The 72089-nt window shown below is 32.0% G+C and overlaps 3 protein-coding genes across 11 annotated transcripts; all 3 read right to left on the reverse strand.

Moving 5' to 3' along the window:
• Positions 1 to 18416: 18416 nt before the first annotated feature.
• Positions 18417 to 20850, reverse strand: LOC109800029 (protein ALTERED PHOSPHATE STARVATION RESPONSE 1). The gene is made up of 4 exons (XM_020360706.3): positions 20199 to 20850; positions 19947 to 20119; positions 19622 to 19845; positions 18417 to 19250 (listed from the first exon to the last, which is right to left on the reverse strand). The coding sequence occupies exons 1-4, from the start codon at positions 20779 to 20781 to the stop codon at positions 18542 to 18544; spliced, it is 1689 nt and encodes a 562-aa protein (XP_020216295.1). The 5' UTR covers positions 20782 to 20850; the 3' UTR covers positions 18417 to 18541.
• Positions 20851 to 31520: 10670 nt separating this feature from the next.
• Positions 31521 to 45930, reverse strand: LOC109800083 (Tetratricopeptide repeat (TPR)-like superfamily protein). Of its 5 annotated transcripts, none has more exons than XM_020360770.2 (13): positions 45764 to 45929; positions 45638 to 45680; positions 45350 to 45534; positions 40269 to 40376; positions 39533 to 39715; positions 37301 to 37828; positions 36300 to 36395; positions 35920 to 36093; positions 35049 to 35276; positions 33967 to 34110; positions 33672 to 33860; positions 32729 to 32848; positions 31521 to 32255 (listed from the first exon to the last, which is right to left on the reverse strand). In XM_020360770.2, exons 1-13 carry the CDS (start codon positions 45839 to 45841, stop codon positions 31869 to 31871), a joined length of 2463 nt encoding a protein of 820 aa, XP_020216359.1. In that variant the 5' UTR covers positions 45842 to 45929; the 3' UTR covers positions 31521 to 31868. The 5 variants fall into 5 exon arrangements, 2 of the variants coding, with proteins under 2 accessions (XP_020216359.1, XP_029127810.1); XR_003804349.2 differs by having other exon boundaries at positions 32226 to 32255; positions 32729 to 33041; positions 45764 to 45930; XR_014429425.1 differs by lacking the exon at positions 31521 to 32255 and adding an exon at positions 32922 to 33041 and having other exon boundaries at positions 45764 to 45930.
• A 12590-nt stretch (positions 45931 to 58520) lies between these two features.
• Positions 58521 to 66147, reverse strand: LOC109800021 (BTB/POZ domain-containing protein). Of its 5 annotated transcripts, none has more exons than XM_083063017.1 (13): positions 65992 to 66145; positions 64641 to 65439; positions 64088 to 64408; positions 63188 to 63415; positions 62690 to 62851; positions 62068 to 62280; positions 61925 to 61972; positions 61768 to 61826; positions 59961 to 60093; positions 59773 to 59853; positions 59629 to 59709; positions 59333 to 59419; positions 58521 to 58910 (listed from the first exon to the last, which is right to left on the reverse strand). In XM_083063017.1, the coding sequence occupies exons 1-13, from the start codon at positions 66003 to 66005 to the stop codon at positions 58692 to 58694; spliced, it is 2445 nt and encodes an 814-aa protein (XP_082919143.1). In that variant the 5' UTR covers positions 66006 to 66145; the 3' UTR covers positions 58521 to 58691. The 5 variants fall into 5 exon arrangements, with proteins under 5 accessions (XP_082919143.1, XP_082919142.1, XP_020216288.1 ...); XM_083063016.1 differs by having other exon boundaries at positions 59961 to 60105; XM_020360699.3 differs by having other exon boundaries at positions 59333 to 59401; positions 65992 to 66144.
• Between the last annotated feature and the right edge of the window lie 5942 nt (positions 66148 to 72089).

A 72089-nucleotide genomic window follows, 5' to 3' on the forward strand; every position in this document is an offset into this window, starting at 1 on the left:
ACAACGCTATCGATATCACTACTGTCGTCCCCCCACCCGCGACAACCACCACGTATGCAAAGACCTTGCCTGATGTCTCCAAAATTGAAGTCTTTGCTGGCCAAAATTTCCGACGATGGCAAGAACACATCCACTCCATACTAGACATGCACAGTGTTGCTTACGCTCTTACTGTTCCCAAGCCAGATTCCTCAACCTCGGCATCCGCATCCAAATCAGATGATTGGTCTCAGGCTAACAAGGTTTGCCGTCATACTATTCTTAGTGCTTTATCTAACGATCTCTTTGATGTGTACTGCTCATACAAGGAAGCCAAAGATATATGGGACTCAATGATAATGAAGTACACTGCCGAGGACTCTGTTAGACAACGCTTCATCATAGGTAACTATTATCGTTGGTTGATGATCAAAGAAAAAGACATTAAAGTGCAAATGAATGAATATCATAAATTATTGGAGGACCTCAATCAGAAAATCTTTCTCTACCTGATGAATTCATTTCGAATCTGCTCATTGAAAAATTACCACAAAGTTGGACTGATTACAAGCAACACCTAAAGCATAGGCACAAAAAAATTTCGCTCACAGATCTTATCACCCACATCATAATAGAGGATGCAAACCGTAAGGAGTGTGCTGCAGCAAAGGCAAAATCATTGGCAGCAAAAGCAAACGCGGTACAAGTGCAAGAACAACCCAACAAAAAGAGGTATGATCAAAAGAAAAATAAGTACAATTCTAAGAACTCTTTCCCTTGTGCTACTAACCCCGTCTTTAAGAAAAAAAGCAATTGCTTTGTCTGTGGAAAGCCAGGGCACCATGCACCTCAGTTCCATTTTCGAGCAACGAGAAACGACAACCCTCCTAAGGCTAAGGTTAACCTAGCTGAAGGGGATGATATTATTGATGCGGTCGTTTCTCAAGTAAATATTGTGACCAATGTAAGCAAATGGGTGGTAGACTCTGGGGCTACTCGCCACATATGTGCAAATAGAAATGCCTTTTCCTCTTACACTGTTGTGGAGGATGGAGAAGAGCAAGTCTACCTCGGTGATTCTAGGACCACTCCGGTTCTAGGAAAAGGAAAAGTTCTTATAAAGCTTACATATGGTAAAATGCTGGCTTTAAACAATGTGTTGCATGTTCCTTCCATCAGAGTCAACTTGGTTTCTATAGCACTGTTAGGCAAAGTGGGGGTTAAAGTATCGTTTGAATCTGATAAAATTGTTATGACCAAGAATAATGTTTTGTGGGAAAGGGTTACTGTGACCAAGGTCTTTTTTTACTGAATGTTTCTGAATTAACAAGTGAATCTGCATCTCCTTCTGCTTATATGATTGATTCAAATGGTATGTGGCATGCTAGATTAGGACATGTAAATTCCGCGTATGTTTTAAAATTGAAACGACTAGGTATGATTAACATGCATGATGAACAAATTGGTAAATGTGAAATATGTGTTGAATCAAAGCTTATTAAGAAAACATGTCATTCTGTGTTTCGTGAATCTGAACCGCTTAGTTTAATTCATTCTGATCTTGTTGATTTAAAACAAACTATGTCTAGAGGTGGTAAAAACTATTTTGTGACTTTTATTGATGATTTTTCTAGATACACAAAAGTTTACTTGATTAGACATAAAGATGAGGCATTTGACATGTTTTTATCCTATAAAGCGGAAGTTGAAAATCAATTGAATAAAAGGATTAAAAGGATTAGATCTGATAGGGGTGGTGAATACATGTTAGTTGATGACTATTGTGAAAAGGAAGGTATAATTCATGAGGTAACCCCACCTTATTCACCTGAATCCAATGGAGTAGCCGAAAGGAAAAATAGAACCCTTAAAAGCCTTATTAACTGCATGTTTTCTACAAAATAGAATACCTCATAGAAGAACTAGTAAAACACCCTATGAGTTATGGAAATGATATGTCCCTAACCTAAAGTATTTGAGGGTGTGGGGGTGCCTAGCTAAAGTTTTGTTACCTGATCCTAAGAAAAGGAAAATAGGGCCTAAAACTTCTGATTGTATGTTTATTTGTTATGCTGAACGTAGTGCTGCTTATAGTTTTCTTGTCCTTAAAAGTAGTGTGATTGATTGTAATACGATAGTAGAAACTAAGAATGCTGAATTTTTTGAGAACATCTTTCCTTTGAAATCTAGTACTAACACTAGTTCTACTCAACCTTCACCTTTAGAGACCTCTAGTGAACATATGTTTGAGGACTTGAGGAGGAGTAAAAGACAAAGGAAAGAAACATCTTTTGGGAGTGATTTTTATACCTACCTAGTTGAGAATGATCCTATAAGTTTCTCAGAAGCTATTAGTCCTTCAGATGCAATATTTTGGAAAGAAGCTATTAGGATTGAAATTGATTCTATTAAAGAAAACAATACATGGACTTTAGTGGACTTTCCTAAAGGAGCAAAACCAATAGGTTGTAAGTGGATGTTTAAAAGAAAGTACAACCCTGGTAGATCTATAGAAAAATATAAAGCTAGATTAGTAGTTAAGGGATTTACTCAAAAACAGGATATAGATTTCTTTGATACCTTTGCTCCTGTTTCCAGGATTTCCTCTATTCGAGTTTTAATAGCTTTAGCATCAATCCATAGGCTTGTGATACATCAAATGGATGTAAAAACCGCTTTCTTGAATGGTGAACTAGAATAGGAAATTTATATGACTCAACCCGAAGGGTGTGAGGTCCCTGGTCAAGAGAATAAAGTGTGTAGACTCTTAAAATCCTTATATGGTTTAAAACAAGCACCAAAACAATGGCATGAAAAATTTGATCAAGTTTTACTTAATGATGGGTTTAGATCCAGTAGTGCTGATAGATGTGTGTACACCAAATCTATGAATGATGATTGTGTTATCATATGCTTATATGTGGATGACATGCTCATTTTTGGTACTTGTGATGAGATTGTGTTTAAAACTAAATCCTTTCTTGCATCTAATTTTGACATGAAAGACATGGGTGAGGCAAGTGTAATCTTGGGAGTTAAAGTTGTAAGGAAGGGTGATAGTATTTTACTATCCCAAGGACATTATGTTGAGAGATTTCTTAAGAAGTTTGATTATTATGACTGTAAGTCTGTGACTACTCCTTACGACGTTAACTCTCCACTAAAACAAAATAAAGGAGAGTCTCTTGCTCAATCTCAGTATGCCCAAATTATAGGGAGCTTACTGCATTTGATGAACTTTTCTAGACCCGACATTGCATATGCAGTAAGTAGACTGAGTAGATATACCCATTGTCCCAATCAAGATCATTGGGAAGCACTTGCGAGACTCATGAGATACTTGAGAGGTACCATGGATTATGGTATTGAGTATAGTGGATTTCCCGCTGTACTAGAAGGGTACAGTGATGCTAATTGGATCTCTAATTCAGATGAGACAAAATCCACTAGTGGATATGTGTTTACACTTGGTGGTGGTGCGATTGCATGGAGATCAGTCAGACAATCTATTATTGCTAGATCAACCATGGAGTCAGAGTTTGTAGCTCTAGAAATGACTAGTACTGAGGCTGAGTGGTTAAGAAACTTCTTGGCAAACATTCCTCTAGGAATGAAACCAACCCCATCAGTATCAATACATTATGACAACCAGTCAGCAATAGCCATATCTAAGAATAAATCGTACAATGGGAAGAATAGACATATACAATTGAGACATAATATAGCAAAGCAGATGCTGAAGGATGGGACAATTTCCATCAATTATGTGAAGTCAAAAGGAAACTTGGAAGATCCTCTGACAAAACCCCTAGGGAGAAAAATGATTTATGAAACATCGAGAGGAATGGGACTAAAGCCAATTGAAAACAAACAAGTGATAGTAACCCAACCTTTGTGATTGGAGATCCCATGAATAGGGTTCATATGGGTAAGAACAAGTTACTTGTTAGTTCTGCTAGCACTAAAATTACATTTTTGTCCCTTCCTTAAATATGAGAAAGTGCTGAGCTGCATTACTGAGAGGGTAAGTTTTATTGTCAAACTTTATGATGAGAAAGCTTGACACATTATAAAACTTTTAATGATTTTCATAATCCCTTATGGGTGGTGTATGATTTGTAGCATGCACTTGATGAAATCACCTATATGAGTGTCAAGTGGGGCCGCTTGCATGAGATCTTGGCAAGATCTCTAGAGCACTCATGAATACCGAGCACGCGCATGGCCTAGTAGCGCAAAACAGCGATAACGGCAAAGAATTGTGGGGGTGTAATATGATTGATAAAACCACTAATATATGTCGCAACCCGAAAATTTTCGATCTCGCGACTAATGGTTTAGACATCCTTTTAAAAGTCTCATCAATTAAGGAATGCCCGGACACCAGACTAATCCTTAATTAATGGTTTTGAAAATAGGTTCATGGAGTCTCTACCAATATTTTACTCAAAACATTGGAAAAAGAAAAGGTTTTTTTAAGATCCAATAATGGCCTTGATAACCAAAATTGGGTTCGGGGGTCGGTTACGTGTAGGGAAGATATTAAACACCCCTACAATGCCCTCAATTGGTACCCTATGATGAAGTTAACATGATAAGAATTAATAAATTAATTATTGAATCCCCTTTATTAATATTTATTTACATATTGAAAATTAAATTATACGACTAATCCTACAATATCTACATGATTGCGCTTGTTATAAATAAAAGATAGAGATAAAGATGATAAATAAATGATATAGAAGAAGATTGTTTGAAATACCTCTTGAACGAGCTCTATTGAATCTTCAAATATAGAGAAGGTGCTTTATGGCAACCTTTCACACTACAATATGCCTCACAAATCTCAAGAAATACAATAGGAGGGAAAAAGAGAGAAATTTCGTGCTCTAAGGAGTCTTGGACGAAATTTTTTTGGGTCTTGAGAACTGTGCCCAAGCTATCTATTTATAGGCATCAGAAAGGGTCCAGAACGGCCCGTTCCAAAATCGGAACGGCCCGTTCTAGATCTGACCGTTCCATGTTATTTTTGTAACTGGAACGGCCCATTTTGAAACTAGAACGGCCCGTTCCAGCGATGGGATTAACACATAATTGGTTAGGTTGGAACAGCCGTTCCAAAGAAGGGTTTTTAGGCCTTTTTCATAACTTGGAACGGCCCATTCCAGTTTGGGGACGGCCCATTCCAGTTAAGGTTTTAACCCTTTTTTTATGAGCTCGGAACGGCCCGTTCCAATTTTGGAACGGCCCGTTCTGGCTTAGGAACTGCCCGTTCCAGCCTATTATTTTTAGGCCTTTTACCTGGTTTGGAACGGCCCGTTCTGGTTTTGGAATGGCCCGTTCCAGACTAGGTTTTTAGGCCTTTTTTGTGGCTTGGAATGGCCCGTTCTAATTTTGGAACAGCCCGTTCTAGGCCACTGAAACCAATTTATTTGGGTTTTAGGCCTTCTGATGTCCTATCTTGTTTTTTGCATGCTTTGGGAGCTCCTTCCCTTCATAACAGAGGTCATTTCCTTATTTGTATGCCCTCGAACGAAATTGGGAGTCTACAGCTACCCCTCTTTACTTGTCCTTTGGAATAGTAATGTGTTGCTTTTCCAAAGGCAAGTAAAGATGTAGACATTTTGTCCGGGTCTTCTCTTTATCTCTTTGGTGCTTCTGCGTTGTTTCCCTTGGATAGGTATATTTGCTCGTATCCTCACCCTTTAGAGTAGTTGAGCATTGGTTGCGTACTCTATTAGGTAACAAGGTTGACAAACTGTACACCTAATCTTCAGTCTTCGAGTAGAAGCTCCATTGTTTCTCTTGTGATAGTGAGGTGAAAACTCAGATCTTCACTCTTGTTTTGACAATAGATACCTTCACGTTGTTTCCTTCGGGTAGACAGTGTTCCCTATATCATTGCCCCTTGGAGCAACTGAGTGTTAGGTTGTATGCTCTGTTGGGTGTCAAGGATGATAAACCGAAACATCTAGGCTTCAAGATCCATGTGAATGCCCTATGTCGCTTGCTGTGTCTGAATCTTCTCCTTTACTTCAATAGTGTAAATGCTCCCTACATCATTTTCTTCGAGTAGATGGTGCTTTCCTATATCCTTGCCCTTTGAAGCAACTGAGTGTTGGGTTGTATGCTCCGTTGGGTGTTCAAGGATGGTAAATCGAAACATCTAGGCTTCTGGTCTTGATGTAGATGCTTCCTACTACTTCTACTTGTCTCATGGTAGTGTGTTTCTTTATTTGTAGCTTGTTAAAGAGGGAGTATATTCTGAGCTCAGCCTCTCTAGGCTGGACTAATATTTAGGGCTTCAGGCGGCCCAATGCTAGTTTTAGGGTCGAGCAACCCTTACTGATCTTGTACTAGTTTTGGGGATCTAGCAACCCTTACCGATCTTGTACTAGTTTTGGGGATCTAGCAACCCTTACCGATCTTGTACTAGTTTTTGGGATCTAGCAACCTTACCAATCTTGTACTAGTTTTAGGGATCTAGCAACCCTTACCGATCTTGTACTAGTTTTGGGGATCTATAGCAACCCTTACCAATCTTGTACTAGTTTTAGGGATCTAGCAACCCTTACCGATCTTGTACTAGTTTTAGGGATCTAGAAACCCTTACCGATCTTGTACTAGTTTTAGGGATTTAGCAACCCTTACCGATCTTGTACTAGTTTTAGGGATCTAGCAACCCTTACCGATCTTGTACTAGTTTTGAGGATCTAGCAACCCTTTCCGATCTTGTACTAGTTTTGGGGATCTAGCAACCTTTTCCGATCTTGTACTTGATGTCTTCTCATTAGTGTTGTTGGATGAAAAGTTGCTGCCCGAAGGAGGATGGGCAAGAGATGCTTGATGTGCCCTTGTCTTGGTGGGCAGAGATAAATGGATGACATGGATTCTAGTGTTGCCCCTGCCATGTGAGTATTGTGATGCCTCTCCAAGCACCTTCTTGTGATAGGTTTTTTTTGAATTTTGTATCTTTGTTTAGCTTCGACTTTTTCATATTTGAAGCTTGCCTTTTTCTACTATTTTTCTAAATGCTTTGGCTTTTTCAACATGTACAAAGCTTGCCTTTTTCTATTTTATCTTTTGTTGTCATCATTGGTGGAGGGATCCCATCCCATGATGATGTTATTTGCTCAATCTTTATTGATGAGTATTATTTTGGAAGCCACTCCTAGCTTTGATTAGGAAGTCATTCCTGGTCTTGGCATTCTCTTGGATCATCCTTCATTCAATTGAGGAGTAGGGCGTGATGGTCGATTCTATTCTATTCCACTGTTGATATGTCTTTGCTTAGTGGGCACATAGAATCACTGATAGCTCCTTCTGACCCACAGCAAGCAGAATGCATGGATGCATGGATGCATGGATGCATGGATGCAATGAAAATGCAAGACAAGAATGATTCTTTTATTTATTCCATTTTTTGTGTAACGCCCTTCCATATGCCCCTACCTCATATGCATGTGATGCAGTTTATGCTCATGTGTTTAGTCCTAAACATGCAATTCAATTTGTTTTTATTATTTTAATGTCGGGAAATTAACCTGTGCGCGTTAAGGTTAATGTTGATGATTTCTTTTTATCTATGCTGTTTGTGATTATTGCCGGGATATGTTCTTTTGAACTCAAGGTTTCAGTGGCTCCTTGATTATCTAGTCGATGTATAGTCAAGCGTCTTCAAACTTCTTTCGGGGACATCTCTGTCTTCTCTTTGTGAGTGTTCACTGTGCATTTTCTGTGTATCTTTTCAGTACCATTTTAATGCCATAAGGGTCAAGAGAAGAGAAGGAAGGAATGTTATTATTATTATTTTGTTTTTTTTTCAAAAGGGTTGTTAGAAGGGATTTTTCAAAAAGCATTTTTTAGAAGAAGGGCTAGCCAAGGTAGGCTTTGGTGTTTAGGGTTATTAAACAAAACGTATTTGCTGCAAGGAAGCTATCATTGTGTTTTAGCCTTTTTGGAAAGTGGAGTGATGACTTGGGGTTGTGCTTTGTTTAGATGATCCCCTGAGCCGCCTTTCGGTTTTCAACTCAGGTCGTTGCTTTGACGTCCTAACTTTTGCCTAGGTTACTTGAGATGTGTTCCCTAGCGGACATTTTCTTTTGATCCTTACTTTTGCCTAGGTTACCCTTTTTGATTGTGGGTTGCCTAGCAGATCTTGCCCTAACTTTTGCGCAGCCCCCTTGGCGGGTTTCCTGCCGGGCTTTCATTTTTGCAGCGTTTGTGTAGGACGCTCTATTTTTATTAAACCCTAGTCATGTTTGAATTCCTAATTGTTCCTTTGTTATCATTTCCATGCTATTATTGAGTAACATCTTTGTCGTAAATACATTTTGTTTGCTAAGGGTTGATGGATGAGGCCTAGAGTGAATATTTAAAGGGAGAAGAGAAACGAAAGAGTGTTATGACATTTAAAACAGTACTTTCAATTTACACGTGCCCCTTTAGCAAAGCTCGAAGGCCTGGGCATGCCCCGAGTTCGTGATTCATACACAGAGAGATAGACGGAGGTTGCCCCCTAGAGAGTCATGGATGATTTGATAATTTCAAAAAATCCGTTCCACTTGCTTAAATGTCGGTGTTTTGAATTTGGAGTGAAACCTTTATGAATTCTTGCTTTCGAAGGGAATACTCAAGCCACCTTTCAATTCCAACTCAGATAGACATTTCTTATTTTTATATGTCCCTAACTTTTGCATAGGACGTATTCTATCAGGATTTCGATTCTTTTTTTCTTCACCCTAATTTTTGCCTAGGACGCCCTTTACGAGTTTTCATCCTAGCGGGTTTTTGTCATGCAATGCCTTTATTCTTCAATTGAGTTTTGTTGTAATTCCCTAGAAGCAAGGACTCATTCATTCTTGATCATTCCTCCTATCCCAACAGTTGTCATTTCCGCATGGGGAACTCTCGATGTTTGAATTGTCAATTTGGGCGTGTTATGCCCCCCAGTCTTCTTGCACAATTATTGGTTTTTAAGTGCTTCCAATTTGATGTATCGAGTTTGCACTTGATTACCAGTGATCTCATTATTTGATTAACACGCACAAGTTAGGTTTCCCTTTTTATTCTTATTTATTATTTACAAGGAAGGCATGTTATCTATATGAGGTGCAAAATAGGATGCAAAGATGATTGAGAAATTCAACAAATATCATTCTCATTGATTAGTTTGTTTAGAGAACATTCTTTGTACAAGATCTTTCGGTGCACTTTGATGATGTTGTTGCAAGCTACAGAAGCTCATGCTTGAATGATGTCACTATAAACATGCTTGCTCGTTCGTTGATTTGCAATTAGTTCTTGTTTCTTCTCAGATTCTCTTCTTGCTGTTCCCATCAGAAATAACCGTCAATAGGATCTTCGGGTTCACCACTATTTTGGTGATTGCCAAAATTTTCATCTTTATTGACGAGGTTGATGAGTCAGAGAAGAAAGATGCAATTTGGAGTGATTTGATAACGAATTGGAGGTGTAAGGGAGCTTATCATCAATTTTTTTTAAAGAAACTCCTTAGGTTCAAAATTTCTCGTTCATCAGCGGAGTTTTCTTTAGATTCCTAAACTATAGAAGCAAATTCTTTTTCTTTTTTTTTTTGCTTCATTTTCCTTTTTTGCATGCCTCCTTTTCGAAATTTCAAATAATCTCCTATTTGGGTTGAGGAATGGCATTTTTCTAGATTGGAAGAAGTCTGAAAAGATGTAGACTTTGTCTTCTGTTGAAAGGATGACGAGAGTCCAAAGTCTAGTAGGCTTCCTTAGTATAAGGGCACACGATTCTTGTACTTTAGAATGTTCTCCTTTCTCAAAAATCTTTACATACTATGTGCCTTCCATTTCTAATGAATGTATATGCTAAACTAAAAGATGCATGATATTTATTTTCTGCCTAATTATTTTTTTTTACTAAAGAGGAATGATGCATGATTTTTTCTATATATTTATTTGTTTTTTTTTTTTAAATAAACTATCCTATATGATGCTTTGAGATTTGGGTATATAGAAGGGAGTTAAATTTTTTATCATATTTTTTTTATTAATATTTATTTGTTTGTAATTCTTATCCATTTGAACTAAATAAACACAAACAAATACAACACACACATGCTCAAACAAATGTACACCCGCCAACAGTCATGTTTAAATCCTTGGTTTGTGGTCCCTGCAAGAAAAGTGCATTGTATAGGACAGTTCTAATTTCACTGGTCTTAAGGCCCCCAAGGTGCCCCCATTATAGGGACCCAATATCTCTGTCGCCGTCACCTGACAAACTCTAAGGTCTGTCGCAGTATTTCGGGCTAGAGTAACCGGTTATCACCTTGAGTGTGATTTCCGACAAGGCTCGCAGGCTCCAAGGCCAAACTTGGGCCGGTCGTACGTCAACCACTCCCTATGTTTATTACCCTCATGCCCCCGGGTGTAGGGAGAACTGTTGTGTGCAAAGGTTTGTGTACAATTTTATTCCAAACAAGTGCTGAATTTAAACAGGCAAACATATATGAAAGCCAAACAAATAAAACAAAAAAAATAAAGGGGAAAAATATTTAAATTATTATTTTTATAATGCTAATTTCATCATTTATATGGTCTTGACCCTCTTAAAATGTGCCCAGCGGAGTCGCCATCTGTCGCAACTCGAAAATTTTCAATCTCGCGACTAATGGTTTAGACATCCTTTTAAAAGTCTCATCAATTAAGGAATGCTCGGACACCAGACTAATCCTTAATTAATGGTTTTAAAAATAGGTTCATGGAGTCGCCACCAATATTTTACTCAAAACATTGGAAAAAGAAAAGGTTTTTTTTAAGATCCAATAATGGCCTTGATAACCAAAATTGGGTTCGGGGGTCGGTTACGTGTAGGAAAGGTATTAAGAACCTCTACAGCGCCCTCAATCGGTACCCTATGATGAAGTTAACATGATAAGAATTAATAAATTAAATATTGAATCTCCTTTATTAATATTTATTTACATATTGAAAAATTAAATTATACGACTAATCCTAAAATATCTACATGATTGCGCTTGTTATAAATAAAAGATAGAGATAAAGATGATAAATAAAAGATATAGAAGAATATTGTTTGAAATACCTCTTGAACGAGCTCTATTGAATCTTCAAATATAGAGAAGGTGCTTTATGGCAACCTTTCACACTACAATATACCTCACAAATCTCAAGAATTACAATAGGAGGGAAAGAGAGAGAAATTTCGTGCTCTAAAGAGTCTTGGACAAACTTTTTTTGGGTCTTGAGAACTGAGCCCAAGCCGTCTATTTATAGGCATCAGAAAGGGTCCAGAACGGTTCGTTCCAAAATCGGAACGTCCCGTTCTGGATCTGACCGTTCCATGTTAATTTTGTAATTGGAACGGCCCGTTCTGAAACTAGAACGGCCCGTTCCAGCGATGGGATTAACACATAATTGGTTAGGTTGGAACGGCCATTCCAAAGAAGGGTTTTTAGGCCTTTTTAATAACTTGGAACGGCCCGTTCCAATTAAGGTTTTAACCCCCTTTTTATGAGCTCGGAACGGCCCATTCTAATTTTGGAATGGCCCGTTCTGGCTTAGGAATGTTCCGTTCTAGACTATTATTTTTAGGCCTTTTGCCTGGTTTGGAACGTCCCGTTCTGGTTTTGGAACGGCCCGTTCCAGACTAGGTTTTTAGGCCTTTTTTGTGGCTTGAAACGGCCCATTCCAATTTTGGAACAGCCCGTTCCGGGCCACTAAAACCAATTTATTTGGGCTTTAGGCCTTCTGATGTCCTATCTTGTTGTTTGCATGCTTCGGGAGCTCCTTCCCTTTATAACAGAGGTCCATTTCCTTGTTTTTATGCCCCCAAACGAAATTGGGTATCTACAATATACATCAAGTGCATTGGTTCATATAGCTTGCTACACCAATCTCACTGTATGTTAAGTATTATCAATCTAGGATTGGTTCATATAGCTTGCTACACCAGGTCCAATGTATTACAACCAATATGAGAACTCAATTTCTTTTTCTATCTCTCCTTTTAATGTAATTAAATTTAAAGTATTTCTTTTCGAAATATATGGGGGATTGTTGCACATATATATGATATTTCAAAAGGAAATAGTCCCACATTACTTGGTCCACCTAAATGTAGAGCCTTTATATATTAAAGTGCTCCTTAAGCTTCCAAAGAGGCAAGCAATGGGTGGTGGGCTCGCGCATGTGAGAATGGGCCTTGTGAGCCCATTGTAGTTCAAATCTGTCGATTTGCCCCCCCTGCGCGTGCGATAATAAGATCTGGAAATATTTTTATTTTTTATTACATTAAATTTTTCTTAAAATTAATTAAAGAAACCTTATCCGAATATGACCGTTTTTTACATTTCAAAATTCAAACTTGATTCTGTTTTGAAAACTGATCAAATCTTATCACTAAAAAATCGGATTAGTTTTCTTTAATTATACATATTTATTTTCTTAATTAATTCGGGTTAATTTCCTTAATTGTCGGATCCTATTAGGGTTTCAGAGACTCTATACATATCGGCACATCACTCTTAATAATCACCCGAATACCTTTCTCTTTTCTCTTTGAGTTCTCGTAATCTTCAGCTGCCAGTTATGCTCCTCAGATCACTGAGACGACCCTGTTGTATCCTGGGGGGCTTGCGCGTATCCCCGAATAAGTCCTTAAAGTTAGTGCCATCACACGCCTCAGGGGAACTTTACTAATGTACAAAATTATATCCCTTTATAATAATTAAAATAATTTTGACCAAATATTGTATAATAATAATGATATTTTTGGAAAATAGGGTGTTACAGCTTCTCATTCGACAACCAAGAAAACACCGTTTGAAGCGGTATATAGGCGCCCACCTTTTCATGTTCTCGCGTGTCTCTTCCTCCAGTTTTGATTTGCTGCATGCAATATTTTTCACTAATTCAACTTCAGATTCTTGGTTCTTCTTTTGAGCATTCTCCAATCCCTATTTGGCAGCTTGAAGAGCTATCAATTCCACTTTTTTTGTTTGTGATATTGCAGACACTGTTGAGTAATGATATGGCAGTTCGTCAGTCACGTTATCACTTAACAGAGGGAGACTAACGTCATGTATTAAAAGCCTCAAAGAAAACTTATTTATCCACTTTGCTACAAATGAGGACCAAGGAGTGGATGAGTAGATAGATTTGTAACTACTTTATGTCTAATAGATGACACATAGATAGTAAAAAAATATTCAAAAGTTAACTTGCCTACTTTAAAATTATTACTTTTTAAAATAAAAGCTATTCACCGTAAATTTATCTTTTAATTCAACGAAGAAATTTCTCAAGTTAATTCTAATTTTTTTTAAAAATTATTATGTAAGGATAAATTTTCAAATTCAATTACAATTTTTTTTTTATAATAAGTAACTAGTTTTGCATTTCATACTTTTATTATAATTCATTCAATTATCAACATAATTAATTAGTTATTTTATGCTTTTGATATATTTTAATGTTTAACTCGTTACTAATTAATACAACGAATATTGTTATACTAGTGATCCATAGATTAAAATGTTTGATCATCGAATTATCCATGTTAAAGTGAATAACTTGATTTGATGATAACTATTTTAATATATTAATATTAAATATTTATAATAAAATATTTAAAAAAATAGAAAATATTTCAAATAATTGATGATAAATAATTTGTCATTTATAATTAAACATAAAGGATAATTTTTGTAACGGACAATCATATAAATATAATATTTGTGATAAATAAAACTTTTCTCCTCATAAATATTTTTTTAATGTTAAATAAAATATATATTAGTGACAAATTTAAAATGAGAAAATAAACCTTATAAATATTAGTGACAATCTTTTTGTGGTAAACAAATTTTGGTCACTACTAATAAAAATTATAGTGACAATTTATCATTTTGACACTAATATAAATCATATTAGTGATAAAATTTAATTTTGTCACAAATAATATATTATTAGTGACAAATTTTACTTTCATCACTATTTTCTAGTCACTAAAATTCATAATTCTTGTAGTGATGCAAGGTGGTTGACATGAAAAGGGATAAAAGAAGCAATCACTCTGAACTCATAGTTGAGAGGGGTCCAAAAATAATTTAAATAAATTTATTATAAAAATTTTTTAATTTTTTTACGATGACACTTCAATTTTAACTTATCAAAGTAAAGTTAATGAATTTTCAATTTATACCAAAAAAAACAACTATTCACATGGAATATTTTTTATTTTTAATTATTTAATTAATTATGGGAGAAGGAAATATGAATTAAATATGTTTGTAATTTCTATAAAATACTCGTTTTATGTTTTTATTTTCTCTAATTGTTTTGAGTCTATTTTGCTCTTTTATGAAATATTATTTTCAATTTTAGTCTTTGTTGTTATTTTTTAAATCCTTTAAAAATGTAAAATTTTGAAAAGATTCTTATAATATCTTATTTTATAATTTTAGTCATTAATTTTTCAATAAATATTTATCACATCATCAATAAATAGTATTAAAAACTAAAACTATAAAATAAAATTGTGTAGAAATCAAATCAACAATTTTTTAACAAAATTAAAATCATAAAATGTCTATACTATTATGACTAAAAATATATTCAAATAAAAAAATTGTATGCAACAAAATGTATACTTTTAATAAAAATAAGTATTTAATTTTTTATTAAATATATGTATAAAAAATATTTAAAAAAAAAACCTTCATCTGTTTGTTTTTCCTAGGCCCCTAAATTCTCAAGGTCGGGTCTAGATTTATTCATTTGAAAAATAATTAGGTACGATACTCACGTTATCTTGACTAGTAAACTACACGTTTTCCATGATCACGTTATCCGTAGCCAATTGTTAATTGTGTTGTCCATGTTATTAATCAGCCAGCGTCACGTTATAGTCATTGTTATAATCTTATTTGTCAATTATAATTTATAGTACAAATAAAATAATAACAATATTACCTCTACTTAGTTTAGGGTCCAAGCAAAAGCATTATTAGTATTTTACTCATTATTTTACTTGATTACTTGATACATGTCACGACTCATGTCCCATGGGCTCGATATTGGTAAGGACTTCAGAAGAGAGAGGTTGGACTAATGCGGGCACATCTCTAGGATTAAATAAGCCCAATATTGGACAAAATCCAGTTACACCAACTCATGTTTTCATAAGAGCCGAATGTTATGTACGCTTCTCCTTTCTCATAAATATCACTCTTTTAAATTTTTTTCTTAAATATATTTTATTCCTCAAATCTAAGAGTATATTTGTTTTGTCATTTAAATTTAAAATTATTATTTTATCTTTATAATTTTTAAAAAATTTATTTTAATTTCTCAAGTCATTAATAATATATCTAAAAGTGGCAGATTGAAATAATTATATAGTATCAATTGTATTTAATATGATATTTATACTAATAGACACACCAATAGATATAATTTATGTGATAGTATTTAATCCTAACAAAATTTGAGTATAAGTATAAGAACTAAAGTAAATTTTTTTTGAAACTATAAAGACTAAAAAGACCAATTTTAAATTTGAGAGATTAAAAACAAATTTACTTTAAATATGAGAAACCAAAAACATATTTAAGCCATATTATTTTAATGATTTTATAATTTATTTTTTAAATAAATTTTATTTAAAAAATTTATCTTATTCACTCTTCATACGTCTCCTTTTATTATTATTATTATTATTATTATTATTATTATTATTATTATTATTTATTTCTTGATTTTTAATCTCCAGCAATCTTTATTATTTAATTTTTTTAATTTTAACTTTTTTTAAACTCTAATTTTTTCTTTATCTTTAATATTGGATATAAGGTTATGAATTTTAGGAAAATGTCATTTATAAAGATATGACTTATTGATTTTATGATGAATTATTGATTAAAAATAATATATTTTCTTTTATTATTATTGTTCTAAAATTATACTTTCTAATTGTTAAAATATAGTTTTGAAATGTACGTTTTGGAAGAGTAAAAATATTTTTTCAAAAAAATACTTTTCAAAAGCATATTTTTGTTTCCTGAAAAATATTTTTTGTAAGCATATTTTTTCTTTAAATTTTGGAGTGCTAAAACATACTCTAGAATCCAAAAGAATATATATATATATACTTCCGAAAAAAAATTTAAAACAGAAAAAATATACTTTTAAAAAATAATTTTTAGAGGAGTAAATTTATTTATTTTTTAAAAAGTTTTAAAACATTTTTATCTAAAAAAAATACTTTCAAAAAAGTACTATAAAAGATATTTAAAAAATAATAAATAAATAAATATAAAACATATATTATTAATTAAAAAAAATAAAACAATTAAAGAGTATATAAGTCACATCACTCTAAAAATATCCTCGAGATTAACAAAAATTCTCCTATACTATTTTTAAGCCTTTCCCACCATATCATTCCCTACGTGTACATCACTAAAGTCTAGTGAGTCTCAAATTTCAATTTTTCTTATAAATAAAATGATAAATAGGGAAAGACACCCAAAAATTATTGAACAGGAAACTAATAGTATGACATAAATTATGAGACTAAACATCATTGTCCACTTTCTATTAGTTGAGGCCTAGTTGTATTTAATTTAACTTAGGATTTTACTTATCAAATTGAGAACTAACAAAAAAAATTACACTTCTGACGTTAAAGAAGTTCCTTAAGAGCACCTTCAATATGGAGGTGCTTGTTGTGTATCTTAAAAATAAGTAACAGTACTTATAAGAAATTTTCATTAGAGTCATCTTACGTGGCAAGCCAAGTTCTAAATTTTTTAGCTCCGTTGCTTCTCCAAGCAACAGTGCTTAGCAATCTGAAAATTGAAATGGAGAGGTGCGATTGGTTGAGTTGTCATAAAGTGTAGTGTGAGTTGTCAAAAAGTATAGTATGAGTTGTAAAAAAGTAGAGGTGCTTATAAACAATTTTTATTAGAGCAAAAATTGTAAAAATATAGTATGAATTGCTTATAAATGACATGGTACGGTGATACACATTTAAAGCGGTTGGGTGTTGCTTATAAGCAACTCCCATTGTAGATGCTCTAAGTAGGTATGTCCATAAATGCCATAGGATGAAGCGGATATGGATAGTAACTTCTCGCTACCCACATGTTAGATAAATATCCGCTCCGCACATGTTCTTGTATTCGTGCGGGAATATGTTTAGTGGATATTCTCATAATTTTTCAATATTTGTGGGTATCCATGAATATGTATTTGGTAAAATTACCCTTATATCTCCTAAAATCTGTTTAAATGACACATACTTCCCCTCTAGTTTTGAAAATCACCTAATTCTCATAGAATAACGTTATTAGTTAAAGTGAGAAAAGAGAAAAAATAAGTTAATTTATATTTTGTCAATTATATACAATACTCTATTTTCTTTATGAAAATTTTTATTATTCTTCAATTTTAAAAATAAAAATTTCTCAATCCATTCTTTAAAATTATTCTTTGAAATTAGTATATTTTTTAAATCACAACAAACATGATATTTAAGATATAATTTACAAGTTAAAATTGAGTAAGTGATCAAATCTCATATAATTATTATAACTTGTATTAATAATTTGTTCTTTGCATGTGTTACCTAATATAAGGGTCTGTATATGTCACTTATATAGATAAATAAGAGAGGTTAGACTTCAGTTAAAAATTAAAGGGAGTGTATGTGTCATTTAAAAAAAACCTTGGGGAGTCAGTGCAATCTTTCTTATTTATTAAAAAAATCTTATAAATAACTTTTAAAATATTTTAAAAATAATTTCTATTTATTTTAATTATTTTTTAAAAATAATAATTTTTAAAAAAATTTAAATTATTCAAATATTATACCCAATATATTATTCAATATTTTTTTATTTAAAAACTAAATTTAATTATTAAAATACTTCATTCTCATAAATTTAAATAAATTTAATAAACTAAAATAATTCAATTTTACAAGTCCAAAAAAATTAAAAACAAATATAATATTTCAATCTCATAGATCTAAATAAAAGAAATTTAAGTAATATCATATTTTCACATAATACTGTTATATATTTTAATAAATAAATTTAGATAATTTTATTATAACTATCGATGGGACAAGTACTCATTGTAGATTTTAATCATGGATATTCATTAGTATGAATTTTTTATCATTAAAGCAAGATTTTAATGTTCGTAGAGAATATCAACCACACATAATAAGAAATACAAGTTCAAACTATATCTTAGATGTAGAGAGTATCAACCCCACATCATAAGAAATACAAATTCAAACCAAATCTTAAATCAATTGTGCCAACCCTGGATGACACAAATGCATTACTTCAACATTTAAAGACATTACTTTTAATTAAATTAACAAATGTTTTCTAGCGCTCTGTATACATAAAATTCGGGGGAAAAATGATATTATGTAAATAAAAGTAATGAATCAATGACGAATGTTGTTGAATTCTACAATAAACAATGAATCATCCGATCTAAATGGTATAAAACTAATGAATGTATTTAATCTCTCACAAAACATGGTTGTCTTCCTCAATTTGCTGGCACAAATCTTCATATACACAAGCGATGGTAGCAATGAACCTCTCCATGGTAGCAAAGACATGTTTTAGACCAGATTGCAAACTCATTATATCAACAAGATCACCATGATGCACTGCATTATTATTTTCTCTACCAATTGGAGTCATTCTTTCTCTAGCCTGAACCACTTTGTGCATCTTTTGCTCCTCCCTCTCCAACATTTTCACTTTCCTCTCCAATTCCTTGTCCAATGTTAAGTTTTGCTGAAGGTCTGAAATATGCTTTTCCAAGAGCTCATTCACTTTGAGCATAAATCCATTAATAGCTTCAATGACATCCTTCTCTGAGAGAATATCCATGGCTCGTGACCATTTGTTACAGATCACAAACACAGGAGGTGCACCAATCCTTGCAGGAGAGAAGGGAGGTGTACCATCAAGTAATTCTTCAGGCTCATATGGTAGACATCTTACTAGCCAGCCATTCAAGGCTTTCACATGGGCCTTTTGGGTGTAAATCCAATCTGAGAAGCTTAAGTTCCAGTTCTGTACCTCAGATTTGAGTTTAATTAATTCATCAAGATGAGAATTACTAGGCTTCCTGCTAAATGAAGAGGCATCTACACTTTTGGCTTCAGCAATTTCCTTATATTGGCTTCTGTAACATTCTAGCATTTCTTTCCACATTTCAAGAAACCTTTTCCACAAATGGATAACAATTAGCAAGTACAAGGGAAATTCCAAAGAAACAAAATACCATTCTGTGTGATTCATTCAAGGAAAAAAATGAAATTATACAAAAATTACTTAGTACTACTAACAAGAAGTATTTAGGACATGTTTGGTAACATGTCAACTACACTCGGACGTGGATCAACGGGAAGCAGCTAAGGTTTGCTTCTGAGGTGATTTTAAGGGATAACGTGGATGTCCAATTTAAAATCAAACATGCACAGATGCAGTTAATCATAGCAACACAATTACGATACAAGACACAAGTTAGAGGACTGTACCTACCCAACTACAAAGGTTTCAAATTAATGATAAGAAACATGAGCTGAGACAAACCTGAAAATGAACTTGTTGATCTGAGGCCATAACTCCTCTTCCATCAACTTACATATAGTGCTGGATATCTTGTCAACCACCTGGAAAGAAATTTTGATTTTGGTAGCTAGAATCTCAATCAAAGCTTCAACAGAATCAATTTTGTGTGCATCGGCACCCTTTTTATTCATCCGTCTCAATTGTCTGCACTTCTTCTCGTGAAGTACGCGCAATTTCTCCCCATCCTTCATAAAAAAAAAACAAAAAAACACCATGCTCAATTGCAAAACCATTTTGTTTTGCATAAATTGCAACTGATTAATGAACAACTTGTAAAACACCATACCTTGACTTCAACATAAAGCTTCTTCTCCCACATACAAAGCTTGTTAAGAGTAGAGCAAAGATTCCCATCATAACTGAGGCCCTTGTCTATGTCAACTCCTTGATACTTTCTCGAGGAATCCATGCAGTTAAGGTGCTTCGAGGGAGTGAAGGCGTGCATCATCTTACAAGAAACTGAACAAAAATCTCTTTTTTATTTTTTATTTTTTTTCAAAAAGAAAACAAAAACATGGACATCGAAATAGGTACCTACCTGGATTAACGGCTATATTAGGATGGTAACGGAGTTTGCCAACGCGGAGCATTTCCAAAATGGGGTTACCCGACTTAGATGCTCTCTCAAACATTTTCTGAATCTCTTCCATTGCATCTGATAAATCTCTGGACGAGGCCGAGTTGGTGCAACGTTCCTTTGCTTCTTCCTGGTTAATATTATTTTTCTTCTCGTTTTCATGCTCATCATGTCTGGGACTACAAGGAACGTGGTACTTGTCGAAGTTTTCAAAGACGTTCAAGAAATCCCATGTTGAGGTTGCAGGAGGCGGTGGTGAGGGCGCATAACTCCCAAACTCGTAACGAAAACGCGGAGGCGAAGGCGAGGAGTCGTAACGAGTGGGGTTGAGAAAGTGGGATTGATTTTCTTCATCGTGTTGGGATTGAAAGTGATGGAAGAAGCGAGAGAGGGTGAGGCCGAGAGTGTTGAGGGAATGCATGTGTGCCACGTGTGCATCTGCGAGGGCGTAGCTATGGCGGAGAGCTTGGTCCACGAAGCTGCAACGGTCGCGGCACAGAGCCACCGCTGGAAGCCGATCCAGTGTTGAGTTGTTGCAACCCATTGTTATTAGTGTTACTATATTCCACTTTGGTTACTTCAAATAGTATGCACAATTGGATTCTAATTATTACCCACCCTTAATGCTATTTATGGATACTTAATTACCATTAACCTTTCTATTATCAAAAGTGGCAACGTCTCTTTCTTACTTTTATTTATCACTAGTCTTTTCAGTTTCAAAACAACAACACATGACCTGTATAAAAAAAACTTTAAATAAAGAGAGACAAGGTGAAAAAAATATAAATAATTTTAAAATATTTTAAGTGTGAATATATATATATATATTATTAATAATATAAAAAAAAAGGTTTTATAACAACTCTCCTCTTTCTAGAACTCCCTCCAAAACTGCTCTTATGTTTTTATATATATATATATAAATGTTATTATGAAATAAATTGATATATATTAAAAATAATTAAAATTAAAAAAATGCATTAAATAATTAATAAAAATGTTTTAGGTTTCACTTTAATTATTAATAAAGATTTTATAATTTTAATGAGTACAAATAATTATTGGATGTGCATTTGAAAATTAATATTTAATAAATGACCTTTTTTAAAAATCCAAAAAATGATTTTTTTACAACAAAAAATGAAATTTTTATTTTTAATATTTAAAAAAAGATAAATATTAAATAAAATATTTATATTGGTTATTAAAATTTGATGGAAAAAATTACTTTTTATTTTTTAATATTTAGACAGAAAAATAAATATTAAATAAAATATTTATATTGATTATTAAATTTTGACTAAAAATAATTTTATTGACAATTCTAAAATACAATTAATTTAAAATATTTTACAATATTAATTATTATTAGATTTATTTTAAATTGTTAAAATTAATTGGACAAAATAAATAAATATAAATTGAATAAAATTAAATATAACTTTAATGTCAATACATAAAATAATTAACTATTTTTTTAAAAATATTTCAACGGAAAAAACTAAATTACAACAATCAAAACTTATAATTTACTAAAAAAAGTAAAATAAAAATATTTTAATATATAGAACGAACCACTTCTACGATATTTTTTTCCTCTCAAATAAAAAAAAAATACTATTAGAAAAATGTCATTTTCCTGCGAATTTTCCTAAAGAAAATATTCGCAGAAATTTTTTAGGAATTTTCTTGCAATAATAATTTCACAAAAAAAATTTACAAATTTATTTGCGAAAAATAATTTACAGATATTTCTTACAAATATTTTATAAAAATTAATCTACAATTTTTTTTTTGTAAATTTTGGTACAATTTTAATGATCATAGAAATTTTTTTCCATGATAAAAATTTATAAAAAATATTGTAAGAATTTATTTTTGTTTCTTGCAGATTTTCTTGCAAAAATAAATTCACAAGTAATATTTACTAAATGGTAGAAAATTTTGCCAGTAACTTTTTCTGCAGATTTTCCTGCCAATTTTAATCTGCATGAAAAATTAAAAAAATATTTAAATTTATAAGTTTAATATTTTTAAAAAACTTCAAGTCCCACATCGATTGAAAATAAAACAATTAAAGAGTATATAAGTTGGGGCAACACTTACTTATAAGTTGATTTGTATGGTTGAGTGTTAGACTTATAATCTACAATCTTAGAGTTTAAAGAATTATTAATAGAATTTGTAGTAGTTTCTTTAATTTTTTCATAAAAAAAATTCGCAAGAAACTTTCTTGCAAAATTTTTTTTGCAGGAAACTTTCCTGCGAATTTTTTTCACAAGAAATTTAACAGAAAAATTTCTTGCGAATTTTAAAATTTGCAAAAACATATTATCCACGAAGGTATTACTTACAGAAAAAAAAATTTACAGATGAATTTGTAAGAACGACATGTCCTACAAGTTTTTATGAAAAATTCGCAGGAAAAATCACATGTAATAAGAAAAATTCTAGCAGTGAAACATTCAATATATTAAATAGAATTAAAATTAAAATTATTATTGTTATTATTATATAGCTATAATAACACATTAATATAGAAAGCTGTAACAATATTATAAAAAATTAATTTTATTAATTACTATAATTTTAAAATAATTATATTAATCATAGTCAGTTTTAAAATAAATGTAATTAAAAAAACGTTATATACTCGGTTCCATTTCTTCTGATTGATTGATATATATATATGAATGAATGAAAATTATTATTCTTATTCTTATTCTTATTCTTATATAATAGCACATTAATATAAAAATTGAAACAATGTTATAAAAGATTAACTTTTTTATTTATTGCAGTTTTAAAGTAATTATATTAATTATAAATAATTATAAAATAAATATAATTAAAAAAACTTTATTTGCATAGTTTCATTTTTTTATTTTATATATATATATATATATATATATATATATATATATATATATATATATATATATATATATATATATATCATTAGCATAAACAATTCATTTTAAACCTTCATTCCTTTTGCCAAAAAAAAAAAAACTTTCATTCCTTTTTTTCACCTCTATCATAAATAGAATTAAAATTAAAATTATTATTGTCATTATTATATAACTATAATACCACATTAATATAGAAAACTATAACATTATAAAAAATTAATTTCATTAATTATTACAATTTTAAAATAGTTATATTAACTATAGTCAATTTTAAAATAAATATAATTCAAAAAATAAAAAAAACTTTACATACTCAGTTTCATTTTATATATATATATAGAGGGATCCTTTTACTCTAGATCTAAGTCTACATAAACTTATCCTGTTTAATAACTCATGTTCTACATTACATTTTAACGATTCAATCAAATTTCAACGATCCAACCGTTGAAATTAAAGTTCTTAATGCATATATCAAATCTGCAAATTTTTAAAAAATTTGAAGATCATTTGATATTTTATTTCATTAAAGTTCTTAATACATAAATCAAATATACAAATTCATATCAAATAGTCTTCAAATTTTTTAAAAATTTGCAAATTTAATTTATGCATTAAGAACTTTAATTTCAACGGTTAGATTATTAAAATTTGATGTAAAACATGAGTTATTGAATGCATTAAGAACTTTAATTTCAACGGTTGGATCATTAAAATTTGATGTAAAACATGAGTTATTTAATGGAGTAAGTCTACCTAGACTTACTCCTAGAATAAATTGATTCCTTCTCATATATATATATATATATATATATATATATATATATATATATATATATATATATATGAATGAAAGAATGAAAATTAAAATTATTATTCTTATATAATAACACATTAATATAAAAACTGAAACATCATAAAAGATTAATTTCATTAATTATTACATTTTTAAAGTAATTATATTAATTAGAAATAATTTTAAAATAAATATAATTAAAAAAAATATTAAAAGAAAAATTTATGTGCATAGTTTCATTTTTTTCATCTTATATATACCATTAGCACAATCAATTCATTTTAAACTTTCATTCCTTTTAAAAAAAAAAAATCCTTTTTCTTAACATCTATCATAATTATAATTGTATTTTACTCACTCTTTTTTCTTTATTTTACTAATTTACATCTTATATCTCATATTTTTTTTCTAAACTGTTCACACAAGTTGTTCATTTAAATTTGAAAATTGTTTGTCTTTATCATATGATGCTAATGAAGAAACACATAAATTTGAACTTTTGAACCAACAAGAAAAAGAAGATGAAAAATTGTTTTGTGAGCGAAATTCGTAGTACTTATTTATTATTCTTTTTTTCAATTGATCTATATTTCTTTTTTTCTTCATGTTGTTTCATTTGATGAATTTTGTTCCTATACATCAGAGGAGTACTAAATTTATATTGTAAAAGTTAAAAGGTGTGTGTGAGATCAACAGTGAAGATGGTGTGATATTTGATTACATAGTGAGATTTCACTATTATTGTTTTAGTCCTTTTTAAAATAAAAAATAAATAAACTTATTCTTTGGTCGATCTATAAATTTAAATAAAAAAAATTAAAAATATGTAAATTCAAAAGATTTATCATTAAAAATTCACATTTTTATCGAACCAAAAGTAATATATATATATATATATATATATATATATATATATATATAATTGATTATTTCAATCCATTGTAAGTAAATAAATACGAAATACATTGAGAGGATACTTGGTAGGAGATAAAATTTTTCATACTCAAGAATCATGATTTTTGGAATTACAAATCCTAAGAATCGTCATTCTTGAAAATAATTAAAATTTGTTTGGTTCATAAAGATTCTGAAAATATTCATACAAGATTCTCGAGAATTAAATATTTTTATGTTTGATTATAATAGTATATTCCTAGGTATATAAATTTTTTTACAAAAATATTATTTGTTAAAATAATTTCATTAGATCTATTTATTCACTTATTTTATTATAAATATGACATTAAACTAATTTAAAAAGTTAAAAATTATAGTTAAGATTATTTAAATACAGAATTCAACAAAAGAAATAAACAAAGAAAAATGCTACATAATAAATAAAAAAAATAAAAACATATTATTTCATTTCATTCTAATAAAAAATATATAAAAAAATGTTAACAAATACTATTAAATTATAGAAACAAAACAGACTTTAATGATATTATTAAAATTGATAAAGTCAACTAAAATTGACCAAGGTCAACAAATAATAAGATACAAAAAAGAAAGAGGGAGAAATAAAGATATGGAAGGGAGAGAAAAAGATGGGAGAGGGAGAGAGGAAGATAGGGGAGTGAGAGTTAGGGGTGTGCAAAAAATCCAAATTGATCCGAACCGATCCATAACCAATCCAATCCATATTGAAAAATCCGATCCATTTTGAAAAAAAATCCGAACCGAACCACTTTATAAAACCGGTTCAGTTATCCGATCCATTTTTACAAAGTGGATCGGTTCGGTTCGGTTTGGTTTTCTAAAAAAACCGATCCATATATGAGTAAAAAAGTGGATAACTGCACCGCACCGAACCGATCCAATTTCAAAAAAACCGATCCATATTTTAAAAAAACCAAACCGATCCACTTTATAAAAAATGGATCGGTTAACCGATCCACTTTTATAAAACGGTTCGGTTTGGTTTAGATCGATTTTTTGAAAAAACCGATCCATGAACACCCCTAGTGAGAGTGATAGAGAGAGAAAAAGAGAAATAGAAAAAGAGAGAGTGTCTGCAAGTGAGAGAGAGAGAGAGAGGGAAAGAGGAAGAGGGGAGAGTGAGAAAGACACAAAGAGAGAGGAAGAGAAAAAGAAGAAGAGAGGGAGAGGGAGAGGGAGAGACATAGAAAAATAAAGAAATAGAAAAAAAGAGATTTTTTTGTTTTAAAAAAAAAGTACAATCAAACATGAGATATCAAGATTCTCAATTTAAGATTTTGATGGAAGTAAAAACATTTCTTATATCAATGTCTCCTAAGGTCAACCAGAAATGAGGAAAAAAAAATAATCATAACAAACTTTTTAATTATGAACATTATCCAGAATATAATTTTTTATTTTGGGAACAATTTAAGAAAAAATTGCATTATTTTTTATCTAAATTAATATTAAATATAATAAATATTTCTTTTTCAATTATAGAAAATCTGTAAATATGTTAAAATTTACTATCCTTTTTAAATTATCTTTAAATCTTTTTTACAACATTATTTTTAAACTTTTTAAAGAATGATTTTTTAAAATTTAATTATTAATGAAGATAATACATTCATTTTGTTTTTGAAACATTTAAGTAAAAAATTACATACTTTTTATTTAAATTTATATTAAATATAATAAATATTTTTCTTTAATTATAGTTAATATATAATGTCAATCACCACCTTTTTTAAATTATATTTAAATATTTTAAAGGGTCAATTTTTTAAAATTAAATTAATAGTTAAGATTGTTTCCAAAAGAAAATAATATTATTTTTTAACTTTATAAAATAATAATATTTAAGATTAGCTTAATTTATTTACAAAATTATACAATATAATATTACTAATGAGAAAAACTCAAACATAAATATTTTATTAATCCGAAAACATAACACTTAAAAAAGTTTACATTTATCTTAAAAAAAATTATTATTTAATTTAATCTACATATTTTTGAAAAAATATGCTTTTTATTTGGGAATGAAAGCTTTTTTTCCCCCTTCATTTTTACCTCTGTTAGAACATGTGTCCATTTTTTTAAAAATGTTTTGTTATTGTTATAAACTTAATCTAAAAAAATAATTAAATGGTTATTTTTTTCATACTTTTTGATTTTTTTTTAATTTTTTTTTTATTATTATTATTATTATTATTATTATTATTATTATTATTATAAAAACATCAAACTTGATATATTTTCTTATTGTTATTTATTTAACAATTTTGAAACAAAGAGAAAAGATTCTTTGCTTTTGATTTAGACTTAAAAAATATATAATTTTTTATATTAATTTTTATAATTACATCATCTTTTAAAATGATATAAAATATACAAATAAATTTAATTTGTTAGAGAAAAATTAATTTATTGTAGATAAAAAAATTAACGCATGGATAAACTGACTAGTAAAAAAAATTAGACTAATTTGGATTCAAGCATTATGGTGAAAAATATATGATTAGGACAAAAAAATTCACTAAAAATAGTAATTATGTTCTGTAACATGAATTATTCATCAACAAAAATTGATAAATATTTTTGTAAAAAAAGTTATGAACAGAAACAAAATAATTATATTATAAAACTATTTTTACTGGTGACTTTTCATATTTTATCAGATAAAAATCATCCGATGACTAGTAATTATGCCATCCTAAAAGTTAAGCACTCCCTAAATGCCCAATTCCTATGGCTTTTGATGTTGGATTATTGACAAGATGAAAACCATTTCAAGCATCTGTTGGGAACAATCCCGTTTATTTTCTCTAACTTTCAAATTAGTTATGAATACTAATCATTATTTGTCAAAGCAAATGACAAAAGAATATCTCAAACTTTTTTGATTGATCATGAGGAAGCTGAATGAATGAATCAAAATGTCATCATTTGGTTTTATTCAGTTCAAAGTGATTCACATATAATGACAAACATGAAATTCTAAAGTTTGGTGTAGAGGCATTATGATTTGTGATGGAGAGTAAGACGATAATGGGAACAAATCTATCATCTATTATTCTATTATATACAACAAAAAGGTTTGAAGTGCACGTCCTTTGCAATTTGACATGATGAGAAATTAAATCTATCTTCTCTTGAAGGAAAGACTTAGTGGAATTCCAACTCACAGCATTCAGTTTGCATTTAAATGATACTATATATTCCTTCTTTATTAATTTTCTGGTAGTATAGTTATTTATTAGAGGGACACGTATTCGGAACTAAATACAGATCCATATATCCATGAATGTTTGCAGCATGACCACAATATGCATATAATTTAAAAGCTTAATATGGATTAAAGTCAATTGATATTGCTCTTTTATTCAAAATAAATAACTAAATACAGAACCAATGTCCTATATTTAGTTAATGCTCTTTATTGATAAATAAAAAGCTAATGTTCTTTTATTATGTAATTTTGTTCTCTCTCAATATGAGGAACTTTAGTGTTATTTTACTTTTATGGTTTCATTTAATTATTATTCTATTCCTTTTAATAATTTAGATTGAATTTGTGAAAAAGTTACATTCAACATAACTTGTTTTCAATCAAATAAGATAAAAGAATTACTTTTCCTTCTCCATTTGATGCATTAAAATGTGTAAAAATTCACTATTCAATGATAAATCAAATACATATTTAAACACGCACACTTATCATGTCTACGTTTTTTTTTTTCGCAATGCATATATCTCCCAAATTGTTTTGCACTTAACCCATTGCTCGTAAGGTAACTAGCTCCTTATAAGTTGCTATTGGATTTTTTTTTTTCATTTATCAAAACAATTCATCATGTCATTTTCTTTTCAATGTTTTGCACTCATCATTTTCACAAGTTTCAAACATTTTCTTTTGGTATATATATCAGCCCCTATTAATGACTTCTATCAAATAAGATGAAAACAAAAAAAAATCACTATTTTTAATTATGTAATTTTAGTCACATAATTTTAAAATACCAACAATTTTAATTATGTAATTTTAGTCACAAATTTTAAAATACCAACAATTTTATCTAATTGTCAAGTCTACACACTAGCATGTATCAATACATAATCTTCATATTTACGGTTGTTCACATGCATACAATGATATGATAGTGTGAAATATCACTTAGTTATTACTTTTTGTATGAACATTTTTTTAATTTAAACATTCAATATATATAGATTTTATATTTGAATCAAAATTGCAAATTTTAAGTTTTGGGAACCAAAATTGCATAAATAAAAAAATTACAAAATGCAAATTATAAATTAAAAAAGATCAAAAGTATAATTTAGTTTAAAATTAAGTTTTGTTCCATGTTGCTAACATTAGTGATGTAGCTCAAAATGTTAAGATTGCCACAAAAACTTTCTGATAGTGTAAAACAACAACAAAAACTTTTTGAAAATATGAAAATTTTTAAAATTTAACCTTTTGTACGTGTAAAGACTAAAACTTATAGTTTATTATACAAGAACAAAAAGTTAAACTGAAGACAACTATAAGAACTCACTCTAAGTAATTTGTTTAAATTTTATAAAATAATTTGTTTAACTTATATTATTATTTTTTTACCTCGAGTTTTTAAAATTTTACCACACAAAATATTCACTAATTATTTTAAGTCGAAATAAACATAAAATACATAGAGACATAACATAGTTGCATTCATTTACACTAATGAGTAGGGTCCGTGACTGTCTTTCTGTAATTGTTTTAAAAAAAATAGTACATAATCATGACTCTTTAGAAAAATGGTTTTCTCAAGCCTCAGCTCCTCCCTTTCTCCTTTAAAAAGGTGTGGATAATTGGATTTGATAGTGCATTGGGTATCATTTTTTAAACTCGCTCCTTACAAAAGTAATCCCACCAACCCCACCCCAAAGAAAGACATGGCAATAATTTTTTTTTATTAAAAATAATATTAATATATTTTTATTAAGGAAGGACACAGCAAAGTTTGGGATTAAACATAATAGCATATAAAAAAGTTAAAAAATTTATTACAAAAATATTAATATAATTTTATCATAATATCTAATGGGATAGAATTCATTGACATTGTGGTATCAAATTAATGAAATGACATCTTCAATAAATTTTTATAGAATGCAAATTCAAAATTGAATCAACAGTTGAATTTAATGGTTTTACTGATTAGATCAAATATATAAAGTTATAAATTTATTTGATAATGCATCACATCATTTTATTTCAATAAACAATATGATATTTAAAATACATGTAAATATTTATTATTATACCTAGAAGAGTCTAAATCATTTGAAATTAGACATATATGATCGTGAATATAGCATCATAAAATATAATGACCGAATTAATTACATTTCATAAAAAATTATTGAATATAACATGTTTCTTACCCATATTTAATAAAAATAAATTAATTTTAATAAATATTGGGAGGATGAGTAGAAAGGTAAAACAACGTTGATATCTAAGCACTAGCGAGTAGGATAGAATAAAATGAGAAACGTTACTCGGAAGCTGAATTTGTTTACAGGAGGAGGAGACATTATGTTTTGGTGGGTCGATGATAACAGGATAAAGTTATTAAAAGTTATTTATTTATTTTCTTCATCTTTGCAATTATGATGGGGGAACGAGGCGTTTTTAAAGACAACGATAACTTTGCACCGTAATGTCATAATTTCCTTTCTTTCAAATAAAATCGTTCCTCTCAAATCTAAATCCATTCATATAGTTCAAAGTTCATAGGCGCAATCGGCTCACTTCTTTTCCTTTTGACTTCCCCCTTTTAACGCTTGTTTCTTCACTTCAAAACTAAGCAATTTAAAAACAAAATGCCCATTTTGGTGGTTATCATGATGCAGTAAGGTTAAGGGCCAACTCATACTACATAAAATATTGACATTTTGTTTTCAAAAATAAAAATGTACTTATTTCATCAACTGTTTTTTGTTTTCTTGCTTTTGTTGATTTTGCTAGTCATTCTTTCCACGATGTTGCAAATAGAAAACACAGTAGATTCATTTGAAGATAAAGTATATTATTCAAGTTGTAACAATATTCACGGTGGTTTCAATTAGAAAAGATGGTTAGTCATTGAAACTTTTTAACTCAGTTGCGTAAATATTTTGGGCCAAATATAACATTTTTCTCAATTCATAAACTTCATCAGTGTGGTAATTTCTCTAATGTAAAAAAAATAAAAATTAGAAACATGCTGTATTATTAACATAATTGTGTAATGAAACTTAGAAATGTTGCACCGGAACGAAGAATCCCAAACCCAAACTTCAGTAAGCTAACCATGACTATTTGATTACAATTCAATGAACGGCTAAAAACTTATTTAAATACAAAAATACTTATAAACTCGTATGTACACCGACTTTTAAGTATAACAACCCTATGGCCAGTAATAACACTCAATGTCTTTCAATGTGAAACTTTCGAAACATCCAAATTGAAATTTAATTATGAATTGATGCTATATCTATTTAGCATAGTGGTAGGAGCGAAGGGATTAAGATAGAAGTTTGATTCTTATCTTTTTTTTTTATATATATATATATATAATCTTTTTTATGGATAAAATAGAGGAAAAAGCTCTGTTTGAATTTAACACGTCATTTAATAGCTTCATCGTTTGCCAAAATTTATGAGTTGTGTTTAAAAAAACAATTTTGTGCACCAAACGTTAAAAATATTCTAACTTGGTGCAACATAGCTTATAAAACAACAGCAACTTCCAAAATGGGAAGTCGTATACAAAAATTATGATTGAAAATTTTAGCACCTGTGAAGAGCTGGAGCAATGACGAAGGTTACAGTTGACACCAGATACGATAGAGCATCTCTCCCAACCCTTTTATGTAGGGTTCCCATGAATGACAAATGTCTCCATTAAAACCATCAAGCAATTGTATCTAACTCGGTGTCTTCATAGGACTCGAAGGCTCTCACAATTGCATCCTTTCCAGTCTTTTAGCCCATAGGCTTTGATCAGCTGACTCACAGATTGGGAATCCAGCTACGGCACACCATCTTAAATTCAACAACCCAACAGCAAGTTCATCTTCAGAATCTTCAAATAATTTAAGTATCTGTGACTCAACATTCAAATCTTCAGATAGTATGAATTCATTCACAAAATTTTTCTTCTCTCTAAGTATGTTTCCATCTTCAGACATCATACGCAAACTTAAAACCTGCAATGCTTCAATTGCTGTATTGTAAAATCCAGAATTTACATAGGCAGAGAAGACATAGCCGCATGTTGCTGAATCAGGGGGAACTTTCTCTCGGTGCATACACTCCACAATAAACTCAATTACATCAATCCTTTCCTAATTCAGGAATAAATTATATGACATTAGGAAACATTCTAAATTTTCCATCATGAATGGAATAAAGCACAAATAAGACTTTTCCTCATGATAAAACTTTCTTTAGCTGGAATGCCAAGGGCTAGCAAACTAAGTGTGCAGAAGAAATTATAACCATTATTGAACATAAAATATAGTTATTATAGCAGAACAATGCAATTTCTTGAGAATAATTTAGTATAGAATGAGTTGGCATTGTTATTAACACTTAGATGGATGAGTGGCCCCCTAAAACTGAGGCATCCCACAGCCACGGTCGAATCTTGACAATTTTTTGCTGAACTAAATCAATTTTTTTTATGGTTGTGAAGCATTACTCATATGTCATATCTTAAATTAGTTAAATATATATACGAGCCTGAAACAGATTTTTTTTTCTTTTAACTTTTATCCCACTTCTATATAGAAAGATTTTAAAATGAAAAGCAAGGTACCTTGTAACATGCTTCTTTAAGAAAAGTATTAAACAGCAGTACATCAGGTTGGATGCCATCCAATATAACTTGTTTCAAAATATTCAGGGCTTCATTAAAGTTCTCATCTTGCAACAAAATCTGATGAAAACAAGCTCAGCATCAAGTCGGGATACACAGTTCTAAAAATAAATTTAAAAGTTGTTGGACTGACTGATGTCATGGCAACACATGAAAAGAGTGAAGAGATCAGCACATGCACAAATGGTGACCCATAATACAACCATTAGTTATAACCAACCTTCATGATGACCAGAAATCAACTGCAAGATTCCTGTAATTTGGACATTCTCCTTGTAAATTAGTGCCCTCTCAGGACAAAAGCAGTAAAATTAGTAATAAGGACGAGATTAACCAAATCTGGATAATCCAGAATAAACCCATGCTTTCCTTGGGTAGTCACTACACGTTACTTTTAAAGCTGATGCCTTACGCGGTTACATTTACGAGCAAAGATTTAGTGCATTGTGTATTTTCAATCTCCAGCCAGCCTAAGATGTTCATATGTCTGAAGTTATAAGAAAAAAAAATGCATCCAATATAATGCACTGTGAGCATGGAGAATGTAACTGAGGATAGAACTGCAGAAAGGCTCCTGAAGCACCATTTCAACAAAATGTAATCATATTTTATTTAGTAAACCCCCCTAATTCTGCACGAATTATGAAAATAATATGCAAATTATGTACCAGTAGAAACATGTAACACCAAATGCATGCATTTATTACTTGCAGGTTGACTACTTGACTTGTGGAAGGGGATTAGGAAGTTCTTTGAGTTACTATAAAATCCTAAATATGTGCATCTTACTCCTTTCACGTAAAATCAAGTACAATTGCAAAATCTTGGACAAAATAATAATAATAATTTGGACATCACTATCTGAGATTAAAATGAGAAGAACCTTAATGATGGCAGTATATGTACAAGTCACTGGACAAAACCCTTTCCGTATCATCATTGCCATCAGCAAACATGCAGATCTGTAACATTCTGTGATGCTACAACAGTCAATCATTATATTGTATGTTTCAGAATCAGGGGGGCTGCCAATTAACTTCATCCTCTTGAAAATTGCAATCGCCAAGCTACTCTGCACATCAAGTAGAAATCCTCATATTCCAGCCAAACATGCATGACAACACACTTCACAAAGTAGGTGTCAAAATAGAGAAAGTAATGATGCATGAGTCACTCACCTTTTTGGCTTCAACAAGATAATGTAACACTGTGTTGTACATATGTTTTCCCAATGAAGGGTTTCTATAGATGAAAAGATTCTCCGCCACCTGTAAATACTGGATCAGCTCTGTTACCATCCCTTCTTCTCCAAGGGCTCTCAACTGAAAAGACAAAGGACATGGCTAAGTCATAAGTAGTGTAAATGAACAAGCTACCAATAACCAAATGATTTTTATAGCTCTTAAACATTTTATTTTTACTCATAATATTAGCATTTTGGTTGGATCTTTATTAGTATGCTCTCACAAAGGTTTGTGCATATGTGAAAGAGACTAGAAGCAATTACTGAACACTACAAAAATGACAACAAAAAAAATCCTTTTCCTACTAAATGAGGTTGGCTTCACAGATCGGATACACCATTGCATTATACCAAAAATCATGTTTCAAAAAGGCTATTTGCATCAAGGCTTTCTTAATGGTTTCACTTGAAGACTTTTCCTTTGTCTTCCACAGATGTTTATAAGGCCATCCACCATTGGTTCAACTCTTATTATTTCTTCTAAGCACATGGCTTCACTAAGGCAAAATTCTGGATTTTTCCTCAACAGGTGCTAGTTCAACTTTCTCTACAACACATACATTCCTAATCTAATCTTTTTTTCTTAAATGTCACTCTTCCGTTCTTTCATATCTAGTATTTGCTGCTTAGCATTCAGCAATTATTCAGTAGAATTTTCATTTGACCTAGATATACTCCTTACAATTACAAATAACACCTAAAACATTGCTGCATTTCATCCAGCCAGCTTGAACCCTATGATTTACATCTTCCTTAGTTACTAAACAGAATAGGCAAAAAAGATTAGCGTGGTTATGACACCCAGAGGGGTCTAATAAAACTGCATTCTAGTAACAAAACATTTTTCTCTTTCACATTAATTGCTTCCCAAGACATGTTACTCACCACTCAATTGAATCCCTCCCCGTTTTTCAATCACATGTATATAAGTTCTTCATATTTTTAAACAAAAGGAAATCCTCACGAGATTGCATCATCCTTAAGTTATGTGAAAAGGGAATCATGAATTGAGCTTACTAAATTTCTCATTGAAAGATAACTGTGGTGAATGCCATTTTTGGCCATATCCTTTTCTATAGCATTTATTCTTTTAGCAGTATCCACCTGTGACAGTATATTACTGTCTTCATACGGGGCATTTACAACACCAAATAACGAAAATAGAAGCTCGTATGTCCTGATATTAGGTAAAAATAAATTCTGCTTCATCTTGGCAAACACTCGCAGAGCACGTTCAGGTTGATTCTGCAAATTTTTATCAGATAAATAAAATGTAAGCCATTATAAGTTCTACAATGCAAGATAAATAAATAATCCAAAACTTAAAAGAGGAATTTGGCACATATAGTTCAGTTATAAATTCAGTTGCTCATCATAATTGATGCGCTGCAGCCCATTGATGAAATAAACGTTATATGCCATTGCAACAAATCCTAGCAAAATAGTAACCAACCACATAATAGTAAAAAATATATTATATGTTTGAAGACTACTATTTTATTAACCATGCTAGAAAATTATCTAAAAATGTACAAATATATTTTAGAAATATATACAGAAAAAATATAGAAATTGAGTAGTTACCTTATTTCATTTTTATGTACAATTAATAATTACAGTTCTAATGTACATCATCTTGTATTATACCACCATATTACTAAAAATTATAAATTGGATACAAAAGTACATGTATTGGACTGACTCATTCACGTATTTTGGAATTTTCCTCTGACCCCTCCTCTCTCTCAACATAAAACATCCCAATCAGCTATTTTTGACTAGTCTTACTAAAGAATATAATTAAGTCTTTAAGTAAACTAATTTTAGTCTTGCAAACAATAAAATAGTAAAAAGCAATTTTTTTTTGAAGTTTCATATTTGAGCTCACCAGTGCATCACATGATGCTAACAAAACATTATAAGGATGTGGACATTGACATTCAGCAATCTTATTCAGCAAAGCCTCGGCTAAATCTAGTTGTAGCGCTTTGCTGCAAGTGATTGAAAGTGTCGCTAGAGTTGAATCATATGGCTTCAAATTCTTCTGCTGCATTTTCTCCAACTGCATTTTATGACAATAATATAAGGCCAAAAAATTATTTTTCTGTAATAAAAATCAGATTCCAATTTCACTAGATTTGGGCTCTATTTGACCTAAACTTTGGTTGAAAATTCTGGACAGAACTCCCACTGATAGCAGTCTGATTAAAGAATAATTTTTTTAAAAAAAAATACCAAAAACAAATGATTCTGAACAAAATGACTCACCACTCCTATGACATCCACAAAACTTCTATGAGAAACAACTGCTTTAATAAAGCCATCATACGTATGGCTGGATGGCTGCAAACCAAGATTTTCCATCTGAACAGAGAAGTGCCCTTCAAGATGTTAAAATATATTAATATAAATGAAGTTGTCAATTGATAAAATACACTTGAATTTTCATAACTACAAATATATTTATGCTAAAAAAATTCAGAAAGGAAGATGTATCCACGGTTACACAGTAACATTGATATTCGTAATCGTGACTGAGAATCAACTAATAGAAGCTTTCAATAATTGAAATACTAGGGGTCTGAAGTCTGAAAAATTAAAATTTGACATACGATGATTATGTAGAGAACCGTTCAACTATGAAGCACACGCACGCACATACACAGATTCGAATTAAATGAAATATGAGCAACATAACAAAATATCTGAATTAATAAACAATATTTGTATATTCTACTATATTCACCATTTTACTATGATGACACATCTCAAATTCTCACAATTACAATGTAAGCATAAAATTTCTTTACAAAAAATTCCAAAACAAGATGAAATTATAACTGACAAGAAAGTTATCTCAAACCAACTTGCTAAGTTTTACAACTTTTCCATGATAATGAGCCTCACACAAAAATAGTGAGAGATATTATTTTTAATATTTTATATTATATTTACAGCTGACTTTTCTAAATGTAAATAAAATTATTTTAAAAATATCAATGAGTCCATCCTTACAGGTTAAAGCGGTATCCAATCAAGTGCCAAGACAATAAAAATGATTATTTAATTGGACACCTCATGAAGAGTGTCCACCACGTGTCTGAAACACATTCTGAAACACATTCGACACTTATATTTCAAAGAGGAGAGGTATTGATGCTTCATAGCCTTTTAGAGTTACAAATTTTTTTATAACAAATCATTTAGTCTACATATCCCTTGTTACATGGACCATTACAGAACATGTACAAGCTTAGTCGAAAATATACCTGTAACATAAGCTTCCTTGCAAGCATATAATTCTTTTGTTTTGCACACCCGTGTATTATATCATTAAAGGACCACCTCAATACCTTCATAAGTAGAGAGTGTTTTTGTCCATTCAGACCATCTGATTCAGCACTCTTTGCTTTTTTATTCCCCACACAAGCAATCTGTTGCCCTATACTTGCAGATATACTGTCAGGTAAATTCACAAGAGGAGGGTGAATACAAGAGTCCAATTTTTTGTTATCCTTCAAGTCCAATATGGTTGAGCCTAGCCCCTTATTTGAAGGCACGGGAATGTCCAATCTAGTAGAATACAACTTCCCATAAACTGTTCTACCAATAGAAATGTTCCCCCTGATGGCTAATGACACTATTTGTTGTAGCATATTATATGCAGATTTTAAATCTCCTAACTTTGTAAATGACCAAATGAATCTACGCAGAGCAATGATACTCGTGGTATAGTTTTTAATATACTCCTTCCAAATGAGATGGGCTGCAGAGAAGTTATTCTGCAACACTGCAAGCTGTGAAACAGGGTAAGATAATTGATATTTGTCATAAGAAAAACAAAAGAAGAGAAATAAAAAATAAAAATAAAAATAAAAGCATTCAAATACAGCAAAACATGTTTCTTAGAATAGATAGAGTAACAAATTAAACATATTGTGTTGTTACTTGATTCCAGACCATTTATGATGTCATAAAAGCTAAAAACAGATAGGCCCATTTCCTGGAAGTTTTGTGATAGAAACTGCATCAGAATTATATAGAGAAAAGCTTCTATTAGCAGAAAGATGTACATATGAATCCCAGACTTGTTTAATTATAGCTAGTATGCCTTGTTTCTCTAATTATCTCGGCCCCTAACTAACTAACTCTAATTATTTAACTATGGGGTTTACCTACCAATGCTTTCCCCCCTAAAGATTCACCTTGTCCTCTGGTGAATAGCAATGGTTGCTGCAAACAAGGTTTCATTGGGGTTCCAACTGGTAGAAGCATGATGATAAGCCAATCCCATGCTGTAGCTCAAAATAGCCATCACTTCCCCCTGGGTCAAACACACACATGAATGCCCCCATGCTCCTCTAATGCTCTGATTTCTGCAGTATTTTGTCCATGAAACAGAGCATCAGAGCCTCTATGGTTATAATGGGAAAACCCCATGGCACTTGCAAACTGCACTACTGCAAACCGTTGCAAGTGGGGATCATCAAGATTCTCTACTTATTGTGCTTCTGTGGTGGGTTGATGGTACTACCAAAAAACCCAAAACCTCCATTGTTACCATTGGTTCAATCATTGGCTCTTTACTTGCATTAAACATAGAGGGGGAGGAAGAGGGCAGATGAGTTGCAGAAGGACAAATAAGAGTGGAGGAAAGTATAAAAAAATACTAGCCAATTTCTAAAAACTTAAAACTAGAACTAGAACTAAGAAACTTTCTATTTTTTTTTTGTTTCCAGAAGTGAGTTAAAAATAGTTTTAAAATTGATTTAAAATTTAAAACTATTTCAACCCCCTTTTATCCAAATAGGTTTTGTTTCCAAATTTAAGTTTGAAAACAAAAAACTGTAAACTTACAACCACGTCAAACAAGATATAAGAAATTATATAATAAAAATTGAAATCTGTGACAAACTGTCAAGACATCTATAAATCCCTCTTCATTGTCTGTCAAGACATCTGTAAATCCCTCCTCATTGTCAAGGGATGTCAATGACAAGAAAGAAAAGATGTCATGGATCAATTAATAATCATCACTACTCTTAGTAGTGAGGGAAGTATAAGCTTTCCTTTCAATAAGCAATAAGGTTAATATGCAAAATCATGCCACAGATGGAAAAGGGATTGCAATGATCACAAAGCCTTTACATTATATGTCGGTTTTGTACACAACAAAGAGAAAAATATAACACTAAAAACTGAAACTTCACCCAGTGAAACAACATATAGCCATAATTTGGAATATAAAACAGCCAAGAACTGGTCCTGGTGCAAACAAGCATATTTTGTAAGTAATACTTTGAAGAACACACATTTTAGTCCAGATCAAGGGGTTTACATTGAATCACATATCCACACAATAAATGCTTTCAGACTTAATAATCTGTCAAGTAAAACAACTTCAACAAGTAAACACAAACAATGCTTTTCTCATAAAGAGAGAAACTTTTTTTTCTCTTGAAAACAATAACAGAATGATCTAGCACTTTCTGTTTGCACACCTTGAGAAGCTCAGTATATGTAACTTCATTCTTTCCTACCAACTTCTTTTCCATTAAGTTCAAACATTTGCTTGCTTGAATTATACTCCGCATTTTCGTGCAGGATCTTAAGAGACTATTGTACAGTGGGAGAACTGGATAGAGACATTGACTTTCTCCAAGTAAATCCATGATATCAAAGGCCTGAACAAAGTACAATGAGAAGACAGGATAAAAATAAATACCTTGTAGCAAAGATCAAGGTGATTCACTAATAACACCACATAATATGCAATTCAATGCTCACACAAAAATAGCAATATATTAAATTGTATTTTCAGAAAGAAAGAAAAAAAAAACATTTTTTTCTATAAAAAAATTCCCTGAAAATCTAATGGATTATTGGATCAGTTTTAGTTTGTTATGGGTTTACCTGCTTTTGTAGGTTACCAAGTCTATGTTTACATATTGTTTTAAGTTAACAATACTATATATTCCTTGTACTGCACTGGTTATTAATTCAATTCATATTAATTCATATTATGCTTCCCTTCCTTGCGGCTATTCTTGTTGTTTGTTTCACCCTCCCTGTTGACAAAAAGTTCATACTTCTAATATGGTATCAGAAGGAATAAACTCAAACATGACAGCACAAACAAAAGATCCTAGCCCCTCTCCCCAGAACGGAACCCAAGAAGGAAAGGCACTTAAAGGAAAAATATAGTTAATTATATTATTTATTAAACTAAAAGTTTACCTCTTTCAAGTAACCCCCTTTACAAAGGGCCTGCATCATGAGAGATGAGCATATGTTGTTCATGCTCACACCTTTTAACTCCATGAATCTCCAAAGCTCCATAACAAACTGCAGCAAATCAAAAAAAGGAAGGAATAAATTTGACATTCACAAAATACTTCACCAATCACCATAACTCATGGTTGAGACTTTCGAGGATAGTGTGCATAGTCAAGCAAAAAGAAAAGTCAAGATAATTTCTTGTGCTTTCAACTCACACAGGAGAACATACAGTTGTTAAATTGTTGCTGAAGCTAAAATCACTATTTTCTCCCATACATTTATTGTTGGCTGTTGGTTCTCAACCTTATTAGATATTTGATGTGTAGAATAGTTCTTCTATTCATATATATATAAGGCATAGGTGCAGCCTCTGTTTTTAGACTGACAGAGAGAGAAAAATTTGTAATCAATTTCTTAACGAGTTTTTAATCTCAGTGGCTGCCCCATGGATGTAGACTGAAGAGTGCATTGCTCGAAGTCGAACCACGTAAAATTGTTGTGTGTTCTTCTTTCCCTAATCTTTGTTCTCTTAAAATTCTTGCTTGTTTCTTGTTAAAAAAGAATATAGCAGAGAGTGAACCCCGTGTGTGTTTATCATCTCATTCTTGGCGTAACAAGTGGTGCAGTGAGCGTGGATCGTCCAACTATGGGTTCAGCCAAATATGAGGTGGAAAAATTCACTGGTCAAAACAACTTTGGTCTATGGCGATTAAAGATGAGAGCCCTTCTTGTTCATCAAGGGTTGGTTGATGCTCTTGCTGGTGAAGCCAAGGTCGAAAATGCTACGGTTGATGAGGAAAGGAAGAAAATGCAAGAAAAGGCCCACAGTGCTATTATCCTGAGCCTTGGTGATAAAGTCCTTAGGCAAGTCTCTAAGGAAAAGACTGCTGCAGGGATTTGGTCTAAACTCGAAAGTTTGTATATGACCAAATCTTTAGTAAATAGACTTTACTTGAAGCAATCTTTGTATTCTTTTAAGATGAATGAGGATAAACCAGTGGGTGAACAATTAGACCAGTTTAATAAGTTGATTTTGGATCTTGAGAATATTGATGTCACCATAGACGATGAGGATCAAGCTTTGTTATTGTTGTGTTCCTTACCTAGGGCCTATTCCCACTTCAAAGAAACCATGTTATTTGGAAGAGACTCGGTATCAATTGATGAGGTGCAAGCTGCCATTAACTCAAAAGAGTTGAATGAAAGGAAGGAGAAAAAACCCACAGTAAATGGTGAAGGATTGACAGCTAAGGGCAAGACCTCCAAGAAATATAGTAAACCTGATAAGAAGAAACCAAAGCCAGAAAAACAAAAAGATGGTGGAGAATCCACCTTCACAATCAGATGTTATCATTGCAAGAAAGAGGGTCACACAAGGAAGGTCTGTCCTGAAAGGCTTGCTAATGGTGGAAACAAAGAAAAGGGAAAATATTATGTAAATGTTGTTATTGTACAAGATGAGGGTTATGAATCGGCTGAAGCTCTGGTTGTGTCTAAAGATAATTCAAAATTAGAGTGGATAATGGATTCAGGGTGTTCATGGCATATGACACCACGTAGATCATGGTTTGAGAATTTTGCTGATCAAGCAGATGGTCTAGTTCTCTTGGGAGACAATAAGCCCTGCAAAATTAAGGGAATTGGATCCATCAGATTCAGGTTTCATGATGGAATTGAAAGGGTCCTCGCTGATGTTCGATATGTACCTGACCTTAAGAGAAATTTAATCTCTCTTGGTGAATTTGATAAAAAGGGGTATGTGTTCCAAGGCCAAGAGGGGATTCTTAATGTTGTAAAAAATTATGTGGTTGTTATGAGGGGAATCATGAAGAATGGTTTGTATTCTGTTGATGGTGAAGTTATCACTGGATCAGCTGCTACTGCATCCAGAAAGCTCCCGTCAAAGACTGAATTATGGCACAAGAGATTGGGGCATGTAAGTGAGAAAGGATTAATTGAACTAGCCAAACAAGACCTGCTATGTGGAGACAAAGTAGAGAAACTGAAGTTTTGTGAACACTGTGTGTATGGGAAATCCTGTAGGACAAATTCAGTACGAGACAAAAAAATACAAAAGGTATTTTGGATTATGCTCATGCGGATTTATGGGGACCAACAAAAACCGCTTCTCATTCTGGTGCTAGATACTTCTTGAGCATTGTGGATGATTACTCAAGGAAGCTTTGGATAATCATCCAGAAAACCAAGGATGAAGCTCTTGAAAACTTTAAGAGCTGGAAGATTCTGGTTGAAAATCAAACTGGTTGAAAAATCAAATGTCTTAGAATTGACAATGGTCTTGAGTTTTGCTCAAATTTTTTTAATCAATTTTGTAAAGAAAATGGAATTGTGAGGCACAAAACAGTTGCTAGTACACCGCAACAAAACGGATTGGCAGAAAGATTCAATAGAACCATATTGGAGAGAGTAAGGTGTATGTTGCTTAGTGCAGGCCTGCCAAAGGTGTTCTGGGCAGAGGTAGCCATGACTGCTGCATATCTTATAAATAGGTGCCCCTCAACAGCCCTGAATCTAAAAACACCTGAACAAGTCTGGTTTGGTCACACACCAAGTCTTAAACACTTAAAAGTGTTTGGTTGTGTTGCCTATGCTCACATTAAGCAAGACAAGTTGGAGCCTAGAGCTGTTAAATGCATTTTTATAGGCTACCCTGAAGGAGTTAAAGGCTATAGGCTATGGTGTTTGGAAGCTGGATTCAGAAAATGCCTTGTGAGTCGTGATGTCATTTTCAATGAAGCGGAAATGGCTTACAAACTAAATCAAGGCACTGATATGGAAAACACTAACCTGGATAAAGTCATTGATCATGGAAATCTTGATTTTGAGGTGGAGCCTGAGATGAAAACTCTTAAAACCCAAGAAATTGCTACGTCCTTAGAAGGGGATGAATTTGAATTTGAGCATAGAGAAGATCAAAGCTATCAACTAGCTAGAGATAGAGCCAGGAGGCAAATCAAGCCACCCGAAAGGTACGGCTATGCAGATTTGATTGCATTTGCTTTAATAACTGCCAGTGAGGTTTTGGAGGGAGACCCTATGGATCTAGAATTTGTCCTTGTTAGTAAGGAGAAATAGAGTTGGCTGAATGCCATGAAAGAAGAGATGAAATCTCTACATGACAACCATACATGGAAGCTGATTAAGAAGCCAATTGGTTCTAGAGTGGTCAGTTGTAAGTGGTTGTTCAAGAAGAAAGAAGGCATCCAAGGTGTTGAACCAGCCAGATACAAGGCCAGGCTTGTAGCTCGTGGATTCACTCAAAAGGAGGGAGTTGACTTCAATGAATAAGGATCCTATTGTCTATGGTGGCAACTCTTGACCTTGAGCTAGAACAGATGGATGTTAAAACAGCCTTCCTATATGGGAAACTAGATGAAGAAATCCTAATGCAGCAACCTAAAGGTTTTGTAGAAAAAGGAAAAGAGGATCATGTTTGTAAATTGAATAAGTCACTCTATGGATTAAAGCAATCCCCCAGGCAGTGGAATAGGAGGTTTGATGAATTTATGACCAAGATTAGCTTCAATAGAAGTCAATATGATAATTGTGTCTACTTTAAATTCCCTGATAATGCAGTGCTGATTATTCTTTTGCTTTACGTTGATGATATCCTAATAGCAAGCAACAAGAAGGATGAATTAATCAAAGTAAAATCTGACTTGTGCAAGGAATTTGAAATGAAAGATCTGGGGCCTACTAAGAAGATTCTGGGGATTGAAATCAAAAGAGACAGGAGGAAGAATTTATTGCATCTATCTCAAGAAACTTATCTCAAAAGGGTTCTAGAGAAGTTTGGAATGTCTAACTCTAAACCTGTAATCACTCTTATGTCACATTAGTTCAAACTCAGAAGAGGTTGTTTACATGAAAAACATTCCATATGCAAGTGTGGTAGGATCTCTCATGTATGCTATGGTCTGTACTAGGCCTGATATAGCATACGCAATAAGCATTGTGAGTAGATTTATGGCAAATCCAGGCAAGTCTCACTGGCAGGCAGTCAAATGGATATTGAGGTACATAAAGGGTTCAATTGGAAGGGGCCTAGTCTATGGTGGAGCTAAAAATGGCACAGAGGCAGTGGCTATTGAAGGTTTTGTAGACTCTGATTATGCTGGCTGTCTAGATTCCAGAAAGTCCCTTACAGGTTTTGTATTTACAGCTTTTGGTACTGCAATAAGTTGGAAAGCTACACTTCAAAAGGTAGTAGCATTATCAACCACAGAGGCTGAGTACATAGCTCTTGCAGAGGAAGTAAAGGAATCTATATGGCTTGAAGGCATTGCAAGAGAATTGAAGCTACAAGACAAGGTGATCACAGTTCACTGTGTCAGTCAAGTGCCATTCACTTGTCCAAGAATTCTCTGCACCATGAGAGGACAAAACACATTGACATCAAGCTGCACTTTGTCAGAGAAGTCATTGATAGGGGGGCTGTGATAGTGAAGAAGATATCAAAAGATCATAATCATACTGATATGATTACGAAAATGGTTTCCAGCACAAAGTTTTATCACTGTCTAAACTTGATTAAGCTGCATGGTGATTGAATGTTTGAAGCTGTTCTGCTGCTGTTTGTTCTGTTGCTGTTTTTGAACCAAGGTGGAGATTGTTGGCTGTTGGTTCTCAACCATATTAAATATTTGATGTGTAGAATAGTTCTTCTATTCATATATATATAAGGCATAGGTGCAGCCTCTGTTTTTAGACTGACAGAGAGAGAAAAATTTGTAATCAATTTCTTAGCGAGTTTTTAATCTCAGTGGCTGCCCCGTGGATGTAGACTGAAGAGTGCATTGCTCTAAGTCGAACCACGTAAAATTGTTGTGTGTTCTTCTTCTTTCCCTAATCTTTGTTCTCTTAAAATTCTTGCTTGTTTCTCGTTAAAAAAAGAATATAGCAGAGAGTGAACCCCGTGTGTGTTTATCATCTCATTCTTGGCGTAACATTTATAAACCCGTGGTTAAAGCAAATTTTAACACATTCATTTTGCGAACATATTTGGTTATTGGGCATACCAGTGGATCAGGAGAGCGTGCACAGTACTTAAAAATATCAACAAAATCATCAGCTGTTAATGAGTGATTTCTGGAATCAAAATCTTCAAGCAACTCCGAAGCCTTCCTTCTCTTGCCCGAGCAGAGCGCCTTGACAACTTGCATCTGCATAGACGGTCCTGCTGCAAATTCCATAAATTCATGACCTGCATTTCGTTATACATTATCATCCCTCGTGTTAGGCGATTGACAAGTGGGCATAATATGATTGAGGCGCAATTGATTTGATAAACATGAAATCGAGAATACCTGTTGTGGAGGTGAGATTTTGCGAGAAGTGGATTTGAGTTCCCTAGAATAAGAGGAAAGAGAGGCGTTAGGTTAGGTTAGGGAAGAGAAAAGGGAAGAATAGAAGAATGGATGAGATTGACGGACATGGTGATGATGCCACTTCGATTTGCAAAGTGAAATAGAGCGCAGGAAAACCCTTGCTCTGAATCCATGCATGTGCATGCTCTCACTTTCACTCTCGCAGCAACGGCTATGACTTCGCTTGTTATGCAGCTGTGCAAAGGAGATCCACACTCATGACTAAAATGCAACTAAGTTTGGGTTCGTTTTATTTCATAATTTCATCTCCACTCAACTTCGTCTTGGGCCTCTGGGAGAATTACCAGACATGCTCGGCCCAGTCTTTATTTCATTTGTTAAAATATATTTTCCTGGTTACTGTTTAATAACTAGATTTTTATTCATTACAATCTCTCTATGTACAAAACATAAACTATTATTTCTCACACGAGAATGAATTTTCTTTGAAAATTTCTTTTAAATTCTTTTAATTTCATATTTATTTTAATTTTTTATTTATCATAATTATTTATAAATTAAATTTTAAAATATTTTAAAATAAATTATCAATAAATATAAAAAATCTTGTATCACAATATAAATATTTATGATAAATTTAAAATATAATTTATATATTTTAAAATATTTATTATTTATTATTTAAATTTTAAATATAATTTATATATTAAAATATGATATTTATTTATATATATATAACTTTAAATTTTAATTATATATAATAAATATTAAACTTTATATTATACAAACTAAAATATTAATAATTGTTTTAATTTATAATCCAAAACAATATATAAACAAATATCATAGTTTTATCTTCACTTTTCATTGTAAATTTTACTCCTTATTTGGTGAGATGATCACCTCCATATCTCCTAATTTATTTTCTCCCATTAACCGCACAAATGACCTTCAAGTAATATTTTGTTTTTCATCTTACACTCACCATTATGTTATCTTCAACTTTTATCTTTTTTTTTTTACATTATATTTTTTATTAATTTTTATACTGTTACTAATTTTCATTGTTAATCGTCACCGCCCTAGGATTGTGCTTTATTTTGTTTTGCATGATTTTAAAAAGGTACCCACTTTATGTTATATAATTATGGCTACTTTTAAAGAAAAAAAATAGGTTAAAAACTTATTTTGGTCCCTTATAATAATTGTTTGTTTCAATTTAGTCCCACTTTTATTTTTGGTTTTAATTTGGTCCCAAATAAATTAATTGGTTTCAATTTGGTCCTTAATAAATTAATTGGTTTCAATTTGCAACTTCCTTCCAAATTATTTAAACAAAGTTAACTGTTGGTCACGTGGATGCCACATAGATGCATAGGTGGATGCCACGTGGATGCCAATTTTTTTGAAAACACCTGGAACCAGAACGGCCCGTTCTGAAACTAGAACGGACCGTTCTGGATGCACTCTTGGTGTGTTAATTTTGCATCTGAAACGGGCCGTTCCAGATGCAAAATTAACACACCAAGAGTACAGCAGAACGGTCCGTTCTGAAACTAGAATAGGCCGTTCTAGTTTCAGAACAGGTCGTTCTGGATTCAGAACGGTCCGTTCCAAAATTGAAAATAGAATATTATTTATTAATTTTATTAAAAAATATAATAATTTTGAAAAATATTTTTTTATGGTAAAAATTTTAAAATTACTTATTTTTATAAAATAAAATTGTCTTATAAATAGAGTAATAACTTTTTCTTTTTCTCTTTCTATCTGAAAAAATATTTAAGTGTCACTTTATAATTTTTTGTAACTTATTTAAAATTAGAGGAATAAAATGATAAAAATTAATAGGATAAACATAATAAAATTATTAATTTATTTTCTTTTAGTATCCTCTAAATTTTTATATTCATTTAAGACAAAAATATTTTATATGTTAATTTGAATTAATTTAACGAAGCATCATATGATTTTTAATTTTTTAAAATTTTTTATAAATTTGATCTATACATGAAAAACTTTTTAATTTAACAATTAAATTCTTAAAAATTTGATATAGAATATTAATTATTAAATAGAATAAATCTATCAAGACTTACTCTTGAAGTAAGTAAATTTTTTCTTCATTAAAAATGAAGATAATTTTACCACAAAATAAAAAATAATTAAACAATAAAATAAAATATATATAAAAATATTAATATATTTATTATATTAGATATAACACAACATAATTAAAATATAATTAATAATATATATTTTATAAAATTATTAATATTTTATATATATAAAAAAAAAAAGAATGAAAAAAATTTTAGTGGGGGCAAGTGCCCCCACTATGATTAACTTAGATCTGTCCCTGCATATGGTTGTGTGGTGAAATGTTAGTCCTGTGTATCCTATTTCTTTACTTTAGGTTCTACCTCTTCAAGGAAAAATACTATGTCATTTCATCCTTTACTGTATAGTGTCAATTTGGTAGTAAGTGGTTCACTCCAGTTTGAAATGAAATAAAATTTGCTACCATTGTCTTTAGTGATACATTACATTGTCCTTAATAATACATTGTATAGTCAAACTGTTTAGTAATTGAAGTTATCAATTTCCATTGACAATATTACCAAATTCAGTTTTTGAAATGCTTTGTACCTTGGGTCTTTTTCCTTTCATGATTCACAACCGTGAACTATAATCATTGATCGTTTATGTTTAGCAGTCTAGAACCAGAACGGCCCGTTCTGGTTGTACTTTTAGTGTGTTAATTTTGCACCTGGAACGGGCCATTCTAGATGCAAAATTAACACACCAAAAGTGCAACTAGAACGGCCCGTTCTGGTTTCAGAACGGACCGTTCTGGTTCTAGGTGTTTTCAAAAAAATTGGCATCCACATGACATCCACGTGGCATCCACCTATGCATCCACGTGGCATCCACCTATGCAACAGTTAACTCCGTTTAAATAATTTGGACGGAAGTCCCAAATTGAAACCAATTAATTTATTAGGGACCAAATTGAAACCAATTAATTTATTTGGGACCAAATTGAAACCAAAAATAAAAGTGGGACTAAATTGAAACAAACAATTATTATAAGGGACCAAAATAGGTTTTTAGCCAAAAAAATATAACAATTTGATATATGTGTTACCTTTTACCTCACATATTAATATAGACATATAAAATAAATAAGATGAAAAGAAGTTTGAAAATAAACTCATAAATCCCCTTATATAGAGGTATCACATAATAACATGTAAATGAAACATGAATTAAAACAAATGTATAATACAATGATTACAAGAAATTAACATGAAGTCCCAAATAGGCTTTTTAACCCAACTAGAGTTAATATGGAAACTTACACATAAATAAAATTGTTTAAAAACTTATTCTCACTTTGGGGGTAGTCAACATGGGTGTTGCTAGTCAACCCATGTCACGTAATTTTTTTAATATAAAAAAACTAGCTTGAAAGGGACACATAGTGTCATATTATGACGTTGGAGTTGCGTGCACTAACGGTGATCTCACATACGACTCCACAAACACTTGTTTTAACTAATTTAAAACAAATGTTGTTATCTCCAAATGGAATCTATATTTTTTTTAATTGATGGTGTCATTATTCTCTAATGAGGGACAACTTTCTTTTTTTATTTTTTTCTTCTTCTAGTGTTGCTATTTTCAACAAGGGATTTATTTTTTTTAATTAATGGTGCATTATCCCTAATGGAGGACTAACATGTTTTTTGTTCTTATAGTATTGTCATCCCCAACAAAGGATCTATTTTTTTAATTGACAGTGCCACCATCCCTAGTAGGGGATCTATTTAATTCTTTTTTAATTGATGAGGTCGTGGTCCCCTAATGGGGGACTACCTTTTTTATTTTGTTCTTCCCTAAACCCTAAACTTATTAATATAAATAATTGATAGTGTCACAATCCCTATTAGGGAATCTATTTATTTTTTTGGTTTATGCTGCTATACTCCAATGGAGAACTTTTTATTTTTTTTATAAAACGGTGTCGCTTGCCCAAATAACAAGATATGTGTATTTAAATATTTTTGTTTTTCTTTAGTAACATTGCCCCTAAGTGGGGTACTTCATAAAAATGGCATTTTCTTTCTTCTTTGTATAGGTTTTTCCACTGTATTGTAATTTGTGTGTGTATTTGTAAGACGGAGTGTAATAGTATGACAAATTTATTCAAATTAGTTGTTGTTGATAGTTTTAATTTATTTATATATTTTTTATTTTGCAAATACATTACTAAGATATTATAAATCAAATTATGGCTTTTATTTATATTGGAATTTTCAAAGATTCGAAAAGTATTATATTTAATGGTCCGAAGAAATGAATGTATTTTAAACGCGATATATCTTTAGATGTTTTGAAAACAAAGATTCACAAAAAATCAGATGAACATGGTATATTCAGTCATAAAATCACATAATATCCCAACACATAAATTGCTCATGAATGCATGCAATGCAATGGACACAAACTTTGCTTTACTTTATGCATGTGGTGTCAATAAAACATTTTAGTCTTGTATAATTACTTGAAAGCACACATAGAGTGGCCTAGGAGAACATGTCACCTCAAGTCATTACAACAGTTTACCAAGGTGTGTCTAGATAACAGTGTCACACAAGTTACACCCCATGCACACAAACAAACGAAATAGGGGCTCCCAAATTTGGATCCCTAAGGTCATGAATTCCCAAACTTTTATACAAGGGAACCATCTGTGATAGTGTATTTCGTATTGTACCTATCACAAAACACCTTTTTTCACCTAATACATGTCACATAAGACCTGATGCAATTATCATGTTATCACATTATCACAAGTGCACAATATACACGTTACTCGTATAACTGTTAGGCCTACATATGATTAGAAAGGAGTGCATTTTTAATGCGATATATCTTTAGATGTTTTGGGAAAAAAATAATTTGCAACAAAATTTCTCTTGGAGATATAATTAAGTTACATTATCTTTACAATATCATTTATCAAATGGAAATAAATATAAAATAATGGAATTGAGGGATATTGATGATGATGTTTAGTATATGATAGATGTGTTTCAGAGTTAGACAATTATGTTAATAATAGAATTATACATTGAAATTGGTGCCGAAGGTACATCTTCAATTTTGTTACAAAATCTGACATTTTGCCTAACTAATGAACAATAATTTCAATGTTTGACAAATATGTTAAGAGAAGAAGATTATTAGGTCAAAAAACTATCTTAGATTCTCGAACTTTAAGTTTTAAAGATAAAAAATATAGATGTTTTTCTAGAGAAAAGTTTTTAAGATCAAGCCTTAAAAAGAATAATCATAAGATGATCAATTATTATGTCTCATAAATGAAGCACTTCATCTGTAAGAAAAATGTTTTGTTTTCTTATCATTTGTAATGTCTAGTAACATAATCATCTTTATCTACATGGTTCCTTAATAGATTGAAAAAAAAATCTTCAATATTCACACTTCACTAAGGAACAAGAGACATGTTTTGTGTTATAAAAAGGACTAGCATAGCCCTCGAAGCTCACACATATTTAGAAAAAGTTGTTTTAGACTAACACATGCATGGTTACTCTCTTTTGGTACCTAAAAAGTGATAAGTAACTTTTTTGATCAGATAAGCAGTGACAATTTGGTGAAATGCATTTAATATAAGCATTTAATGTACCAACGAACACTTCTCTCTATATTGAACAAAGATAAAAATAGACGGAGCAAGCCTGTAAGTGATGCTCAACAGTCATCTTCATGAAGCTCTTATATAAAGAAGGTTGGAGATTTAGAAAGAAAACATATAGACTCATGAATTGTACATTTCATTCTTTTGTAAAAATTATTGTTTGTGTTATTATTTTGAATTTGGAGAGACTTGTCTGTAAAATAATATTTGGTTGCTAGAGTTTGGAAAGACTTGTTTATAAAATAATACTTGATTGTTAGAGTCTAGAGAGCCTTGCCTATAAAAGAATACTTGGTTATTAAAGCTTGAAGAAGTTTTGTGTTAAGAGAATACTTGGGTAATTGCTTGAAGAGGCAAGTTAAAGAACATTTTAGTTGAGTCAGAAGTAGGGATGGCAAAAATACCCACACCCGCGGGTATCTGTGGATAAAATCCGCTACGGATAATAAATGGATAAGCTAATTGGGTATCCGCGGATAATGGGGACGGATAATTTTTTACCCGTTTATAAATGGGGCGGGGGTGGGTATGATGATATCCATACCCGCGGGTACTCGTTTAATATTATTTCTTAAATATCCTAATTATCCTTGTACCACATAACCCTAAAACTACACTCTCTCATCTTATTTTCTTACAAAAGTGAGGTTGATGAAGTTACCGACATATGTTAAGCATGTTATAAAATTATGTTGGATGTAATTTGATTAATTTTTTAGCTTTGATTGGACCAATAGATTTATATATTTTAAGTTGTTTACTTTCATTTGAAATTATGAGATTGAATTATTATAGCTTTGTGATGAGACTTTAACTTACTTGTGAGATTGATGTATTTTAAGTTATTGATTATCTTGAATTTTTATTATTATTTCAACAAAATTAATGTTAAATAAAAGTTCAAAATTAACATTGAATTTTTATCTTTAAAATTTCAATAACATTAAAATATAAACTTAAAATTATTTGTAATATAATTTTTTTAATTTCTTAAAAATTTTATAAATATCCATGGATATCCGTGGATATCCATGGGTATTCAAGAAATTCATGGATACCCGCTTAATGGATACCCACACGGATATGGGGTGGATATGTGGCCAATTTTTATTCAGCGGGGCGGGGGAGGGTTTACTATTACCCGCCCCCATGGGCCCCATTGCCATCCCTAGTCAGAAGTGACTTATGAAAGAATACTTGTATCTTTACAAAAATAGTGGAACTTGATTGGGTTGATCAAGAACTGGACGTAATCTCGGTGGTTGAGACAAATTACTATAAAAACATTTTGTGTTCTTCTTACTTAACTCTTCTTTTGCACTTGTAAGGTATTTCTACTACTTCATTGTTTCCAAAAGTGTTGAGTTTTTTTATTAACATTATTCAACCCCTTTTCTAGTGTTTCTCTTTTCTCCACAAAGATGAAGATGATGATGTTTCTCTTTCATTTCCAAGTGGAGATGAATCAAGTGAAAATTAAATAGATGATTATAAATCATTTGATGACGTTGTTGTTGAACCTATTTATGTGTTTCATTCCGAGGAAGGTAATATTTTAAATAAAAGTTGTAGTTGTTATTAATCCTTTAATTTTTTTTAATATTATTGGTTGTAATAAGTGAAAGTGAATTTTTAGGTATTTTACCTTAGGATACAAATATAAATTGGAGATATCCGAGTTAGGAAGAATTTTCAAAGATGGAATTGCCAAGTAGTTGGTTAATTGGTAATGATTTATATGTTGGTTTTGAGTTTGAAAACAAAGATGCTATCAAAAATGCAATAAAGCAAAATGGGATGAAAATGTACAAAAGTTTTTATATGGTTAAATCTATATAAAAAAAGGTGGGTTTTTATATGTTCAAATGTGGTTGACAATTGTGAATGGTACATGGGGGTAATTGAGTAAAAAAAAATCAGGTAGTTGAAAAGTGACTTAATGGGGTGGATGACATACTTGTTTAAACAAGTCCTTATCGCAAGATCACACAAAGTTAGATTCAGACTTGATATCATTTTTCATACAAGGTAAGTTTTTTTTTTAAGTTCATTTTGTATTTTAGTAGATTGAAATATTAGTTACTAATAAACATGCTAATTAGGAAAGGTGAATCAAGACCCATCCATCGAGATCAACCTTATCTAAGGAATGATCACATCACAACTAGGTTCAAAATTTCATACAAAAAGGCTTGGATGACAAAACAAAAAGTTGTAGTTAAATTTTTAGACAATTGGGAAGATTCTTATGCTTATCTACCAAGATGGTTAAAATACATGAAAGAAATTGTCCCAAGTCTTATTATGATTTTTTGTTGATAATCATCGTGATGCACATTTTCATCAATTCCATTGCCTTTTTTTGGACATTTAAGCCTTGTTGTGATGCCTTCAATTACTATAAGTTATTGATACAAATTGATGACACACAAATATATATGGCAAGTATAAGGGCACACTATTAATTGCCACAACATAAGATGATAATAATAATACCTTTTGCCTTTGTTGTTGTTGAGGGGAAAACTTTGCATTTGTGGTCATAGTTTTTGGCTCATTCTTGTATGAAGTGTTGTGAAGTGGAGTCACTGAGACGTTAAATCTAAGAGATGTTACAAATTATGGATTTTAAATGGTAAATGCGTCTTAAGAAATGTGAAATTAAAAAAAAAGATACTTTTTTTTGTAACCATGTTATTGGTACGAAATATTCATCTTCTATTAACTTTGTTGATGACTATTTTTTGTTGAAAAACCTAACTGATCACCTTTAATGAAATCTCCTCTCCCAAACAGATTTTTCTACACTTGAGACTCGAATATGATTCTAAGACCTTACTAAAAGAAATCAAATTCAGTACCAGCTACATGAATAACTTTTTGTAAAATAATATTTCTTTTATATATTGTTATAGAAAATTATATATTAAATTTTATGTAGGTAGTATTGAAAACTCATTCAAAAAATTGATATTCTTTTTTAAGTACAAATCTGTATATTTTAAGATTTTTAAAATTAAAAAATGGACAATTTTAATCAACAAATCGGTGGGTTTTTAAAATAAAAAATGGAGTTATTTTAATTAACAACTTGATAGATTTTAAATTCAAAAATTGACATTTTAATTAACAATGATATATTTTAAAATTAAAAAAGTACAATTTAAAAATTAGTTATCTATATTACTCCTATAGGTTTTTTTTTTAAGGAGACAAGTAGTTAAAATTGAACTCCTTTTTTAATGGAGAAAAATAATTTAAAAAAAAAAGCTTTAAAACCCAATAAGTTCAAAACAATTTTAAAAGTCATCCAATGGATGCTTGAAAAATCAGTGTAATAACAAACTTGAACAATTCAAACAAAGGGTCCAAAACTAATATATATATATATATATATATATATATATATATATATATATATATATATATATATATATATATATATATATATATAACCCTCCTCATATATACATATATATAAATGAGGAGGGTTCAAACGACACTGGTGTAATTTTTATTAAGGGGAGTGTATTAGTTTAGGATTTTGTAGGATTTTAAAAGACTTTTTTTTGAGTAAAAAAGTCCAGTAGTATTCAATCAGGATTTTATGTTACTTAAAAACAATAAAGTGATATTCAATTTGGATTTTCAAGATTTTTTAAAGAGTCCACTAAAAATCCATTGGTATTCATTTGAGACTTTTTACAACTTAAAATCAATTCATTGGTATTAAAAAATATAAGGATTTTAAAGGATTGTTGTGTTAGAGGGATTTTGAAGGACTTTCTAGTGTTATTTATAAATACCAAATTCATAAAACAATCCCATCCAAACCCATCGGATTTTGAAGGATTGTTTGAAGTGACTTTTCAAGTGCTTCAAGAATTTTCAAGTGAGTTTTTCATTTTTTTTTATGCTCTTGTCTTCTCCATTTTTTCTCTGCTAATAATACTGCACTACTGTTCATTGGTTATATATAATATTGTAGTACTGTTCTCATTCCATTCCCCTATTTTGTGAAACTCCGATATGTAAATGATAGTATCATTGACTTGCTCTATTTTTCTGTTCGTTCTCTTTAATTGACTTGCTCTATTTTATTCCATTTAGTTGAATTTGTTTCTTTATATAACACAAAAAAATGCTTGAAATTTTAACTTTTAAGTGATAATTTTTTTTATAACACACGTCAAGAAAAGAGAAAGGTGAAAGATAAAATTAATATCATGATCTCTACAATATATATATATATATATATGTATATATATATATATATATATATATATATATATATTTTGAATTTGAGTTAGGGTTTCTATGAGTAGAATGAGATGAAAATGGATCTTAGTTGGGGGAAGAACCCTCTTAGCATAAACATTGCGATATCTCTCCTTCTCCTGAGTTTGTTACTCTTATCCCTCCTCCTTTTATGACACAATAATTATTTTATTTTTTTTACTATGAATTTTTATTTTTATTCTTATATTGTGAAATTAGGATTTTTTTTATATTTTAAAAAAGAAAATTAACATAAAACATTACAGTATCTAATTTTTTAGGATTTAGGATTTATGTCTCCATTAACTTATTTTTAAAAAAAATAAAATATTGTTAAAATATTTGTTAGAATAATTTACATTTATAAATATCGTTAAAAAATTATCATATAATATATAACTAAAATACTAACAAGGAGGAATGAACTTAAAGTGGCTTACGGTAAATGCTTATTCTTTAAATAATAATAATAATAATAATAATATTATTATTATTATTATTATTATTATTATACTAATATTATATATATTGCATATGTAATTAGGTAAATATTTCTTGGTGGATTGTGGATTTCCTAATCGACGCCAATTTTTAGCTCCATTTCGAGGTGTAAGATATCATCTACAAGATTTTGCATGTCAGGGTAATGACCCTGAAAATGAGAAAGAATTGTTCAATCTTTGTCATGCATCTTTAAGGAATGTGATCGAGAGAATATTTGATATTTTTAAATCAAGGTTCACAATTTTTAAGTCAGCACCTCCATTTTTAAGTAGAACTTGTGTTAGCATGTGCAGCACTACATAACTTTCTACGTAAAGAATGTCGTTCTGATGAATTTCCAATTGAAGCGGTGGATGGACCTTCATCTTCAACATTACCGGTTAATGAAGATCATATTTTTGAGGCTATTATTCAAACCTAGGAGTAAAAGCGAGAAGACGCTAATGCTTTGAGGACTAGTATAATTATGGATATGTGAGTGAATGCTATTTAAGAGGATATGATATTATGGAGAATTATTATTATTATTATTATTTATCTAGACATTGTTGTTTTTTATTATTTTTGTCTTTGACTCTTTTTAAATTTGAATGTATGAAATTGTTTTTGAAATCTTATCATATGTCAAAAATCCACGAAAATTCTACAAAATCCCACAAAATCCTGATTTAAAAGTCTTGCGAAATCCATTAAAATCATGATTTTAAGTCTTGTAGAATTCTGCAAAATCTTAAAAGTCATGAAAATCCTGCAAAGTCTTTTAAAATCCGCAGGATTTTTTTTAACTAAAAAAGTTCTTTAAAATCTTAATCCAATACACCCCCTAAGTGTTACACCGCTCAATAACTTTATATTAAATGTGAATTTTGTAAATCCAACCGTTAGATTGAAAGTTCATATCTCTTAGATCATATATGTCAGTTAAAATTGAACAACAACTTGAAGATAATCAAAGTGTTCATATTTTAGTATATTTTGAAATGTATATATTATGTCAATTTTGTTTTATGAGAATGAAGTATCAAATCATCTTAGATTAATATAAAATTTGATATATATGATCTAAGAGATATGAACTTTCAATCTAACGGTTGGATTTTCAAAATTCACATTTAATATAAAATTATTGAGCGATATAACACTTAATAAAAGTTACACCAGTATTGTTTGAACCTTCCTATATATATATATATATATATATATATATATATAATCACACCTACCCTAAACTTAAATAACCATGCATACTCATCACTGAAACTCTCAGGATAGCAATTCAAATATTCCATTCCAAATAAAATGTGTATAACAATAGAATGCAGAAATATGAAAAAGAAAAAAAAAATGACTAGAAACTTTATGGCTGGATAGAAGAAATATACACATCTCTATTTACCAATCTGTCATATAGGAGGAGGGGGTGTGAACTACACTGGCTCTTTTATTTCCTTTGAAATTTACCTACATCCTTCCTTTCGGTGGTGGCTAAATCAAATAACACATTTCACACAATTGGCAACCACCATTTACATACCAAACAGGAAAAATAAAGGTCCCAAATAAAAAAAACTTTATTATTAACTGTCTAACACTTAAATGTAAATTCATGCGAGATTTACTAAATAATACGGGTTCGACCTCTTATTTAATATTTATGGATCAGGACTTGTTAGAAGATGTTCACACTTTAATCAGAACTCATTGCATTTAAAAAATTAATACTGGACTCTCAAGTTCCCAACTGGAAAATGGACACCTAGATCGACCCAAAAATATAAATTCTATTTTATTATTTGGCGAGATCTTTAAAGTTACGCCTATTATTGGTGGGTCAAATAAACTGTTACGTTTGGAATGTGCCAGCAACTTTTGTGCTTTCATTTCTCTTTACATATACACCTCTCTTCCCCCTACTGGAAATCGGGGAGAAAAATTTGACTTGCCATTGAGAGTAATTATTGTAATATCATTGTTTAATTATATTTTTAGTCTTTTTTTCTGACAAATTTTAAATTTATATTTAGTCTAAAATATCAAAAATTATTATTATAGTTCCTCAAACTTAAAATTTATCATTTTAATTTCAATAATTTTAAAAATTATTATTTTGATCACTAAAATCATAATTAATAGTGATAAAATGAGAGGAACAAAAATATGATATATTGGGAACTAAAAAACACAACTTATAAATTTAAGGGACTAACTATTTTTTTTTTTTAAATAATAGGAACTAAAAACACAATTTTAAAATTTGAGGAAAAAAAATATATACCCAAAATTTGAGGACAAAACGCATTTAAGTCTATCAAGTTTCATTTAACCAAATTTTAACGATGAAATAAAAAACAATTAACTGTTAAATTTTGGAACTTCATTTCTCTTATACACAGCAATTCTCTTATACATGACCCAATTAAAATATTTTAGTCAACAAGCAAACCATAATGCACATGAGGAGCTGAAATTGTATTACAGGAAAGTATGGTATTGGCATGCTTCATGGTACCAAACCAAAAGCATTTAGAGGAAGAAGCCATACAGTTCCAAATAACAAATGCAGAGATTCCAGGGATTGGTGGCATCGGTGGTGGGTCCCGTGAGAACAACCCGAAAGTACCTGAAGGGAAGCAGAGCGTTGGGGCCCATTATGGGCCAAGAGGCAAACTGACCAGGTTTGCATACAGTCCGTTCATTTTCATGGACTCTCAAGTTCGTCCAGTTCTTCCCGTCCAGTGAGCCCTGAAAATTTTACACAACATAATTAATAACCTTTCCCATCACATAATACTTTGAATAAACCATCAATTTGGTGCCTCAAACATTACTCTCTCTCCCAAATAGTGTCCTTAAACTATTGAAATTATATAAGCAATCCCTAAAGTATTTGAAATCATACTACATAGCCCCTCAAGTATTGAAAAATTCTTCATTTTAGTGCCTCAATGTCAGTAAAATATATCAACTCAGGGACTAGATATTAAATAAATTAGGGATTACTTACATAATTTGTTAGTTTAAGGACTATTTAGGAGCTATACTTATTTGGTTTAGGACTAAATTGATGATTTATTTATTTAACTTTTAAACACTAACAGATAATAAACACCGCTACCAGTTCTACCAGATAAGAAAACACCGTCCACAGAGCAAGGATTGTTTACCTGAATATTCCAATATCTTGGGAATGCCTTAGAACCGTCCTGCCTCAGGGTATAGTAGTTGCACATAAGCTGCACACATCGATTTTTCTTTTTTTTAATCGGAATGTTGATTCCAACTAAGAAGTAACGATCTACTCATGGAGGAGCAATTCTACTTCTATAATTTTGATAAATGAAGTTGGAAGGTGGGGAATAAAATCGTCAAATATCCACTAGCTCAAAGAGCTTGATCAAAAGCGAGTACTATATTACTATTATAAAATATTTAAAACATACACAATCTGCATGTTACATACCTGATGATCTTGGCCAAGATCAACCATCCACCAGGTACAGTTCTGTCCATTTTCCAATCGAGGCCCAGCAAAACATGTTCCCTGCGATTGCCACATGCAGTTAGGTACTATTCAAGAAAACAAGTGTTAAAAAGTTTAGCATACCTGGTAGGTTCTTGAGACCAAAACCTTGGGATCAGTGTATCTTGAATGGGGGCTGCTGGCTGTGATTGTAATTTTCCTAGGCTGCCACACATAATTTTTATTGAAGAGCATGTATAAACAATTAGCCCTTAGCATAAAAATTCCTAAAAAGTAAAATGAAAGGGGAAAAGATAAATTAGATGTTCTACCTCTGCCAAAAGAGGATTAACCCACGGGTGTTCACCATAAGATGTGCCGGCAAAGTACAGAACTCCATGGTCATCCCCATCACAAATGTACTGGAGTTCCCTGTAACTGGACCGTCTATGTTGGAATCTAACACTACAATGAAAGCTAATGTATGTTAGCTACTCTTGAGATGTGTTCTTTTATAGGGAATGGGGAGCAGATAAATCTGACAAAATTCATAACGTAAGTTGGGAAGTAGGAACTAGGAAGTGAAAAGCACAAAAACCTTAAAAAACAGACCAACAACTCCTAATATTCCTAACTTGTCATCCAAGTAATCCCATTTCAAAATAGAACTCCTAATTTATTTAGAAAACACTAAGTAGCCAAGAAATTAATGAGTACCTTAGGATATTATCCTCAATCCATATACTTATGATATATTAATTTCGTTTTCCACAGTCCCCACTTCTAATGTTCCTTTCCCATATCCATTATCCCTACTCCAAACTCCACCAGCATGTCACTGTTAATATCCACAAGTACAAATATCATTCTTAATAGGAACTTAAAATGTCTTTCTAATGTGTGCCCATATGCACATGTTAAGTCAAAAATATAATTTTTTTCTGAAGTTGGAAAAGAAAGTATTTATTATATCCAAAGCACAAAAGCCATTCAAAGCTTGTTTTCGAAATAATTAAAAGCATTAATTATGATGTATTAAACAATGCTTATCATGTTCCCGCTAACACACATTAGGAACAACTTTACCAAATTCACTTAACCCCCCTTCAAACTGTGAACTAGTACCAAATTCATATTAGTTCGTTGCAATATGCATGCTGGGCTTCAACCATAGCTGTTTAGGGAGCAAAATGCAGTGTTGAGTGACTTGGGCACGGTAACACCATGTTTGGCAGTATGAAAGCGATACAAGCCACAACCACAGAAGGGCCTAACCACCTATGTGAGTGCAATTTTTCATTCAAAACTTCAACGAGCTCTGATCTGTAATTAATGAGGGAAACGGGGAGGGAGATGTGCGCCCCTGAACCAAGTTGGGAATTGGATAGTTTGGTATTGGCATTAATGACAATAAGGGTTGGGAATTGGATACCCACCAGGAAAAAGAAAATCAAAAAAATAAATTAATAAATTTTATAAAAATGTTAAATTTATTATGTTAATAAAAAAAAATTGCTATTTACAAATGTATTATTATTTTAAATTTAATATTAGAAATACGTGTTTGCATCTAATTTTTTAAATCAGCATAACAACTGTATATACTATATACTCCCAAGTACTGCATATCCGTACCCATACCACAAAGTATAGCGTTGTTCTAATAATTGTGCCCTTAACCCAGGGAAGGATATAAGCAAAAGCAAGTAGTGTCTGAACTACAAGATTTACCCTCATTATGCTCCCTAAAACTGTTACCTGGAGGCAGAAAACAAGGACAGAAGAAGAGGAAGGATAGGGTATTAAGCTTGAGAGAGATAAATAGTGTGTTATCCAATAGGTTAAGTCATCTTGTATGGATCTTGAAAAGAATTCCCCTCTATAATCCAAATGGGCCAATACGTTTAGTGAATAAAAATGAGAATAACCCAGAACAAATGAATCAGAATTCATAATACAGTAATCAATGGGATTGCAGCTTATTTCACACCAAATAAGCTATTGTTATTGTTAATACTAATAGTACAGAGTACAGAGGCCACAATCTAAATATTGAAAAAATACACAATTAAATTGCAGTGCATGACTTAAATAACCCAATGAAGAAGCTTGGTAGACAAACTAAGGTGAAGAACTTACTTCTCTTCATTTTCTGTCCCTGCCAGCCCACATTTAACAAAATTGATAGCCTCATTAACCTGTAACAAGTAAAATAACAGAATAGTTATTCAGAGATAAGATTACAAAATCAGATTACACATACAGCCTGAATTTATTGGAACAAGAGCAAACTCACTAGATTTTGGAAAACAGGAATATGCCAGGCAATGTTACTATTCTGCAACTGCACATTAATTATAATGTTATAGTCAGAAATTAGAATAAGCAAATCATATTTATGTAACTGTCTAAAAATGTTTGAATGCAGAGAATACAAACCTTCTCAAGTAAGGAATATTGTAGAAGTGGAAATCGCACAAATGGCAACAGGTCATACATTAACTGAAGCCTCTCTCCAAAAAGGATTTCAGGTTTTGAATTTACTATTAATTGATCCACCACTTCCCACCCAAACAACTCTTTTGCCTTTATGCCAAACATTAATATTGCATTAAGAACTTTCTCTTCAGATGTTACTGTCAGATCTGGATGCTGCAAAATCCAAATATAGATTGAGAAATCATCAGTCAAATGAGTAAATATTACAAGACCCACTAGGATAGACAATTTTACTGCCACATAATGAATTATATCTAAATTAATATTCACAAGGTTTATAGAGAAATTTAGTGTTTCAAATGAGTAAAATCATATCTACAGTTCTCAGATCAAACAGCTTAGGTCTCATCCACATTGCATATACAGGAATTCACTAAAATCCTGTTTTTAACTTCAATGGCTTATCTATATAAGTAGAACCTTAATCTTTTATGCTTTACACCCCCTATCTGCAAAACATTTCTGCTTTACAGGTATGTCAATGTAGATCAGAAGATATTATGCTATATTCTTGGGTTTACCATCAAATTCAACTAAAGAAGAAATTTGACAAGAAACACACCTTAATGATATTGATGAAGGTCGTCTCGTCTAACAAAACAAAGTCAGTACTTGCACTGATATAATAGTCGAAGTTCATGGAAATTCTCCTCTGCAGTGTTTCTTTAACAAGTCTACATGATGGGATTGAAGAAACCACTTGGAGGAGTGGACATACTGAGTCCTGCAACAAAGTTCAACAGTTAGCTTCAAAGGCTACAGTATTATTAGTTGCCAAATTGTCTGCTTCCTCCTCCATTAAATTTGTGTATAATAGAAAAACTCTGTTGTATGACCTTCACCCAATAGAAGAACTTCATCCCTGCATATAATATGTAGACGGGAAGTATCAATATCTTAGGATTGATTACTATAAAATGGATCTCTTCTTTTGTTTACATAAGTCTGAAACCACAACTCTCTTCTCCAAACAGTTAGTTCAAGTTGCATCCACAGGAAAAATGATTCAAACTTCCAAATAAGTACTGATTTCCGTTGTGAGTGAAGATTGCCAAACTACCTCTGAGAGACATTCTAAAAGCATTTTGCAGCATTCTTGTTGAAGAAAAGTCACTCCAAATTGATCGGCTAATAAAAGGAGTTGGAGCAACAAGGCACCAGAATCTAAAACTTTGTCATTCAATTGCCCATCATATAAAAAGTCAAGCATAGCCATGAATGCTTCTGGTGGCACATCCCTTAAAGTAACCTCCGAGGACATGCTTTCACTCATTCCATTTGTGAACATCTGGCAAAATAACAAAATGTGTAACTAATAGCTCATATTGTCAGGTATGCAAATACATAACCACCACATAAAACATAGAATACCTACAACACAAGAATATTATTTGCATAAAGAGAAATTTAAGACATATACAGACAAGGAAAATCGCAAATACTTGTTTCTGGACAAAATGCTAACTTGCATTGCAAAGACACAAGTAGAACACACTGGACATCGAAGCTATTTACAACAGTGTTGGGGTGTAAATTACTTAACCTCACAAGTCACAAGATTTAATTTGTAACAGAGCATGTTGAATACCTTGAATTGATGCTACACACAAAAATCGTTTTATTAACCAGATCAAATTTGTTAGTCATTCCTTAGACCTTAGAATGTAAAGTCGTAAACAAAACACCCTTGATTTTTCACTCCCTGCCCATTGTAGAAGAAATAATTTTAGGAGATTTAGAAACATTCTCTCAAGGTTTTGTTGAATATATAGTTCATCACTTTTAAACTGAACTCTTATAATTAAGTTCAATACTTCCTCCATAAAAGTAGAAGCTTAATGCTTAGGCAAATAAATATTGCGTTTACAGTTTTACTTTTATGAATCTTCAAAAACCACCCTCAAAGGGAGGAAATGGAAGCTCAGGTTAAATCACATATAAGATTGTGAAATTGGCTCACCCGAGCAAAGGGGATACTCCATAAGCTGAGAACAATTTTATGTGCTCGTGCAATGAGACCATAACTTTCGATGTAGATGTTTACATCACCGTACTGGCTTGTTAATTTCAATTGTCTCAGTTGCTGAATGCTGACAGGAAGTGAGGGCAAAGTTGAACAATGAGGGCGGATAGAAGGATATGTTAACTCCACATTCTCACCCATCAACAACTTCTTATCTAGCTTAAACCGCTCCATAGTCTCTTCACACTGCTTCACCAGTGGCATCACTTCAAACTGCAGACTTAAAGCCCTCAAAGAACCAAGTTGTTCCGGAGGAATCTACATGATACAAAGACACAACTACCTTGAGTATATAAATATCAAATGCAGTTCAACAAGTACAACATACCACATTAAATAAAAATCACCCAAGAAAGAAAAAAGTAAACATTAATATGCACAGAAAATTGAGTATGAAAAACTTTTGTAGCAGACAATGATGATCTCAATCTCCACGTTTAACATCAACAATAGCAAATACGAAAATAATAAGAAGGTATGACCCCCTTACCTGGGTCCAGCCAGTGTAGATATAGTGAAGCAGTGCATGGAAAAGTGGATAAGACACTGTGGGTACTTTGATGACAAAGGAGGAAGAGCACAGAGAAAAGTTCCCAGATGCAGCTAAAATCGCCTTGTGGGCAGGAACGGGCTTTTCATCTTCTCCAACAATGAACAACACATCAGACAAGTCCCAACTCTCGAGGAAATTTTTGAGCCCCCATTTATCATAATCCATATGCTTGTAATCGTAACAGTCTGCTGCATCAATTTCATCCTCAACTTGATAATCACCGAAAACAACATGCTTCCAGAGGGGCACATGAGTGTGGGTCATGGACAAAACATTAACATTTCTATACTTAACATGTTTATCCCAGCTGCTGAGGCCAATATACTGAACATTGCAATTGGGATAAGAATCCAACCACTGGAAAACAACATCCTGAAAAGGGTACTTCCCATTGCCTATGCTAATCAAGCCATCGTAGATGCTGATCCAATAACTCTGAAAGGAGGAAGAGCAGCAAAGACCAACCCCTGCCACGTCGACAACAGTTTTTCCATTGACCTCAATTCTGAGTCTTCGATTCCTGTGACTCCCCAATATGATTGTGTAGTGAGGACTGCTATCTCTTTTATAATGGTAACCCTGGCTTCCCACATTCTCACGGAAAACCAGTGTAACATCGTTGCAGGCGAATGCTTCGAAGGCCACACAACCTCTACCAGCTTCCCGGAATTTCAAATCCTCTCTCCATGCGCACTCAAATGGCGGCACGGTCAGGAACTTCTCCGACATGGTTGTTCTTCGACACAGTACACCAGCAATGAATCAATATTCAATAATGTATATTTAATAGTAAGGTAATAAGGAAGGGAAGGGAAGGGAAGGGGAATTTGATGCGTTGGCGTGTGAGAATGATAATAGTTAACGATAATTTATAACAAATTGAGATATCTGAAACATCACTTTCATAGATAGCCCAAAACGGGCACTAGAAGCTTTCAGACTTGACCCCAAAAGAAATAATAAAGGGCAGAAACAAGAAAAATAGAAATGGAAAGGGTAATCCTAAGCCACATCCTTATCCAACCATGTACAAACTACAAGGATGAAATATCTATGCTGACTAAGATCCTCGTAAGGAAAATGAACAAAAATGATTTGGGAAAACATCATTGATTGTCAGGTAGTGCGTATCTTTGCCTGATTGGACCTTTGTAGGACCATCCTCGTCAGCTAATGGCTCGGTCTCAGCTTCACCATTCATATTTCACATCCAGACTTCAATTGATTAATTAAATTGCTAGAATACAACCCTTGAAAAAAATTCCTAAAATAAAATTAGCTTCCTTACCGTTCAATCGGCATAGATTTTTTTTTGTTTTTGTTTTTTGTTTTGGTGGCACCGTCGCGTAATCACTCTCGCAGTGCCTTCTGGATCATTCCTTAACCTCACAGCACAGCTACGTTCACCCACCCCACCCACCACCCGATTCCCTGCTTATGCTGCTCGTCAAATCTCCGCTATGTTAATCTCGGAAAAATGACAAATTATTAAAACATTTTTTATTATTATTAATTCCTAATTTATCTTCTCATTTTGTTTATTTAATTTTAAAATTCACATTAACTTAAATTTTGGTTCTCATTTGTATTTTTTCATCACAATTCTTTCCTGTAATAATAATAACCACATACTTTTTCCATCTTTTTTACTTTTATTATTTATTATTTATGTTTTATTTTTGTTATTTTACATTTTATTTTTTATTTAAATAAAATATATAATGAAATGTTTCATTTCTTTAATTATACATAAAAAAAAATTATATAATTTTATATTTTTTTTAATAAATTTTAATATTAATTACACTTTTAATCTATTACTATCATTATGCCTCAAAATTCATCTTTTATTTTTTTTTCCTTACTATACTTGTCTAAAGGGCACACTAGTAATCTTCTTGTATTTTGAAGGCCGAACGAGTGCTCCGATCGAATATTCTGGTGAGGGAGAGATACATGCAAAAGGCACTCCGACGCTCAAGTCAGGACAAAGCACAGATATCGATAGTAATTAATGAATAGTGACGTTATCTCGTGACATGCGCTATTTATACTAACATTTATGGGCCCGGATTCTCATGGGCCATGCAACAGGATTACCAGATTAGGTAATACGCCTATAATCGGCTTACTAGTGTGATTAACTCTTAATCCTTAATTACGGATTAATCCTTGGCTCTTATTAATAGGAATCTGAGCCTATGGATCATTTAGCGGCCGAACGACAATGGCCATCTGGTTCGGCCATTCAGGTGCCGATTGGGTATCGGCCAGCAGGTGGCCGAACGGCCGAACCAGGTGGCCGAATGGGCTTACTAGTACACTTGCCCCCTAGCCTTGTAGAAGGGGTACCTTTTACAAGGGTATAGAAATGAGTTGCAATTATGTGGGAAGTTGAAAGGTTGGGGCGCCAGCGTTGGATCTTTAAAATCAGGCAGTTACATTTTTCAAAATTTTGAATTTTCCCACCTTTTTTCGTTTGCTATATATAGCGGTGCGTGGTAGGGCCTCTCACGCGTATCATTCTCAGCCGAATAGTATCATCCGAGCGATATCAAAGATCCAGCAGAGCGCGCCGAGTGACCGTTTCACATTCAGATTTTTGGTAAGTTTGATTGAATGGCTACTTCTTCCGAGAGCTCTTCGGCTAGTGTGGCTCGGTCATCATCATCCGAGGGGTCGTCGTCTAGGGCTTCGAGGCCGGTGCAAAGGGAAATACCATCGCCGAACGGGGACAGGTCTAGCGAAAATGTGAGTACATCCGAAGAGGCTTCAACTAGCGGGAGTGAAGAGATGCTGAATTAAGATCTCGGATTTCCAAGGCTGTTTTGTTGAAATGATCCATGAAAACCCGAAGAGTCTCCTTCTTATCTTGCCGAAGACTGACCAGCGATAGAGATGTCAAGCTGTGAGGCCGACTCGTTGCAAACTGGACTGTGAATTGAGAGGATAGCGTGTTGAACGAATCAATAGAGTTGGGAGGGAGCCGAGTGAACCAGCTCAAGGCCCTGCCTTTTAGTGATGTCGGGAAAATCCAGCATAAAGCAGTATCGTTCGTGGTGCTTAATGTTACCTGCATAAGAAAAATGTCAAGATGTTCGTCAGGATCCGATGTACCATCATATTTATCAATCGGCAAAGACTTCCAGTTATCCATCAAAGGTAACTGCATGATAGAGGGTGTGAAAGGGTGTTGGTGTGATCCCACTGTTGCTACGTCGGTGGGACGTCCAACTGTAGGCAGGGCCGAATGAAACTTCTCAGGTGCAGCAGCCGAAGCATGAAGAGCCGAAGTATGGATGTCATGGGAGTGGTAGGATCCTTGTGTTTGAGTGTTGGTGGGCTGGGTAGGTTTCCACGAGGGGTCTTGAGTTTTTAACGCCTCGTTTTCGGCTCTCAAAGCCGAAAGTTTTTTTGCATCCTTCTCCCGTTGTTGTTTCATTGCGGCCATCTCCTGCTTGAGCAAACGCACGGTCTCGGAGACATCGGTTTCGTCTACAACTTCAACATGTTCCTCCTCCTCGGTTTGGTGCTCTTCTGCGTTCATTCTCCTTGTCTTCGTCATTGCCTTGCTTCGTTGATCTTCACAACTGTCTCGGTTCGGCCCCACGGTGGGCGCCAAAATGTACCTGTCTAAAGGGCACACTAGTAATCTTCTTGTATTTTGAGGGCCGAACGAGTGCTCCGATCGAATATTCCGGTGAGGGGGAGGTACCTGCAATAGGCACTCCGACGCTCAAGTCAGGACAAAACACAGATATCGATAGTAATTAATGAACAGTGACGTTACCTCGTGACATGCGCTATTTATACTAACATTTATGGGTCCGGATTCCCATGGGCCCTGCAACAGGATTACCAGATTAGGTAATACGCCTCTAATCGGCTTACTAGTGTGATTAACTCTTAATCCTTGATTATGGGTTAATCTTTGGCTCTTATTAATAGGAATCTGAGCCTATGGATCATTTAGCGGCCGAACGGCAATCGGCCATCTAGTTCGGCCATTCAGGTGCCGATTGGGTATCGGCCAGCAGATGACCGAACGACCGAACCAGGTGGTCGAATGGGCTTACTAGTACACTTACAAATTTAGTCTCTTTACTATTATAATTTTTATAATATTTTAAGGACTGTTTAGTCTTTACTATTGTAATAATTGTTTACACAATTATACAATTTTTGTTTACTTTTATAAATTTTCATTTAATATTCAATAAAATATTAATATGAACTATCAAGTATTTAGTTTAATAAGATGTGTATTAATGTAAAAAAAAAAAAAAAAAGGATGTGTATCACTTAATATCCTTTAGCTCACCGCTGTTAGACTTGATCGATTGATGCTTAAAACTTAAAAGGTGTTAAAGTGAAAAGATTGTTTTTTGCAATATTAATATTGAATCAAGTTTGTAAAACTAAAAGAGAGGAGTCTTAATTTACACTTTTTTTTAAATACTACTTCTATTAAATAGAATTTATTAAAACTTATAATAGATGGTTATTAAACAGAATATTAAACCTATCAAAATTTATATTTTTTTAATAAATTTTGATAAATGAGAGAGAATGTACTTAAAAGAATGTGTTAGATAATATAAATGTAATAAGTATGATTAAGTCTTACATACGTAATCAAGTGTTTATTCAAAAATCTATATTTTTTTAAGTAAGTTGATCAATTACATAGTTAATTGTTATGCTTTCAAGATTTTTTTATGAGTTACTTTGGACAATAATCAACTACATGAAGTGATAATCATTAATTTAGGCTTTAACATGTTTGTAAAAGGTTAAATAGTATTTTTAGTCCCTACATAATATTAAATATTTAATTTTGGTCTTTTTATTCTAATTTTACAATTTTAATCTTTGAATTTTATAAAATTTGTAATTTTGGTCCTCTTATTGGGTGTTCATCTATTGATCTTTCAAATTGTAATGTTCACCAAGTCTTAACACTACATAAATGACACAATAATTAATATTTAATAATATTTAAGTTAAATTGTACTTTTAGTTTTCATTTCATCTCATTTTCATATCATTTTACCAATTTTATGAGTAAAAAATAAAATTAAAAAACATTAGCCTGAATAATATTAAATTTACTTGTCATGTTATCTTCTTAGTGTAAACTTATAATCAATGTCACAATTTTAATAATGAACGGAACATGAGACCAAAATTATAAATTTTATAAAATTGAGATATTGAAATTGCAGATTTAAAAGTAGAGGACCAAAATTGCAAATTTGATATTATAAAAGGGTCAAAAGTGTAATACAGTAAGTTATTTCAGAAGGTCCAAAAGCCCAGTATAGGTGATTTAGTAGCTCAGAACAGACCGTTCCCAAACTAGAATGGGTCATTCCCAAACTATAACGGGTCGTTCCAAACTACTAAATTGACCTGTAAATCGTAGTTGAGAACGGGCCATTCCAAACCCCAGAATGGGCCGTTCTAGATGGAGAATGGGTCATTCTAGATGAATCCCAGAACGTATCGTTCTGGTTTTAGAATGGGTCGTTCTGCATGTGATTTTTGCACATGATGAAAGGGTGCAGAACGGGCCGTTTCGGATTCAAAACAAGTCGTTTTGGCCACTCCTGAACTTCTATAAATAGGGGTTGTGCAGTTGAGGAGAAAGAGAAGTTTTTATAAAGAAGTTTTAGAGAAAAGGTCTCTAGGTTTGTGAGCTCGTTTCTCTCCCAAATTTCTCTGTATGATTCTTCTTCTCCTCTAGATCACTAATGCCTTCTGCCTCATCTTGAAATTCAGGCTAGGAAGCTTGCTTTTGGAAGATTGAAGTTTCTGGGTTGATCTCCGAAAAGGGAATTCTACTTCTTCTCAGTTCTTGGCTATTTTGAGTCAGTCTTCAAGTGAGGAAAGCTAGAATGTTTGTCGTTTAGTTGCATGTGAGTTTAGTGAATTGATGCATGAAAGTTGAGGATTCATGGCTGGATCGGAGAATTTGCCCATTTTTCGGGGTTTTGGGAAAGATGGAGATTTTGGTGATTTTGATGCATCGGATGGGTGCATGTTGATTTTGAGTTTGTTTTTGTGTTGTATGGAGCCTATGCATTGTGTTTTTGTGTTTACATGTGGCTGGATTTGCTAGTTTGGATGAGTTTTTGAACTCTCTGACTGGGATTAAGCCGAGCGCAGGTTGAGCGCACCGGGCCTGGAAGAGTTTAGGGCTCTCGGGTTGAATGTTAGACCGGGCATGATTTGGTTGCACTGGGCGTGAGTGGGTTTGATATTTTTGGATTGAAATTGATGCTCATGCATGTTTAAAGTTGAAGTTTTAGATCATGTATGTATGATATATGATGTATGGTGAGGTGTGATTCATATGTATGTTTGGTAATGATATATATGAATGTTTAAATATGATATGGCATGAGTATATGTTCATATGAGTATGATTATTGATCATGATGGTGGGTAGACCATGTATGATGTATGATGCATTATTGCATGTGATGTTTTATGACATGTGTATGATTGTTGATCATGATGGTGGGCAAACCATGTATGATGTGTGATGCATAATTGCATGTGATGCCTTATGGCATGAGTATAGCCTAGGACTTGAGGAGAGGGAAAATATTTTCAAACTTGAAGAGCTCACATAGAGTCTCTTGAGAGTGGTGCTTGGATAGGTCACTGATATATGAAAGTGGTGCTCAGGTAGGCCACTGGATTTGGGTGAGAGTAGTACTCAGGTAGGTCATTGGGTTGGGTGAGTCTCCTCTAAGTCCTTAGCTAGTGTTGGAGCGGAGTATGAAGTCGAGGGTTATTCCCTTAACCAAGTACTTGGGAAGGTGCATGGATCCTTGCAAATAGTCGGTGGGCAAACTCCACAAGTGAATTGGTAATGCATGTCAAGGTTGTGGTAAGCCTGTACCCAGCTATGCTATACTTGACGGTGGATCCAGACTTCCGATTGTGTAAATGACATCATCCGAGTAAACCTGAGTGAGGATTATATCTTGTTTAGCTGTGACCGAGCGGGCGCATTGGGCGTGAAAATGGTTAGGGTGGTTTCGGTAGGATGGGATGTCACTTATACTGCTCCACTGTTAGGGAGATCTCCTAGGTGTATGCGTGACGACGCATTAGATGATTGATATGCATTGATATCTTTCATGAGATGCATTTATTGCATGATTGTTAATATGATGAAGTGTGAGGTGTTTGGCTTCGTGATTGGTGGATTGTATTTTATGCATGAGTAGTATTGGATAGAGTGTATGGTATGACTCTATGAACATGATTGGATGAATGTGTAGTATAGATTATTGTTCTATACTTCTATGGTTGTTTATTGAACTCTAACTTACCCTTCTATTTCCATGTAGATGGACTGCGATGATCATACCT

This window comes from Cajanus cajan, chromosome 9, assembly GCF_000230855.2.
Source record: "Cajanus cajan strain Asha chromosome 9, NIPB_CcT2T_4, whole genome shotgun sequence".
NCBI lineage: Eukaryota > Viridiplantae > Streptophyta > Magnoliopsida > Fabales > Fabaceae > Cajanus > Cajanus cajan.

Bases quoted from the DNA above. Each gene is read 5' to 3' on its own strand.
- LOC109800029 (XM_020360706.3), bottom strand. From the start codon at position 20,781: ATGGGTTGCAACAACTCAACACTGGATCGGCTTCCAGCGGTGGCTCTG. The intron at 20,120-20,198 runs GTAGGTACCTAT...ATTTTTGTTCAG, and splicing joins TAATATAGCCGTTAATCCAG to TTTCTTGTAAGATGATGCAC. The intron at 19,251-19,621 runs GTTTGTCTCAGC...TTTGTGGAAAAG, and splicing joins ATCAACAAGTTCATTTTCAG to GTTTCTTGAAATGTGGAAAG.
- LOC109800083 (XM_020360770.2), bottom strand. From the start codon at position 45,841: ATGCACATGCATGGATTCAGAGCAAGGGTTTTCCTGCGCTCTATTTCA. The intron at 36,396-37,300 runs GTATATTTTCGA...TTCTCTGTTCAG, and splicing joins CAAGGAAGCTTATGTTACAG to ATGGAAAATCTTGGTTTGCA. The intron at 35,277-35,919 runs GTGAGCTCAAAT...AAAAATTTGCAG, and splicing joins TAGCATCATGTGATGCACTG to AATCAACCTGAACGTGCTCT.
- LOC109800021 (XM_083063016.1), bottom strand. The intron at 61,973-62,067 runs GTTTGTATTCTC...ATTAATGTGCAG, and splicing joins AATATTCCTTACTTGAGAAG to TTGCAGAATAGTAACATTGC. The intron at 59,710-59,772 runs GTATGCTAAACT...TGGCAATCGCAG, and splicing joins TGGTCTCAAGAACCTACCAG to GGAACATGTTTTGCTGGGCC.